The sequence below is a fragment of the Vigna unguiculata genome, chromosome 3 (genome assembly GCF_037176805.1).
Source record: "Vigna unguiculata cultivar grain cowpea cultivar isolate G323 ecotype 2 chromosome 3, ASM3717680v1, whole genome shotgun sequence".
NCBI lineage: Eukaryota > Viridiplantae > Streptophyta > Magnoliopsida > Fabales > Fabaceae > Vigna > Vigna unguiculata.
The window spans coordinates 9,911,801-9,983,889 of NC_140794.1; the positions used below are offsets into that span (position 1 = coordinate 9,911,801).

Genomic DNA, 72,089 nt, shown 5'->3' on the forward strand with positions numbered 1-72,089 from the left:
ACAAATAACAAAATTAAATTAATAATAATTCAAATTTAAACATAGATTCTTCATCTTTTGATCTTGAATTAAATTAAGGATTTATGCAATTGAGCACTTAAAATTGAGAATTAAACATTATCATGAAACAAAAAATAAATAATAAATAAAATTATCATAAAGGAGTAAAGATAATTAAATGTGTGACCCAAATTTGAGAATATCCATTTGAACATAACATAACGGAAAAAAAAATGTATAATTAAGATTATGATAAAAGGAAAAGTACCTTGAAGATCTGCTTAAACCTTAAAGAACAAGCCAAACAATTAAAAGAGAGTAAAAAAGTGTATAACCAAAGTAACAAAAAGAAGAGCTACAAAATAAGAGTCAAACATTTTCATGAAAATAAATAAATAAATAAAGATAATCAAATGTGTAACCTAAAAATTATTTCATAGAATGAGATTGAGGAACACCTATTTGAACATAACCATGTACAGAGAGTAAAAATTATGTAATAAGAAGAAGAAAAATTACCTTCAAAATTAAATCTTGAAAAACAAACCAGACAATTGAGAGAGTAAACAAAGTGTATAACAAAAAACAAAGAGAATAAGAAATATTTATATATATATATATATATATATTATATTATATTATATTATATATTATATTACTATGTATATATATATTATATGTGTGGATATCTTATGTTTATATATATATATATATATATATATATATATATATATAATTATTTATATATATTATATTATATTATATATTATATTATTATTACTATGTATATATATTATATGTGTGGATATCTTATGTTTATATATATATATATATATATATATATATATATATATATATATATTTTTATAGATATATATTTATTTTAAGTATATATTATATTATATTATATTATATAATAATATATATTATATTATTATGTATATATATTATATGTATATGCGTAGATATTTTATGCTTATATTTATATATATATATATATATATATATATATATATTTCTTTTAAATTTTTATAAATTTGTAATGTTATAAATTTGTTTATAAAAGATCTCACTAGTTAAATGATTAATTTGTTTTATACGTATATATTATATATATTATATTATATTATTATGTATATATATTATATGTATATTATATTATATTATATTATATTACATGTATATGTGTAAATATATATATATATATATATATATATATATATATATATAAGTATATTTTATTTATATGTATATATACTATATTATATTATATTATATTATATTATATTTTATGTGTAAATATATTATTTATTTATATATATATTTTAGATTATTTAATAAATTATAAATAGTTTAGTAATTTAAGCGGGGACGGGTATTTGGGCGGGTATATATATCCCCATCCCCATCCCCATCCCCAGTTGAAAATTTCGGGTATTACCCATACCCATACCCATACCCAGTCAAAGCGGGGATTCCCGTCAAAACGGGGACGGGTTCGGGTGATACCCACGGGCACAGGTTTATTTGCCATCTCTAACCACTTTATTAAAACAATATAAAGATTAAAAAAAACAAAAAACAGAAATCATGAATCCAAAGCACATCCTACCACTACACTAAAAACAACAAAAAATAGAAAAAAAAAACAAAAATAATGTACTTAAAACAAGACTTTTATCTAAATACAGAAATGATCTGTTTGAAAGTACAACTTTTTATATCTATTTACCTATTTATACTGAAACAAAAAAACTATTTTATTTAATTTTTTAAAAATTTAGCTATTTTTGTTAAAATTTCTCCACTCTTCAATGCGCTCTCTTTCTCTATCTATCATAACATTGCATGGTTTTTCCTTCGCCTTTTGGGTTGGTTCTTGTTTAAGACAGATGCTTGTTGTCTAAATGCAACAAAATAGACATTTTTTTTTCATATAAAAATGCAGAAAAAAAAAAAACTTATTGAGGTGCAAGGAAGAAACTACCTTATTTAAATCCACTACAAGTGTTGTTTTAAATCACTTTGCTTTTTCATGTATTGAAAAATAATTGTTTGCTTCTAGAAAAATTAATACAGTTGACAACTCTTTTGATAATATAATAACATATATTAAATTTGTAAATTAAAAATAAATATAAATAAAATATTATTATTTTAGATTGAATGGTTTTTTTAGTAGTGTCTATGGCCACACGTTTTGTACTGTTCCCCCGTTCTCTCTGGCTAGTTAACACCTCATAAATTAATAACAAAGATATCAGTACATCTTATTTTTCTTTTTATATATTTCATTTTCATGTTTTTATGTATTTATGTATTTGAGACCCTTTATAAAAATATTTACATAGAGATTAAAATTGTAGCTATTTGGTTTTAAAAAATAAGAACCGACAACTTGTAATAAATGACAAAGACAAATAATGTTACATAGAGAAAAGGAAACATCATCGGCTATTTTCTAAAGACCAGACTTCACACCTAACAACGTGAAATTCGTTGAGAGAAATATTTATTTAATATGAGTATTTTTGTTAATTTAATCTCACATTTATGATAATTTTTAAAATATATATTTTATAAAAATAATTTTTAAATAATGCATAATTTTATTGGAGGATATATTATTACATAAATGAATTATTTATCTTAATTTTATGAGTCTTGCAATTCCATTTAAATTTAAGCATTCTACTTAATCTCAATCTTAAGGTTAACGTAAATACTGTAACTTATTTTTGTAAGTCGTACATTTGTTACCACACTTTAATACTTAAAAACATGTTCTCAATTTCTGTCGCTGAAAACAATTTTTTTTTAGATATAATATTTGTATAAACAATGTCACATCATTTAGCTGATAATAAATTGTATTATGCGATTTTTATATAAACAAATACATTTTATTCCACACACTATGATGAATAGGACATTGTTGTTTTGACTATGAATCATGTAGAGAAAAATGCAATAATTACATTTTGGATCGATTGATTGAGATTGTGATTTATCATTCGAAGCCAGCTTAATTTTTCAACATTTCTATTTTTTGAAATTATTTTTAAGAAAACTGTCTAACCACTTTTTAATTGATTATAGAATGAAGTTCAATTTATTTTCTTTTTAAAAAGTTGATTTTGAAAATAATCTATTAAATAAAGTCTAGTTTTTCTCGAGGTTTTTTTCGTAAATGTTGCAATTTTAATCATACTTTCCTAAACTGGTCACCAGGTAGGTCGTGTGAAAATGGTATAACTTAGTCTTGAAGAAGTCGTGCCAAAGTGAAATGATTTTGATTAAGTTGTGCTGAAGTCGTCCCAAATAGCAGAGATTTCAATATCTTTTATGAAGTCGTCACAAAGAGAGACGACTTCACTTAAATTAATTACTTCATCGAAACCAAAGTATTGTCATAATGACACGACTTCAGTATTGAATTAAAAGAAAAGTCTTGTCATAATGGCACGACTTCCGTGTATTGGGCTATAGAGAAAGTCTTGTCGTAATGGCACTACTTCAGTGTGTTGGGCTATAAAGAAAGTCTTACCATAATGGTACGACTTCATTGTTAATATTAATACATACATAAAATAAAAGTTAAAAAAGAGAAAGAATTATTTCGTTATGATAATATTAAATTGAATAAAGAAGTTAAAATTTTTATTGTATATATAAATCATAAAAGATATACAAAGGTAAAGAAAAGAAAAAAGAAAGAGTTTTTTAATAACAAATATATGAGATCCAATAATTTTTTGGTTGATATATACTAAAATAAAAGTAAACAACAAAGTCGGTAAACCGAAGTTACGAGAGTTACATAAAATAAAATTTCAGTATTTATTTGGGCAATTGCTTCTATTTTGACCAATACTTTTGCAAAAAGAACATTTTTTTGGTTTATATGGTAGTGACTAGTCCATTTCGTTGTGGATACGAGTTGTAGTTCGTCATCCTAGTTTGTTGTGTCGCATGTGAGGGTCAAACATTAAATTTGGACCAAGTAGACCAATAATCTTCATTTTTATTCAGCGAAACTAAAGTCATCCCAATATGGTACGACTTCTTCCATTATCAATATAATATTGAAGTCTCTCCAATATGGAACGACTTATTCATTAACAATTTCATAAAAAGTCTTCCCATATTGGCACGACTTTGCTTAGAGTGTCAAGTAAAGTCGTCTCAGTATGACACGACTTCTCAACAACACAGAAGTCTCTCCATGTTGGCACGACTTCAGTTTATTTTAATTAAAATTATCTGATATTGGCATAACTTCTTTATTGTGAAACCGTACCATCTTGGCACGACTTACCCTTCGATGGAATCTAAAAAAAATTTGCACTACTTTAGTAATTACAAAAATAAATTACACCATTGTAGAAAAAAAAAACCTTTTCTCGATCGAGTTCTATTAAAATATTTTTTTATTCTACTGAATGTTAAAAATATTTTATTTTTTCTGTTTAAGTATTTCATTGTTGAGGTTATCTCACTCCTTTCCTCTTGGTCAAATTCACTTATTAGTATGTTTGTAATTTAAAAGAGAAAGAATTAGTTAACATCTGAGTGAGAGGAGATTGTAGATAATAAGATCAAGTTAATGAAAGTAGAGTATTCAATATAATATTTTTTAAATAAAAACTCAATTAAAAATATCAAATTTTAATTAAGCTTAAAATTAGACAAGAATGACTATAAATTAAAATCATGATTAATTATAAAATATTATTTTATAAAATTAGAACTAACATTTAAAAATTAAAATTTAATTGTAAATAATATACAAATTTTCAACATATCAAATTAAAAAAATTTACAATATAATAAAAGTAATTGTAAATGGAAAATGGAAATTATAATTTTATTAGAATAAAAAGCATAAACTTAAATTTCGATAAAAGATTTAAATAGTTGTATATAACGTGGATATTTGAAATTATAATATCGACGAAGATTATCTAAAATAGTTTTATAATTATTATTGTTATACATTACAAAGTATTTCAACATTTCAATACTATATTGGCCAATAAAATTATTATATACATACATACGTGTATCAAATTACTTCACGTGTAAGAATTTTAATATTAAATTTTGTCTTTTCATATCAAATGCATAGGAAAGAGTTAAATAGTTTGAAACAACTATTCTTCGTAGGAGGATAAGGTTTTAAGTATGTGGTGATATGTAAAAAAAACATTATTCACTTATTTTTGACGAGCATTTCAACGATGCTAAAAAATTAAAATACATTGTATTTAAATTATTTGTAATTAAATTTCTTTCAATTTCTAAATAATTTGTTTGGGCAAAAAAATTAAAATACCTTACATTTAAATTTATTGTTTAGATAAAACAATTGAATTGTTTGTGAGATAAAATTTCATTTTAACAATATTTATTTTAGGTTTAATTATGTTTTGAGTTCATGATAAATTTGGAAACCGGCTTGACGACCCAGATGGGTCGGGCAGGCCCGATGACCAAGTCGGACTGATCTAACACGACGACCCAGACAAGTGGGCCGGTTGGGAAACCCAAACGGGTTAGACTAGCCCAACGGCCCATACGGGCCAGTCGTGCTTTCAAGTACGTAGACCTGGCCCAATCTGGTCTATCTGGGTCGTTGGCCTAGCTTGGCCCCACTAGGTCGTCGGGCCCACCTAACGTATTTGGGTAAATGGGCTTGTTTGTGTCATCGGATCTACTCGACCAGTCTATGTTGTTTGGTCGGCTCGACCCCACTAGGTCGTCGAGTCGATCGTTACAGCTTAGGTTGTTGGGTCGGTTGTGCCCATCTAGGTCGTCAGGCAGGTTGGGCCCGTCAAGGTCGTCAGGCCTATGTAGGCCGTTAGACCCGTTTAAGATGTCGGACGTCAAATCGGTCAGGCTTTTCGGGTTGACGGACCAGTCAGTTCCGTCTGAATTGTCAGGCTAGTCGGGTCCGTACGGGTCGTTGTGTCGGTCAGCCTCATTCAGGTAGTTGGGTCGGTCTAGTCTATATGGATCGTTGGGCCTACCAACACCTATATGTCGTTTGGCCCTATCGGTCCGTGTGGGTTGTCGGTGTTGTTCGATTAGTTTGGTTCATCATGCCCACCCGATCCATATTGATCGTCGAGCCTGTCCTTTGTCGTTGAGCATGCCCGACCTGTTTGGGTCATTTTTAGGGTAAGATTGAGTGAGCAGAATTTCATATTCCACCTATTTTAAGGTATATAAATTTCTACTAATTTAGCTAATTGAAATACTTTAAAAAAATGCTTGCATTTTAAATGCTATTTTATTTCTCTATCCAAATAAAATATTTCATTACAAAGAAATCTAAATTCTTTAAAAAGATGACCTTCAAATACCTTTTCCTAACACACCATTATTAGGTTAATTTAAGTTTGTATTTATATATTTAAGTTTGTCATAACGAATAATATGATAGTAAAATAGTATATTCAATAAATAATAAATCTCTTGAAATAACCGGTACATTTTAAAAGAAACAACAAATCTATAAAAAAAAACTTTAAACCTAAATGACCCTTATAAAACCTACTAAAGATACACATATTTATGTATTCTAAACTTAGATTATTACATTATTTGGTTTTTGAGTTATTATTTGATGAGATGGTTGGGAAAATAAAAAATGTATAATTTTTAAAGTTTTTTTTTCTTTTTTTAAATTTTTATATAAATATTTTTATTTGAAGTTTTTTTAGCTAATTTGATTTTTAAAATTTATTGGTGATTTTTATTTATGTGTACATATATTTGAAAAATATATGATAAAAATTAATATTTAATTTTGTATTTATTAATCAAATAATTAAAAGAACTTTTATATATGAAAATATATTCATCTAAATTAAAATAAAAAAACAAAAATTATGACTCCAAAGCACATCCTACCATTACATTAAAAACAACACAAAAAAGAAAAACAAATGTACTTAAAACAATATTTTTATCCAAATGAACAAATTATCATATTGAAAGTACAATTTTTTTATCCTGAAGAAAAAAACATGATTTATCTATTTATCTAATTTTTTAAAAAAAGTTAGCTATTTTTGTTAATTTTCTCCACTCTTCTTACAATGCTCTCTCTCCATCATGGCATTGCATGGTTTTCAGCTCCCTTTTGCATAGTTTAGGACATATTCTTGCTGCATTTACGTATATTTCTTGATGCATCCCTATAATAAGATTTCTATTTTTTTATTTTTAATTTATGAAATTAAAAAAAAATTAGAATATATAACTTGAAAGTAAAAAGTAACTTAAATTATATAATTCAAAAGTTAAATGATTTTTGAATTGTATAGTTTGGACTCAAATGATTTCTAGATTAAGTTAATAACTCTTTACTTCCATATTACACAATTTAAAAATTATTTTAATTTTTAAATTATACAACCTCAAAAACTTTTAAATTTGTAACATATCATTTTAATAACATAATACTACTAAAATAAAATATTTTTTTTATAAAATAAAAAAATAGATAATTCAAGATATATCATATATTAGTAGTCATCCAAAAGATAAGAGTATAATAATATGACAAATATACATTTCAAACTACTATAATATGGTTCTATTCCAAACTATACCTAACATGATCTAATATTTCTCAATGGCTCCAACAATTGACTCCCCATCCGGTGCCCCTATACATGCATCTTCATCTTCTCACACACACCAATAAGGTGATCATTGCAAAAAAGAATAACACAACAAATAACATAACCAACAAATACAAGAGATAAGATAATTTGCAAAAGAGATGTTGTATATCACTAATTTAAGTTATATAACATATCAAGCATTTATAAAGGTATACACTATACAGACAAATACTATCCTAGACTCAATTAAATGTATTGATATCAGACTTTGACAAGTTTTGCACTTGTGGTGACCTTTACTGCTTTGTAGAGTCATTAACAATGAATTTCACAATACCACACACAAGGTTAGTCCTCCCACCGTCATATGAACCCTAAAACCGTTCACAGACTAGGACCTTCTGCTACTCTCACACATAACCTACCATCCTCTATGAGTTTGGATAGTTATTAGAGTGTCAGGATAACCTCTAGTACTTAATTCATACATCAATGTATACAATAAAGGAACTCAAGCCTAATCCACCTTGAATTAGCGCATACCATTCTCAAACAATTCACATGAATAAATAATTACAATAGCAACACTCTAATATCCTTAAACCATATCATAAACACATAAGTCTCATGAAATGGAATGACTAAAAATCTATATTAGTCTCATTCAGCGAGAGCATGCACTCGCCCAAGGAGAAGTACCTAAAGTACCTACTTGCTCATCAATTGGATGTCTCTCTTAGCTAATCTAACACTGAAACAATTTTCGTAATAATTCACCTAGCGGGCGCAAGACACACCCAACGAGAGCACCTCTAAAACTCCTAAGATTTTATTTGAAAAACTTTGCCCAGCGACGTTGGATGTCACCCAGCTGTAGCTAAGTCAATGAGTTCTCTAACTTTCGAGTCTCTAGTGAAAACACTCTCGTCAAGCGACCACCAAGTCGTGAGCTCTCTAAGTTTGGCATCAACGACATCACCCTCGCCCGACTACCAAAGCTTTCAGGAAAATGAATGACACAGACTCGCTCAATGAGTCTACCTCTCGCCCAATGTATCTACATAATTCAAAGACAATTTGTGTTTTTCAAACAATCCTAGCCATACTAGAAAAATCACATCACTATTTCATACCGCACAAAGTCACAAATACATCAATTTCATATTTGAACAACTTATCTTAGTCAAACCAATTCCATTCATAGTACATATAATAGAATATCCCAAAAGTATATGACACACTTACAAATATGAAAATTAGAGGTCATTCACCTCATTCCTACAGTTCACATCAATCAATCATACTAATTGGATACAAAATCACAACTTCAATTTCACAAACAATAATTCAAATGATAGTTAACATGAATAAATAAAATTTTAGTTTCTCTCACCTGTAAAACAACTATAAAGATTCCTAATTTACTAAACTACCTTTAGCTCCACATGATATGCTCTATTTAGACATAAAAATATAATAAACATGATCAAAGCATATCATTATGATTATTGATAAGTAGAGACTTATATTGATGACTCTAAAGACATGTGCAGACAAAGAAAACCTACATGCAAGAGAAAAAACATATTGGACCGAGAATAATGAAGAAAACCAATTTATTCAAAATGAGAAATTAATTTGTTACACTTGTAGAACTCGATACTCTGATCACAAAGATAATCTCTGATTGTCAAACATATGCATGAAAAGATCAAAAACTTAGAGAAAAGACAAAAAATCCTAAAAAAATGGTTTTTAAAGATATTTTTATTTTATGTAAAATAAAATTTAGCTATTATAGAGATTTATATAGGTTAAACCTGTTTATTAAAATATTATAGTGTCATCTTATGAAAAATACCACTACTCTTAAGCCACCTTTTAAATTCTCACATACATATTTCAAAAAATATTTTTATCTTTTAAATTGTACAGTCTAAAAAGAATAAAATAAAAATAATTTTCATAAAAAAATATAGAAAAATAAACTTATGAAGGTGCAAGAACAAACTAACTTATTTAATTCCACCACCAGTGTTGTTTTAAATCACTTTGCTTTTTTATGTATTGAAAAATAATTGTTTGCCTCCAGAAAAAATAATACAGTCGACAACTCCTTTAATAATATAATAATATCTATTAAAATTTTAAATTAAAAATAAAATAAATATAATTAAAATATTATTATTTTAGATTGAATGTTTTTTTAGTATGTCTGTGATCACTCTTTTTCTTCTATTCCCCCATTATCTCCGACTAGTTAACCCCACAAATTAATAACATATCAATGTCATTCAATTTTCTCATAATTTATCTTATTTTTCTTTTTATACATTTCATATTTCATGTGTTTATGTATTTGAAACCCTTTATAAACAATATTTAAATAGAGATTAAAATTGTAGCTATCATTAGGTACTTCCAAAAGACCCACTTGATGTTCACATCTCATACATTTCACACCTAACACAACGTGGAAGTGTTGCGGAATTGAATTTTCTTTTCTAATTTTTTATCAGATATATTTAAATAGATATTTAGATTTGAAGCTAATTGGGTTAGAAAAAGATGAATTGACAATTTGTAATTAGACCTCTTAAAATGGATTAGAATTCACAAGCTAATTTGGTCTATTACATATTCGAGTGAATTGGGTTGAAATTTTTTTATAAATTTTAATACGAGTTGATTTTTTATTCGACTTATTTAGAATCCGATTCATCTGGGTTGAATCCGTGGTGAACCGGATTGGCTCACCAACCCGCAAATAAAAAGTCACGCAAGTGCTTTTTGTTTAATTGGGCTTTGTATTTGGGTCAGGTTATATTGCTTTTTTATCCAACACATAGAAAATTTGGTATTTTTTTGATTTTAGTTTATATTTGGATTGTATTTAAATTTATATAGATTTTAATTATAACTATAATTTAGTTTTGACTGAAAAGAAAATGCTTTTTTAATTAACTGAACCTTGAACCTGTGAGCTAACTCATTTAACTCACTAATCCGTAATTGGTCGAATTAAATTTGAATTTTTTTTATTCAATAATAAGTAAGTCAGATTAAATTAAAACATTAAATAATCAACATATGATAGATCAATCCAGATCTAAACTAAGTTATCCATTTTCAAAACTTTACCTCTAACCAATTACGAAGACAAATTACACATAGACCCACTAAGACTATATTTTCATGAGTAGACCAAATCTAAGTGATATCTGTGGTTTAAAAGTCAAAATGTTGGTGCTGGAATTCGGATCTAAAATGCTGAATTTGATTCTTTCTACTCGTGGAGAAACGATAAACTCGTGTCTTTATTCTTCTAAAATTCGCATGCCTGAAAGTCTTCCAAAACAGGATCTTTATCCTCTCTCACAAACCAGATTACTCTGGAATCAATATCCGCTCCTCGCGGAATTGGTTTCTTAATATTAATGACGATAGATGTATTCGTCATAGTTTTAGCATTACGGTAAATTCGTGTCAAATATATATAACAACAGATTTGGATGTTTTTTTTTAAAAAAAAAAAAATATATATATATATATTTAAAATAAGAAATATAAATTTAAACTTTTATATTTAGAAAAATGGAAATTTTTTTAGAAATTTTTTTTATTTAGAACAAACTATAAAATAAAAATTTAAAAATATAACAAAATATCAAATTTTTTAACTGAAATTTATAAAAATTTTAAAATAGAAAAAAATATTAAAATTGATTGAAAAATTTTTTACTTAGGAAAAATATAAAAGTAGAATTCGGACCTTTTCAATGCAACTTTTTTAAATTTGTTTAAATTTTATGAAGTTTGCGTATTATAAAATTTTGTTTTTTTAGTAGATATTTTGATAGGTATATTTATTTATTGAAAATGATTAATTATAAGTTTAAAATTTTTATAGTATAATAAAAATATTGTTATTTAAAAATTAGTTAAGAGTAAAAAGTTAAAATTCAAAAAATCAAATTTAAATTCAAATTAGATATTTTTTCAAGTTATTGGTTGTTTAAATTAAAGTTAATAATTAGAAAAAATAAATTATTTAGTCATAATTTTTTTATTTAAAAGGTTAGTAATAGTGTCTAGTGAAATAATAATAAAAAACAACATGAATTAAAGTATTTGATTTGAATTAAATTTGACAAATGTATATTTATATAGTTAAAATAATTTATTTTATAAAAAATTTGGTGTAATGGGTTAGAATAATAAAGTTAAATAATAAGCTAATTGAAAGTGTAAGGTTTGAATTTATCGTAGCATGTAATAATGTAAGATGAGGTTGTGACATTGGTGGGTGCCACTAAGGTCAAGTCTTTATATGTATATGTATGATTATTTAGCTTGCTTTTGAATAATTGATCGACTAAGAACTGTCAAATTCTTAAAAATTAAATCATAAAAGCTGTGCTTCCATAATAGATGGTGCAACTGGTTCATATAGTACACATTTTGAACGAGGAATGAAATAAAAATATAAAAAAAATATAGACCAAAGAAACATGAATAATAATAATAATAATAAAGTATGTTAGCTAGATAGTGAGAAACAAGGTAAAAGTAAATAAATGAATTATATAAAATATTGTATAACAGTTATAAAATGTATCTTTTTAATAAAATAGTTTTAACCTATAAATTATTCATAACATCTAGGTATCATAAGCTTTTTAAAATTAAAGAAAAAAAATAGAGATAATTTCCCCCCATTTCACATGAGAACTTAGAAAGAAAATATTTTTGTTCGATCAAGCAAAAATAACTGTCATCATTGTATTTTTCTCCTCAAACAAGCTGTACAAATATAACATTTTTTCCACCAATTTTCTTATAATTACGGTAACACATTTTAGATAATTTAAAATAGAACTATTTAATATCTTTTATCAGCATAAAACTATTTAATTGATATTTGTGGTATATATTTTTTCAAGCATAGATAACTATGATGATAAGATGGGAATAGACATGTCGGATAAACATGGTGATAAGATGGGAATATACATGTACCATAGTAATTATGTCTTCGAGGAAGAAGAACAAATTTATTGTTCCTATTTATTTCGTGATATTTTTAAATAATTTGTTTCTGTTCTTTTTTTATTTTAGAAAGGAAGACTTAATTTATACGTAGTTATTATCTATTTTCAAAATTTTAAATAGAATTTGGGAATATAATGAATAAATACATATAACTCTAACATCATCAAAATATTTTTAGTTTACTTTATGGTTGGGAAAATATCTTAATCATCCCTTTTGTCGGCAAGAGAAGGTTGTTGGTGTGACCATAAAAGGGGTACAAGGTAGATGAGTTGGAGTCACAAAAAGATCAACATCATGTCTTGGATCTCTGTTACATCACTCCCCATTCCCCTTTCTTCATCATCTTCTTCTTCCTTCCCACACCTCACCAAACATCGCAAACCAAAACGCCACCATCTCTGCAAAGTCTCATGCCACACCAACCACGATGTACCAAATGAAGAACCAAAAGCATCACACAATAGGAGGAACGTTCTGATTGGGTTTGGAGGACTGTACGGTGCCTCCACTCTTGCAGACAATCCTTTCGCCATTGCTGCTCCAACTTCCCCTGACTTGAAAGGTTGTGGCCTACCAGAGTTACCAGAAGGTGTACCACCCACCAAATGTTGCCCTCCAAAATATTCAAACATCATAGATTTCAAGTTTCCACGACCCAGAAGAACCCCTAGGGTTAGACCAGCTGCTCAGTATGTGGATGATACCTACGTAGCCAAGTATAAGAAAGCTCTGAGTAAGATGAAAGCCCTTCCTCCTGATGACCCTCGTAGTTTCACCCAACAAGCTAATGTCCACTGTGCTTACTGCAATGATGCCTATCACCAAGTTGGGTTCCCTAAAATTGACTACAAAGTCCACGATTCCTGGCTATTCTTCCCTTTCCATCGTTGGTACCTTTATTTCTATGAGAGAATACTGGGAAGCTTGATTAATGACCCAGATTTTTCTATTCCATATTGGAACTGGGACAACCCTTACGGTGGCATGGTAATCCCTTCCATTTTCACAGATACAAACTCCCCTCTATATGACCCTCGCAGGAATGTTGTTCATCAACCACCAACTCTTATAAACCTAAACTACGACCTAGACGAAGACGTGCGTCAAAATCCAGAACAACAAATCTCTAATAACCTCGCTACAATGTATAAAAATGTTGTCTCGTGTGGGAAACTCCCATCGCTCTTCCTAGGAAACCCTTATCGTGCTGGTGGTACTCCTGGGGGTGCTGGGTCCTTAGAGAATGTTCCTCATACTCCAGTTCACATTTGGACTGGTGATGCGAGACAGCCTAACCTTGAGGACTTGGGAAACTTCTATTCAGCTGGAAGAGATCCTCTTTTCTATGCTCACCATGCCAACGTCGATAGAATGTGGAACATATGGAAAACATTACCACGTGGGAAGAGAAGGGATTTCACAGATAAGGATTGGCTGGAATCTATCTTTTATTTCTATGATGAGAACAAGAACCTTGTGCGTGTAAAGGTGAAAGATTCATGTGACACGAAAAAGTTGGGGTATGTTTACAAAGATGTTGAAATTCCATGGCTCGGCGAGAAGCCTAAGCCCAGAAAACCTAAATCTAACGCTAAAGCTAAGAAGAAGGTGTCATTTGCAGAAAGTTTTGGAGTTAGTGCAGCACGAGCCGCTGAGGCTACGAGTGTAACGTTTCCTCTGACTTTGAATTCAAAGGTAACCACTGTTGTGAAGAGGCCAAAGCTGTCGAGGAGCACGGAGGAGAAGGAAGAAGAGGAAGAAGTGTTGGTGATTGACGGAATTGAGTTTGATATGGAAAAAGCTTTGAAGTTTGATGTGTTTATCAACGACGAAGATGAAAAGGAGATCAAACCAGGCAATAGTGAGTTTGCAGGAAGCTTTGTGAGTGTGTCACATTCTATGCAGAGCAACAAGAAGGTCAAAACCTGTCTTAGACTGGGAATAACGGATTTGTTAGAAGACTTGGACGCTGAAGATGATGATACCATTGTGGTGACGTTGGTGCCAAAATACGGTGGACCTGTCACAATTCAGGACATAAAGATAGAGTTTGCAACGGAATGAAAAATAATTATGGCATGCTTGAAAAGGTGTTTTCAATATCCATTTGAACCTTCAAATGGTTTCAACATTGTATTCAAATTTTACTATTCCATGGCAAAACTTTCAATATGGCAGCGCGGTGTTAATCTATGTTCTTTCTCGTCATCCTAAAATCATATCTACTGCTGAGCAGAGAAGCTGAAATGCTTGTGTGCAAGTTTCTTTCTTGTTATTCCTCTGCAGTTGTTTCAAGTTGTTATTCCTCTTTACTGTTTGCACTCCTTTTAATATTCTGTCATTTTTTGCTTTCTACTTATTTTTTGTCTGGTTTATTTGCTTATCTGTTTATTGGGTTTTTACTGATTTCACCCGCGTTTTCTTTACATGCACCACACATTAAATTAATTAATTGTACTTCATACACCAAGTTCTACTATGCGCACTCCACGTTTTATAACTAATTTCTGTTGGTTGCACTCTCATGCTTTATGAGTCACAAACCATATTTACACTATCATTTTCAAGTTATTTTTCAAGTTAAGCTTTTATTCATACTTTTACCTTTCTTATGATTCGTAATTCATATTATCATTTTCAAGTTAAGTTTTTTTTTATTTTAATCATACTTCTACCTTTTCTTATGTTTAGCTATTCATATCTTTTTTAGCTATTCATATCTTTTAAGTATGCACTAACTTTTATTAAAACAAAATAATAACAATTCTATTTTAGAGTAATAATGCCAATAACGTTTTTCACATATATTTTTAAGTTTATTTTAAAATTGTTTAAAATTGTTTTGAATGTTTTTTTAATATATTTTAATATTCTAAATAATTTTGGATGTACTTCCAATCTTATTATTTCAAAATTTTAGACCATTTAGATGTACTTCTAATTTGGTTATTTTCAATATTTTTAAACTATTTTAGATGCACTTCTAATTTGGTTAATCTAATATTTTTAATTATTTTGGATGTATTTCCAATTTGATTATTTTAATATTTCTAAACTACTTCAGATACACTTCTAATTTGGTTATTCTACTTCGGATGTACTTCCAATTTGGTTATTTTAATATTTTAAATTACTTTATATACGTCTCTAATCAAATTATTTTCATATTTTAAAATCACCTTACATATACTTCTAATTTGGTTATTTTAAAATTATTGGAAATATCTTTTTTACAAAATGTTAAACTAAAAATTAAAATCTTTTCTCCTCACAAATATTTCCTACAAAAGTTTTCTACCGACAAACGTTTTCCAACGAACTACGTGATCCCTGATTCTCCATTATTAATGGAAATACGTAGGACTGAGGTTAATCCTTGTCGGGTTCATTTTCCAAAAATCCAAAATATTTCAAAAGTGTTTTGTAAATAATCTTTTGTCTAGAACTACGTGGTCTCTGATTTTTCATTTTAAATGGAAATACATAGGATCGAGATTAATTCTCACCAGGTCCAAAAGTTAAAATATATATATATATATATATATATATATTTTTTTTTTTTGTTTCTTTTATACACTTTTAGTTTTATTTCTGGGGAAAATAAACATTTATAAAAATCACATCTATTTTGCATATTTAATTAAAGGTACCGTCTTAGGACAGACAGACGTTATAGGGTGCTAGTACCTTCTCTACACGTAACTGATTCCCGAGTAATTTTCCAGAATAAACTATGGTGACGACTTCAAACTCTGTTTTTCAACTATTTATCCCTTAGTCACCGTCCCGTCGCGATTTAGGTTGAGACATATAATTTGTAATATTACATCAAATTTCTAAATTATTATTATTTTAAAATTATAAAAGTAGAATCTCTATGACTAAAAAAATCGGGTTTTTTATTATTTTATTCAAATTGATCGTAATATATAAATTTTTAAAATAATAATACAAATAAATCATACATAAAAAATTGACTTCAGAATAAAGAAATCATATTACTTAAATACGTTTTTAAAACAATAAAAAATAAGTCATATTTTGAAATACATACTTTTAGTTTTTGTTAGCAGTCCCACTTTATTATAAAAACATATTTTAAGACTTTTTAGCTAATTTGATTTTTAAAACTTATAGGTGATTTTTATTCATATATACATATATTTGAAAAATATATGATAATAAATTAATATTTAACTCTTTATTATTAATCAAATAATTAAAAGACTTAAAAAAAGTAAAGTCCTACTAATGAAGTACCACTTTATTAAAACAATATAAAGATAAAAAAAAAAAAACAGAATACAGAAATCATGAATCAAAGCACATTCTACCACTACACTAAAAACAACAAAAAATAGAAAAAAAAAAACAAAAATAATGTACTTAAAACAAGATTTTTATCTAAATACAGAAATGATCTGTTTGAAAGTACAACTTTTTATATCTATTTACCTATTTATACGGAAACAAAAAAAAAAACATAATTTACCTATATATTTATTTTTTTTAAAATTTAGCTATTTTTGTTAAAATTTCTCCACTCTTCTTTCTTACAATGCGCTCTCTTTCTCTATCTATCATAACATTGCATGGTTTTTCCTTTGCCTTTTGGTAGGTTCTTGTTTCAGACAGATGCTTGTTGTCTAAATGCAACAAAATAGACATTTTTTTATATAAAAATGCAGAAAAAAAAAACTTATGGAGGTGCAAGGAAGAAACTACCTTATTTAAGTGTTGTTTTAAATCACTTTGCTTTTTCATGTATTGAAAAATAATTGTTTGCTTCTAGAAAAATTAATACAGTTGACAACTCTTTTAATAATATAATAACATATATTAAATTTGTAAATTGAAAATAAATAGAAATAAAATATTATTATTTTAGATTGAATGGTTTTTTTTTGTAGTGTCTATGGCCACTCGTTCTGTACTGTTCCCCATTCTCTCTGGCTAGTTAACACCTCATAAATTAATAACAAAGATATCGCTACATCTTATTTTTCTTTTTATATATTTCATTTTTTATGTATTTATGTATTTGAGACCCTTTATAAAAAATATTTACATAGAGATTAAAATTGTAGCTATTTGGTTTTAAAAAATAAGAACCGACAACTTGTAATAAATGACAAAGACAAATAATGTTACATAGAGAAAAGGAAACATCATCGGCTATTTTCTAAAGACCCAGACTTCACACCTAACAACGTGAAATTCGTTGAGAGAAATATTTATTTAATATGAGTATTTTTGTTAATTTAATCTCACATTTATGATAATTTTTAAAATATATATTTTATAAAAATAATTTTTAAATAATGCATAATTTTATTGGAGGATATATTATTACATAAATGAATTATTTATCTTAATTTTATGAGTCTTACAATTCCATTTAAATTTAAGCATTCTACTTAATCTCAATCTTAAGGTTAACGTAAGTACTTTAACTTATTTTTGTAAAGTCCTACATTTGTTACCACACTTTAATACTTAAAAACATGTTCTCAATTTCTGTCGCTGTGAAAACAAATTTTTTGAGATATAATATTTGTATAAACAATGCCACATCATTTAGCATGATAATAAATTGTATTATGCGATTTTTATATAAACAAATACATTTTATTCCACACACTATGATGAATAGGACATTGTTGTTTTGACTATGAATCATGTAGAGAAAAATGCAATAATTACATTTTGGATCGATTGATTGAGATTGTGATTTATCATTCGAAGCCAGCTTGATTTTTCAACATTTCTATTTTTTGAATTATTTTTAAGAAAACTGTCCAAAAACTTTTTAATTGATTATAGAATGAAGTTCAATTTTTTTTAAAAAAGTTTTGATTTTGAAAATAATCTATTAAATAAAAATAAAGTTTAGTTTTTCTCAATCGAGTTCTATTAAAATATTTTATTTTACTGACTGTTAAAAGTATTTTATATTTTATATTTAAGTATTTTATTGTTGAAATTATCTCACTCCTTTTTTCTCGGTCAAATTCATTTATTAATATGTTTGTATTACTCCTTTTTTCTCGGTCAAATTCATTTATTAATATGTTTGTATTTTGAAAGATAAAGAATTAGTTACCTTCTGAGATATTGTACATAATTAATAAGATCAAGTTAATGAAAATATGGTATTCAATATAATATTTTTTTAATAAAAACTCAATTAAAAATATCAAATTTTAATTAAGCTTAAAATTAGATAAAAATGACTATAAATTAAAATTGAAAGATGATTAATTATAAAACATTATTTTATAAAATTAGAACTAACATTTAAAAATTAAAATTTAATTGTAAGTAATATACAAATTTAAAAAATTTACAATATAATAAAAGTAATTGTATAGGGAAAATGGAAATTATAATTTTATTAGAAATAAAAAGCATAAACTTAAATTTGGATAAAAGATTTCAATAGTTGTATATAACGTGGATATTTGAAATTAATGTCGACGAAGATTATGTAAAATAGTTGTATAATTATTATTGTTCTACGTTACAAAGTATTTCAACATTTCAATGGTCAATAAAATTATTATATATGTGTGTATCAAGTTATTTCACGTGTAAGAATTTTAATATTAAATGTTGTCTTTACATATCAGACACACAATAAATTATTTGAAACGAATATTCTTCGGAAGAGGATAAGGTTTTAAGTATGTGGTGATATGTAAAACAAAAAACATTATTCACTTAACAATTTTATGCTTATATTATTTTTGATGTCGGTCATTTCTTCGTCATGGTTTAATATATTAAGAAGAGAATTACAAGGTTAATTTAATTTTACAAAATTTATTTTTAAAGATGAGATTAGATAATAATAAATAATATAATAATAAAATGGTAAATTTATATCTATTGTTTTAACCTTGAATATCCTCTCAGAAAAGAAAAACATTTGGCCTGTGTTCGTTTGAAGGTGAGTAGATTTGTGAGCGAAGATAATAGGCAGCCTGCCGTGTTCGTTTGAAGAAATGCATGCAGAAGTGAGAGCGAAGAAACGAGAGATAGACGAATTTTGGTATCTCGCCTATTATGCGCGGATATGAGAGGAATTGCTGTAACTTTTACATTTTTACCCTTCATATCTGTATCACGTGCCATGCATTCTGAGGGCTAAATGGTAATTTAATTATTACTTTTACTAAAACATATTTTTTAATCTATCACATCAATCAAATCTTTTTCAAACTCTCACAAACTTTACTTTCAAATTCACTCACCATCACTTCTAAATCCCTTAAAAAAAACAACACAAATTTCACTCTTAAATCAATTCAAACCCTTCCACTCACTCTCTCTCAATCCCTCTCCTTCAAGTGAACACAGCCTTGGTTTTGGAGTTATTAATTGATGTGATCCCTTTTCTTATTTGGGCAAGAGCAAGGGTGTTGCAGTGTGAGTGAGCATAAAAAGGGGTATGAGGTAGATGAGTTGGAGTCACAAAAAGATCAACATCATGTCTTGGATCTCTGTTACATCACTCCCCATTCCCCTTTCTTCATCATCTTCTTCTTCCTTCCCACACCTCACCAAACATCGCAAACCAAAACGCCACCATCTCTGCAAAGTCTCATGCCACACCAACCACGATGTACCAAATGAAGAACCAAAAGCATCACACAATAGGAGGAACGTTCTGATTGGGTTTGGAGGACTGTACGGTGCTTCCACTCTTGCAGACAATCCTTTCGCCATTGCTCTTCCAACTTCCCCTGACATCAAAAGTTGTGGCCTACCAAAGTTACCAGCAGATGTAGAATGCACCAATTGTTGCCCTCCACAATCTTCCACCATCATAGATTTCACGCTTCCACCAACCAGAAGAACCCCTAGGGTTAGATATGCTGCTCAGTTAATGGATGATACCAACATAGCCAAGTATAAGGAAGCTCTGTGTAAGATGAGAGCCCTTCCTCCTGATGACCCTCGTAGTTTCATCCAACAAGCTAATATCCACTGTGCTTACTGCAATGATGCCTATCACCAAGCTGGGTTCCCTAAAATTGACTACCAAGTCCACAAATCCTGGCTATTCTTCCCTTTCCATCGTATGTACCTTTATTTCTATGAGAGAATACTGGGAAGCTTGATTAATGACCCAGATTTTTCTATTCCATATTGGAACTGGGACAACCCTTACGGTGGCATGGTAATCCCTTCCATTTTCACAGATACAAACTCCCCTCTATATGACCCTCGCCGGAATATTTATCATCAACCACCAACTCTTGTAAACCTAGACTACAACAAAAACGATCAAGTCTGTCTAAATCCAAAACAGCAAATCTCTAATAACCTCGCTACAATGTATAAAAGTGTTGTCTCGTCTGGGACACCATCGCTCTTCCTAGGAACCTCTTATCGTGGTGGTGGTGAACCTGGGTGTCCTGGGTCCTTAGAGAGAGTTCCTCATACTCCAGTTCACGTTTGGGCTGGTGATACGAGACAGCCTCACCTTGAGGACTTGGGAGTCTTCTATTCAGCTGCAAGAGACCCCCTTTTCTATGCTCACCATGCCAACGTCGATAGAATGTGGAACATATGGAGAACATTACCAGGTAAGAAGAGAGTGAATTTCAAAGATAATGATTGGCTCACATCTAGCTTTTATTTCTATGATGAGAACAAGAACCTTGTGCGTGTAACGGTGAAAGATTCACTTGACACGACAAAGTTGGGGTATGTTTACCAAGGTGTTGAAACTCCATGGCTCGACCAGAGGCCTAAGCCCAGAATTCCTATACCTATAGCTAAAGCTAAGAAAAGTTTTGGAGAGGCTACGAGTGTAACGTTTCCTCTTACTTTGAATTCAAAGGTAAGCAGTGTTGTGAAGAGGCCAAAGGTGTCGAGGAGCGAGGAGGAGAAGGAAGAAGAGGAAGAAGTGTTGGTGATTGACGGAATTGAGTTTGATATGGAAAAAGATTTGAAGTTTGATGTGTTTATCAACGACGATGATGAAAAGGAGATCAACCCAACCAATACTGAGTTTGCAGGAAGCTTTGTGAGTGTGCCACATACTCATATGCACAGAAACAAGAAGGCTAAATCCTGTCTTAAACTGGCAATGACGGAATTGTTAGAAGACTTGGAAGCTGAAGATGATGATACCATTGTGGTGACGTTGGTGCCAAAATACGGTGGACCTGTCACAATTCAGGACATAAAGATAGAGTTTGCAACGGAATGAAAAATAATTATGGCATGCTTGCAAAGGTGTTTTCAATATCCATTTGAACCTTCAAATGATTTCATCATTGTATTCAAATTTTACTATTCCATGGCAAAACTTTCAATATGGTTGCGTGGTGTTAATCTATGTTCTCTCTCATCATCCTAAAATCATATCTACTGCTGATCAGAGAACCTGAAATGCTTCTGTGCAAGTTTCTTTCATGAAATTCTCTGCAGTTGTTTCAAGTTAGTTTCTATTTTATGAGTAGAAAGAATACATCGTTATAATTGACACCTCTGTACAATCAACATGTATTTTTCTTTAAATTGTATAATCAATTTTTGGAATTCTATTGTTTTATTCAAAAATTATTTTACAATAACAATGATGAAAGTTCAAAGAAAAAAAAATATCAATACTAAATTGATATCTTTAATATATACAAATTTTAATGTTTTAATTATCGTTTATTGGTGGAACAATTATCAAAATAATAGTATTGATGCAAGAAATATTAGTTTAAAATTTAATTTTCTATGTCTATAGTTTTTGGTTAAACGTCTGAAAATAAAGTTATTTTCTAAAATGATTAATTTTTTTAATTATTTTAATTATTTTTATTAAGATTAAATTTATTTGCATTATTATATTACTATGAAATTTATTTGAATTATGTAATATCCCGTTTAATAGTCTTTCAAGCTACTAAACAAAATATCATATTATGATAAGGCAAAGCAGATAGTCAGAAAAGTCGTTCAAGAGTTTAATACAATCATCCTAAAACAACCTGTTTTAAACCGTTGTACTATTCTCTAAAGCAAACTTAAGGAGAATATAATTTATACATCCCAAAATGCTTTCTTCTAAAAACATAAGTTCGAAAACAAAAGAACACCAGGAATCACAGGTCAGGTCCGGTCCGAGGGAGGAGTACCATCACCTAAATTCTTCTCTGCTCACACCAAGTCGTAGGTGGTCATCGCAAAAGAAGACGTTCAAGGAAAAACATGCCAGGCAAAAAGGGTAAGCTAACAACTCATATAATAAGAAGTGAATTTTACATAAATAAAATAACAAACAATTTTACACACATCATAATTAAATCAAGTCACTATTACAAGACACACAAGTACTCGACTCTAACTCAATATCCGGATTATGTAAACAAATTGGATTTCTTGGTAGCTTGCACCTGTGAAGGTTCCTAAACTCTGCAGAGTTTAGGCTCAAGGGGTTATCACCCAACCACTCCCAAGGTAAGTCCCCTTTGCGTCTATAACTGATTGGGTCCATAGACTAGGACCTCCTGCTACTCCTCACGACATAACCCATCACACCCTACATGAGTCTCAATGGATTATTGGAGCGTCAGGATGCTAACCAAAACTGAGTCCTTAAATGTTTACACACACTAAGTACTTTTCCTAGGAATTCCCATGAAATCCTAGTTCATCTCATCCCTTCACAATTCTCATTTCACCCACTTTCCTCATACAATTATATGCATACACTACACATCATCATCATCCAACATATTGTAAGCAAACATCATCTTTTCTCAATCCATACAACTATCATTCATTTAGAATAGAGAAGAAAACATAACCCTGCAGTGAAATTCGCCTAAGCTAGCGAATCTCTCCTAGGCTAGGAAGTAGTCTCGCTTAGACGAACTACCCCCGTCTGGGCGAGACCCCTTACAGTGGGCAACTCGAACACCTGAGCGAGTTCTCGCTCAGGCCAGGCTGGTTCGCTTAGACGAGAAGATGTCTCGCTCAGGCGACCCCAGCTCGCCTAGGCGAGACCTCGCGTAACAATCAGAGGCGACTTCCTGATACTTTCGCTTAGGCGAGAGCCACTCGCCTAGGCAAAATTATCAGGTTTTCCACACTGTTCTTCACATGCAATGTTACGAAATCCACACCACAATCCAATTACACATCACAAGCAGTTCAAAAAGGAAATTAAACTAAGGATCATCTCATCCAAACATACAAGGAACCTAATTACTCAAAATTTGATCGAAGGTTGGCTTCCCTTACCTCTTTTGCTAAGATTGAGCTTGGTGGAATTTGAAATGGGCACCAAGGAGGCAGAGGTCTCAAATTAACCTAGAATTTCATCACCAAGGCACAGAGAAGAGGGGATTTCATAAATAACTCAGAATTCAGGGATGAACAGATGGGTTCTAGATGGAATTGAATTAAAATGGAAAAACAGAACCTATCGAGGAGGAAGGGAACTGAGGGACGAAGCACCAGAGGGTCCAGCTGAGTCTGATCTTGCAGAATCTGGTCACAGAACATAAGGAATTGGTGAGGGAATTAAGGGACTAGTAGAAACAGGAGGGAAGAACTGATAGCAGAGAGGGAGAGTGGAAGCTTATGTTTCTGATTGTTTAGAGAGAAAGAGGAAAGATGGTTTTGTAATTAAGGGGTTTAACAAATTATGTTCTAAATTAATTTTTTGAGTTTATATTCTGAAGAATTATCTTAAAATATTTTATTTAAAATTAAAAAAAGAAAAAGAAAAATATCTGAGTATAAAATAAATTGTATGTTTTTTTCGCAAATATCTAACATATAACGAGATATGTAACGAGATTGATTTATTAAGACTCATTTTATTGAATGAAAGCTTTTGCTTTGTGAAAGAATTTCTCTTTAGGTATATTTCAGTAGAACTATTTTTGAATTTATAGTTCAAGATAACAAATCTTCATCTCCATTTTCTATTCTTCATCATTTGGTAGGAAACAATGGAAACGATTCAATCTCTTGATAGGTGTTCATTAAGAACATACTTGACTTCATCTAGCAACTTTTCCATTTTCAATACTAGTGATTTTATAGAACATGTTCTCTTTAAGGTGAACAAACTCTTCTTGGTGTTTTGTAATATCCTAGAATCACAAACAATTAAGAGTCATGTGGAATGAACACCATTAGTCTATCCTTTCAACGTCACCCCACTATATATGATAAGGAAAATTATTTTTTTACAATTTTTTCGACGAACTTTTGACAATGTTGACATGGCAGTACCTCATTGGATGAAAAAAATGTTTGGTGTGGCTTAAAAATAAAAGAGAAATGTTTGGTATGACTTGAAAAAAAAAGCTTTATCAAACTTTATTAAAAAAAAGTTTGTCAAAGTATCATAGTCCATACGATAAAAAACTAAGATGGTTAATTTCTACTAGAATTGTGTTACCATGCCCAAAGAGTCTATCAAGGTGTTACCTTCTTCTACCAATCATGACAAAAGCTCTCTAATATGTTATTCCTTCTTAGAGAGAACAAGTAATGTTCAATAAATAGCCTCTGTCTACCCCATATTATCAGTCCATCTTCATTTTCAAAGGACTTCAAACCAAACTCCTCGTTAAGTCATTTTGAAATAAGAAGTAAAAAGGTAAAATTTAAAATTTAGTTGTTAAAAAATTATTTTTCTGGTTAATACTACTAGAATCACTACTAAAAAAATTTATATTTCTTGTTAATTTTGTTTTAAAATTTTTTTTGTAGGAAATACTTACATATTTTGTTGTGAAAAAAAATTTGTAAGAAATTGCTACCAATTTTTTTGCAAAATAATTTATATAAAACACTTTTCGCAACAAATTTTGTAGAAAATACTTGTAAATTTTATAATTTTGATAGAAATAATTACTCATAAAGAAATTACCTGTCAGTTCAGATTCTTATAAAAAATGTCAGAAAAAAATCGCCAATTGGAACATGAAAATGTGACTGAATTGGTCCTAGTTACTCTTCGGAACGGAATAGAAGAAGGGGAGAGATTCTCGAACCGAACTAGGAAACGGATCCAATGACTTAAAAAAAACTTGAACGAGGAGCCATATGAAGTGAAAATCTCGTGTACGATTCTGTAGAGTGGCAATAAGGGTGACTTATCTGTCAACTTTTCCATTATTACACTCAAAAAACCAAACTCTGCCTTATGTAAAGTTGCTAGAGTACGCTTAACCTCTGAATTTGAAGTTACTGCTTATATTCTTATAAAAAATGTTCGAAAAAAATAATTTCTTACAAATTTGTTTAAGAAATTTGTAAAAAAAAATCTTGTGTAATATGAAAATTTTTAGTAATAAAAAAAAAAGTTACAAGAGGATTTATTTAAACGGTTGATGCTGATGAGTAGAAAATTAGTTTTGCACTTATTAGCATTTTCCGTTTTCTTTTGTTTGAAATAATAAAGACAATTGGTTGCATTTTAAAAGTGATTTCAATATACCAAATCTCAGTAGAATTGGTAGAAGCATCATCATCAATTTTTTTTCAACAAAAATATGTTGAATGATCGATACAACTAATATGAACGCAAAAGGGATAAAAGGGAGTTTATCGCTGTAAAATAAAGTTCCTATCAGTACTAAAAAATTTTATATTGAATTTTTTTTTTGTAAATTTGTTAAAAAAATTTATATGAAAAGACTTTTTCTTGCTATTTTTTTTAAAAATTTTAACTGACAAGTAATTTTTTTGTAGATAATTATTTTTTATAAAATTATAAAATTTGCAAGTATTTTTTATAAAATTTGTTACGAAAAATATTTTATATAAAATATTTTAAAAAAGAGTTGGCAGCAATTTTTTGAAAATTTTTTTATAATAAAATTTATAAGTATTGTTTTAAAAATATTAAAAATAAAATTGAAAGGAAATATAAGTTTTTTTTATTAATATATATATACATGTATATAATAAATATACATAGAGAGAAAACTAAAGTGGTGAAAATACAGGCTTAGGCTTAGGCTTAGCTTCATGCTTCAGCAGTGTTGTGGTAAATATTTCATAACTCTACAAGCATGACTAAATCCTATCAAAATTTAAAAATTAGAACTCCAAATCGGCGACGATCATTAATATACAAATGGCTTTGACACTAAAATGGGGGTTCACGATGGGTATGCAGAAAGAACCTCACCATGTCGTTTTTTACTCCAAATACAAAGCATAAGTGCAACTATATATATATAAATTTATATAAATAATCATTTGTGTCATGGTTGGTTGGGTTTGGGGTTGGGGTTGGGTTCACTCTCTATCTCTTGTGCCAATTCTCTTGTTAGGTTGTCAGCACGATCATCAAGCCCACCAGCGAAGGTGTACACCCTGAATGCAAATTGAAACGCTTTCCAAAGCAACGATGCACCTGATTTTTTCGATCCATCTTTGTTAGTACCAGAGTTGCGCTTCTCCTGCATTCAGTTTCACCAAATACAGAGAAAGTAAATTTAGTTTCATTGTTTGGTAAAAAGTTCTGTGATGTGTTGTGTTGATCTCCTTTGTTCTAACTTTGATATACCTTTAGTGATAACTCCATGCAGTTGGAGGAAACGTCCACCAACGCTTCCTTGATCTTTATGAGAATGTGGAAGTCAAATTCGATGTTGTGACCCTTAAATTTCTTAGATTCATCATCTTTGGTTCGATCCAAAGCATCTAGTTCTGTCTTAATCTGTATTTTGCTCTTTTGGGGTTAGAATTTAGAAATGAATTTACAGTGAGTGAAATGAATTTGATGATTTTGGATTACCTTGCTGAAATATTTTTCAACCTTGTCCAGTTGCTGAGCCATGGGAGGCACTATTTTCCAATTTTGAAGCTCGGTGAGTATTGAGTGCAATTTATTGTACAGTGCTGCTGACATTCTCAAAGCTTCCAGCTTCTTTGTGGGGAATCCTTCAAACCTTGATAGCACCTATGTAGCAACGGAATTGCTTACTGTTGCGAATGAAAGAACCAGCAGCAATGAATGGAAGCGAAAACATAGGGACACGGATTTTCTTAACTAACCTGTGATTCATCAGTTAGATTCTCAAGAACGGATTCAACATCTTTGTGGAACTTGGCCAATTCTGTCATATCTTTTGTCTTGAAATTAGAAATGGTAGATCTCAGCTCCAAGATTTGCTTTGTATATTTCTGAACATCTTCTTCTATTTGTTGGAAGTAAGAGGATCTAAATAAGTAAAGTGAAATATAAGCGAAACAGCTCAAGAAGTGGGACGTTTAATACTCTAATTACAGAACTCGACAAAATGCATTACGTACTTGGAAGCTCCAAAAAGCAATCAACTTTGATTGGCTTCTCGGATGTGATACCAATATTTTAGACACTTTAATGATATGCATGTACAAAGTATCCAAATCTTTTCCAGAAGTTATAAAATTCTAATACAACTTCAAACAAAGTGCAGAAGCATGCATAATACAGAAAACAGAAATACTGTTATTTGTTGAACAAAAGTGAAAATTATTCATTTACGTATTTATAAATGGTTTTAAGAGGGGAATAAGGTTCATATTATAAACAAATAAAGAAGTATATGATGAATTAGGATCTATCAATATTATATTTCTTACGAGATGGTTCATACCTTTTTGTCATCTCTGCTAGAGCATCAGCCATTCCTTGTTTCCCTCCGGTGCTTGCTCCACCAACGCCACCTTTTTTCCCAGCAGAAGATTTTCCAGTGAGGCTAGACCCTTCCAATTTTCCCTTTAGAGACCGATACAGGTTGCCCAATTGTGCCGATCTTTTCAACTTAGTAGTTGCCTTAGCGCGCAAGGATCTCCCTCCTCCCAGAGGAGGTGGTGGCGGAGCGCCTCCTGCTCTTGGACCACCTGGCACGGGTGGCGGAGGTGCTAGAACTGATCCACCTTTCAAGGGAATGGGTGGTGGAGGCGGTAGAGTAGCAGTTGTTGCTGAACCTGAACTTGGAGGCAATGGGGTTGGAGGAGGAGGAATAGCAGTTGTTGCTGAACCTGAACTTGGAGGCAATGCTAATGGTGGTGGTGGAATAGCAGTTGCTGCTGAACCTGAACTTGGAGGCAATGGTGGTGGTGGTGGAGGTGGAAGCATCCTAACTGGTGCTTCATTTTCCTCCAGTTTAGGAGCTGATTGTGGAGGAGGTGGTGTTGGTGGCACTGCTACATTTGGTTGCAGAACAGGTGGTGCTGGTAATGTTACATTTGCTGTTATATTGGTCGGTGCAGGAGGTGGAGGAGGAGGTGGTGGGAGTGGTATAGTGTTCATCTTTGTCATAGATGGTGGGGGTGTAACTGAAGGTGAAGACAGTACAGGTTGTGGTTCATGCTGTGGAAGAGGTGTTTTTTCTGGTTTAGGAGATTGTGGTTGAGTTTGTGTGTGATTGGGAGGTAGAGATAGCCTTACCTCCTTTATAGCAAAAGGTTGAGTTTGGGGATCCAATTCCTCGGTTGTGTCCAAGTGAAACACTAGATTTTGTAACGAGTCTTTTCCATGATTTGAAGCTTTGTCATCCACTTGTTCCATTTCTCTGATTGATTCCTGCTCCATCTTGTGGATATGTGTTGGTGACATCTGGGAAGACAAGCGCTTTACATCAATTGGGTTCAACTTTCCGACAGCTTGAACTCTGAGAGACAGAAGAAGTGGTGAGGCACAAGAGCTTCTGGGACTGTCTCCAGATCTTGAAGACTGTCTTGTCGACTCTGGAAGAACAGATTTTGGTGTAACTGGAGGAGAGCAGTGAGAGCTGCTGCTATCAGAAAAGGAGGTTGATCGCATTATATGTTTTCCAAATGAACAAGATCGTGGACTCAACTCTTTCTTATTCTCATATTCCTCTATGTCAAACCTCTCACTTGCTAAGTTTATCAGAGAATCTAGAGTGGTCAACAATGTCTCACCTGAAAAACAAATGAAACAAAACTTGAGGGTTGGAAATGGTGTCAACTTTGATCATTGTAAATCTCAACACAAGGACGTACGACAACATTACCCAGTTGACGCATATTGCTGTTATCTTTGCACGATGGTAACACAATATTGAACTTGTGCATCCAATCATTTTGCATAATCCACGTCTCTCCAAGACACTTCAAAGCCTTGCAGAAATAGGCCATAGCCTGCATGCAGTAAAACAGTCCACGTTTAGTGTGTCTGTTCCTCGGACAAAACATGTTTTTGTTTTCACTTTTTAATTACAAAAGTGTCGATATTTCGAACTTTCAACTGTTTTTTCGGGACTTGTAAAGAAAAAATATCACTGTTTTAGTAGAAATCTTCGAAAATAGGAAAAAGTTGTGAACAACATGAAGATTGAAAACAGAAAATACTTTTTTGAAATTTCATGATATTTGAGCATGACAAGGATGATTGAGGAGCAACTAAATGTGGAAACCTGGTCCGTAGGCTTGCCCTTAATCTTTGAGACTTCATTTTTGGGTATGATACCTGGGTAAAGCCCTTGAAGATCTTGCAGGGTTTTCATGACCATCTGTGACAGATGAAAGACAAATTCGTGAAGCAAGCAAGAATATATCGTGAGGGGATTGTGGCATTAATTTCTCCGAACAGAAAGAAATTACAAAGCACCTCACGTAAAGAAGCAGTCCTGTTGCATGAAGCAAGGTCCATGAGGTCTCTGAATGCCAATATCTTCTTATGAATCTCAACCATTAGAATCAATTGGTCAGTTCCTACAAACGACAACTCCAGCGACTCTTCATTTTCTTTGCTCTTAACCTTCCAAGACTTCTTAGGAGCGTGTTTCAATCCCTGAAAGGTGTCCAACAACAATTTTCCTTGAATTTTGAACAATGATATAAGAAAGTTCGACAAAATAAAGGAATGGGGAAGTTCAAAAATCCCAAAACCAAGATTTTGAGCTTCATAAAACAGTGAATACATCATACACAGATTATTTTCATTTTAGCAAACTGAACCTAACTAGCCTCAGGTTCCTAATAGACATCGAAACAACAATAAATGTGTTATTAATGAGAGAAGAAGGTTAGAGTTTTACCTCTAAAATGTGATGTGTCTTGCGACGAAAGCGTAATGGCTTGAAACCGCAGAACCCCACGGTGGCCATGTCTTCTGATAATAAGACTTGAAATTAATCCTACAACGTTCACAGAAAGACGGAAAATAAATTTAGAAGAGAAAAGAAGAAGATGTGCAAAATAGTTGCATAGAAGAAATAAGGAGAGAAATATTGTGTAAACCTTGGATAAATGAATATCCAAATTAAGGAATATTGCGTAAAGGTTTGATAAATGAATATCGAAATTAACTGGGTTTGTTTGTATTGATATTTTAAGAGCATGCACGTCACATGTGACATGCATGCAATTAGGGGTTATCCTAATTAATAATTTGTGATACAGAAAGCAGAAGATAATGACAATGGAACTTTCTCAAAAGAGAGAGCCAAGGAAGAAAATGGAAAGAGGAAGGATTATAAAGATTGTTCCTTCCTCTTTCGTTATGGATTAGTTTGAGTCGTATTCGGTATGGCTTAGTGTTTATGCTTTGTGTCTTCATCATCATCAACGGCTAACTGATATTGCAGGAAACTTGATGTTCTGGGTTGGCTTATGCCTAAAAATAACACTCTCAATCTTAAACACCTTTCTTTCTTCTACATTAAGGTGCAACATTATTGGAATTATTAATATATATGACTCTACAATTTCTATATTTGTCCAACCTTTCTTTTCTATTCTAACAAACTCATGTTGACTCGTGTGTTTAATTTAATGTTTCTCCCATCATGTTTCTGAACTGGGCAAGTCTGTACGATAAATCAATCATTGTTTTAAATTAAAATAATTGTGCGACACGAAGATTTATGAGTATATAATACATAATAATCATTAGTGTTTTCTTCAGCCACCACAATTTTGCTTGATATAAACCCAACGTAATATATAAGCTCACGGTCAAAATTCATCAAATCTTTCTAATAATATGTTTAAATTCGGGTTGGGTTCCCCTTTCCACTCACCTTCTATATAGATTCCTCCATTCACATCCAAGAAATTTTCATTGTCTCAATTATTCCATATAAACCTTTCAAACCCTGATACTTGGACTGAACAATTTTACCCCACACCGAGTTTTATTAATGATTCCTCACCTCCATTTCTTCGTAATAGACTCATTGAATTTTTTGCGTCACACATATCGATTTTTTGAAAGTTGACTTTAACTAGCATGGGCTTAGCTCACGCTAAGTCATTACTAACTTTAAAATTAATTTTTTAACTAAAGTAGTTTACCGTTGATTTGGTTGGTGTAAGACATTTTATTTTAAAATTTTAGTGTTGACTCAATAACTTCAAAATAAATTATACAATACCTTTATATTCAAATAATATGAAATAAATAAATAAATAATTATAATATATTAAAGAAATGAGATAAAGAAGATCAAGATGAATAAAAAGTACGAGGAGATTTATAAATATAAATAAAGAAGATCAGTCAATGATACTAAGATTGTGTTAATTTTAAATGAGTTACTGTTAGAAGAAGTTTAAGGAGATGAATTTACCAGTAATTATTTTGTTCGTATTCAAAGATTTCTCCCATCAGATCATCAGGTTAGGATGAGAAGATTCGAAGGTGAAAAGTAGTTTTTTACATTATTATCTTTGACTTTTTATCACTATACCTGCACCGGAAAAGGACAGTCTTTACAAAGGAATCAATTCCTTGTCCTTTTACACGTATTAGGGAATTAGTGTTTTTATTTATATATAATGATAATAAAAAAAACAATAATAATATTAAAAATTAAATTAAATAATTATACTAATAATAATGGTACCAATATATTAATTTTAACTATAAGAATAAAATTTAAATATTATATTTTAATCTATTAAAACTCTATGTTTTATATTATTAACACCAAATTGTCGAATAAAATTTATTATCAAAATTTTTAAAAATAGATAATAAATAAAATGAGAACGAAAAGTATTTTTTTAAAGATTTTTGTTTTGGCCCAAATCATTTTTAATACCTAAACCATCCATATTTTCCGTTTACACTTTAATCTTGTTTATTTTATTATTAGGTACATTTTGTTTTTAATAACACCTTTTTCTATTTTTAATTATTTTTATATACCATTTTTATTTTCTTTAAGAGTAAACAGACCAAGTCTTTTTTATCACCCGCACCACTCAATATTATATCCAAACTTTGCTTTTGTTTAGTTACGAGTCCAACAAGTATTTACCTTATTTACACCATCTTATTTCATTTTTGCACCCCTTCATTTTCATAGACCAATAGCCCATTATTGCTTATTAAAAAAATAAAACATTAAATTTAAAAATAAATAAAGAAACCAACACATCATAGTTATGATTTATTATCGTTAATTATTTAAACAACAAAAAATTAATAAATTCAATAAAATTAACGAGAATTGAAATCTAATTCAACAAACAAAAATTAAACGAAAATAAAAAACAAATATTATTTTAACTTTTATATAATATATATATATATATATATATATATATATATATATATATATATATATATATTTGATATGCAGGGGTTGAAAAGACATTGACAAATCAAGATGTAGTGAAATGAGTAACATGATGTAGAAACCAAGTTTAATTACTCTAATTTTTCTGAAAGAGAGCTTGGATGAAAATAGGGACTGAATTATGGTATGGAGCAGAGAAACTGAGGGAAGTCTCGTACACTTTAATGAAGGAGAAGGGACATATAGTCTTTATATATTGGTAGTGCTACTGTGGTAGATAAAATGATGGACCCGACAAATCTTGCAATTCTCTCACCCCTACCCCTATCTCAATCCTTCATTATTCATTCCTTTATAACAAAATATGTTGCTTTCGTTATGATGTTGTGTTATTGTCTGGATATCTTTGAGGCGTTGATAAGAGTATTTGCTTTTATCACATTTGGTGGTATACATTTGGTCGTATATACGTCAACGGGCAGGTAGGATATGGGTGTATGGATAGTAGTTTTTTTATCTTGGATAAATATTCGTTATGTATTTGTACCCATATTCATGCGGGTATCCATTATATCGGTATCAGCATAATTTTTTAATATTCATGGTTACCCATGGGTATTTATAAAAGAAAGTTTTAATATTTAACAATATATTTTAACCATCAATTCAAATAAAAGTTTAAAGCATAACATTTATAAATTTCAAACGAAGTGCAAATAACTCATTTAAATAGTGTTGAATGACAATTTACAAAAAAATAGAGATTTTTTAAAACCAATTAATAAAAAATAACTCATTCAAAATTAATGTGTTAATGTTTTAATATTTTTTTTTAACGGGTACGACTATCCACTGGTCGGATATTATGATACATGTACCCGCTCCGTTAATCTGCGAGTATAAAAAATACCTACACCTGTCCTGTTAACATGCAGGTATAAAAATACTCATACCCATTATCCGCGAGTATCAATTTACAATATTCATTTCCTATCCATTACGGATTTTATCATGAATATTGCTGAGTACAAATTTTGTTTTGACATCACCAATGGTATAAATGTATGTTTCAGTTTAGTCTTGTAGGGAAAGTATTCATAAAATGGTAATTTTCTGTTTTTTTTCTTTTTTCCTTTTTATGTTTTTGTATAAGGGTTAAATGAGAGACCCTACAAAAAATAATATATATATATATATATATATATTAATAATATAAAATAAAATAATTAGAAGACAAAATGGGAATACAAATTTTATTATCAATAAGGAAAAACAAGGACAAAACTATAAATAAATATCTCTAGCAGAGTCACTCTCATTTCTCATAAAGTTTCTAACTACATAGTTCTTTAGCAACACTCTTACATATCTTTAAAATCCTGACTGTGTTTCTCATCTTCTTGAAAATTTGAATACGTCTATGTGATCCTAACAGCAAGGACAATTATTCCAACCAATCAATTTCAGTTATAAAGTAAGTTCTAATTTTGCTCTATTTCTTGAGATAATCTATGTTTGACCATCATGTCACTATAAGGGTGTTGCATGTGTCTGAAACAAACTCTTTAAAATTCTTGATCCTCTATAAATGCAAATGTGTGTTCAATTCATTAAATCAAATCTTCTATTTGTGTCTTTAGAATTGTTGGAGGAATGTAGACGTAAGGGTCGAGGGTTCTCTGAGAGCTCAAATAAAGGTAAGGGAAGTTAGTTTGATTTGGCATTGTATAATTGTTTAAGCAAATAGTTTACAATTAATGAAGTCAACTATGTTAAATATAAAATTGGGGATTTTTGGTCTATGGCTATTTGATTTGTTGAATTCAGTTAATTTGGTGAGAAATTGTTTGAAGAGATTGAGGTTTGAGCAATTAGTCCCTAATGGTACAGTTTAAATGCATATTTTTATGTCAATTAATAATTTAGAATAGAGTGATGAGTACTAGAAGGGTCAATTGAGTAAACTTTGAAATTTTACATATCAGTGTACAACAATTGAAGCATACAAAAATTTAATGGTACAAAAAAAAGATTATTTCTAAGTTTATTTGTAGGTTATATGGATGATAAATTATTGTATGAAGAGTTGTGAAGTTAGTTATTCCCGGGGGGGGCGGGGACCATCATGTTGGTTAGTGGTTTGTGTTTTGTATGAGATGTATTGACGATGGGAACTGAAATAAAATTATCCTGACTTTAATAATCCTTAAAATCAAATAGAGGAAAAGGATTATGGGTGAGAGTCGAAGGAGGTTCTTATCTAGAGTGTTGGCAGAAGTCGATCTCGATAGACATATAATTCACCCTGTCAAACTCTATGGACCAGGAGAAGCCTAAACATGTTATAGTTATAACTCTTGTGAAGCAAAAGTGACTGAGCAATGACATGTGCAAAATTTTAGAGTGCTAGTCAATACATCAATCTTCCAGAGATCGTGTTAGTAATGATATATGTTGAATGGTTTGTAAAAGTTTAATAAAATGAATGTGGATGATAAATTGTTTGACATTGTTTGTGAATAACCAGATTTATAAATTAGTAGCCTTGTTCTATTTTTATTTAAAACTTATAATTTTTAAATCATCTCTAGCTATGAATGGTATTATTATCCGCCTACCATGGTCATGATAATTCGTGTGAGCAGATGATAATATAGGTGTGGCAAAGGAGTAGTTGTGAGACTAGTTTGGAAGATAAACTAAGACGAGTAGCTAGTTTTGAATAGGTGGAGCTTATATTATGATGTATTAGTTTTGATTTCAAGTGCTTTTCTTTTGAAGTACTTTTGAAAATTTATTAGTAATAACTATATATCATCTTAATACTTTTGGTTGTGCTCATGCCATGATATCGCAATTGAAATCGTGATGGGACGACAAATCAAAAATAAAAATTTGAAAAAAGAGAGTTTGGAGTCGCCACCATAGTTTATTTTGTAAAACTATGGAAAAAAAAGACAAGGTCTACAAAAAACAAATCTAGGAGTCGGTTATGCGTGGGGAAGGTATATTAGCACCCCACAACGTTCGTCCTAAGACAATACCTTTAATTAAACATGCAAATGAATGTGGTTTTCAAAATATTTAATTTTCCCCAAAAATAGTAATAAAAGAATGTACAAAAGAAACAAAAATAATTTTTTGGTTTTTTTGGCCCGAGAAGGATTAATTCTAGCTCCTACCTATCTCAATTCACAATGTAGAATCAGGGTTACGTAGTTCTTTTAGAACCCTTTTAAAAATTTTTGATTTGATTTTTTTATTTGTTATAATTTTGAAAATCTTTTTGTGGTTTTTGGTATTTTTAATTATTTGGAAATGAGTGTTACGCGACGCCAGCAACCAAATAAACACTAAAATTAAACAAAGAATTTTTTTTTATCTTTAGTTCTTTATATTATTTTTTATATATTTTCTAGAAAAAGAAATTTGAAAATGGGTGTCACGCAGCGTTAGCGGCCGGACAGACACTAAAAGAAATGAAGAAAACTAGTTTTTATGATTTTTAGAATAAGATATTTATGAATAATAGAAAATGCGTAGAATATTTAAAGAAATGATAAAAATAACAGAATGCATAAATCAAAAGAAAAATAAAGATAGTGACATACCTTCTAAACTTTTAAATTCCTCTACTTCTCCATTAATTCTTTTTTCTTTTAATTTTGTCTCCTTCCCTAAGATTGTTGGTTTTTTCCAATCAAAGTAAAAATAAAAATCAAGTGTGTTTGTGTGAATGGTAATTAGAGAGAGAGGAAGAGAGGTGTAGAAAATATTTTCTTTTTTCACCACTCCCTTATTCATATGACAAACTATGTATTTATATCAACACATTACAATATCAATGTAATTCTAGCCTTAATTATGACGAACAATATAAGGAAGTAATTGGTCATGATAGCAACACATTACAAAAATCAAATCACAGCAAATCAGAGCATAATATACAGTATTAATATACAGTATCAATAATATCACTATTTTCTCTATCAGGAACAAAGGGTAGAAACAATGTTGGGTCTTCCTTATTTTTTCCCCTTTTTTTTCTTTTTTTCATCTCTTTTTTTTTCTTTTTTTGCTAAAAGTTTGAAAATCTTGGAATAAAAATTTATTTCACCCCTTTTTATTTATCATTAACTAAAAACATTTTTTAATTTTTAATTTTTTTTTTGAAAATAAATATATTCACCTGGACAAAATTGAGTGTTGACACATTATATAATTATATAAATAGTTTTTATTACTATTATTGGTAAAATGATAAAAATTGTGTTGTTTCATTAAATAACTCTATTGTCCGTATTAATTTATATTTTTTATTGTTTATATATATATATATATATATATATATATATAAAACTTATTTTCCATTATTATACCGTTGTTCTTTTCTTTCTATTTTTCTCTTCTTATCACATTCATTTTGATTCTCTTTCTAAATATATGTTAAAGTGTTGATCAACTTTTCAATATACATGAATGCTTTTGAAAGAAAAGAAATGTTGAAAGTAGAGCTGCTAAAAGGTTTTGCTTTTGCAATGTAAAATGAATTTGATAAACAGAAGCACAATGTATATATATGAACCAAGTCAATGGGCACACGTTGTTTCTGGAACGCAGGCCCATGATCCATGCTCTACGAATGAAAAGGAAAAAAGAAAAGTATATTGGAGTCTATGTTACCTACTCTTTCCGTTTTTGGTTGTGTGATGAATTTTCAACCGAAAGTGTGGTTGGTATGTGTTTAGGGTTTTGCAATTACTTTCCCAGTTATGTAGAAGTAGACAAATTCAGACGTTACATCAATCCAGATCCACCGCGTTCACCAAGACTTGGTGTCACAAACTATATTTCAGTCTTGTCCATGATGCATGCGTAAGGTGTCACTCTCCTCACAACAGTACTACTATCATTAATTTCTTTACTTTAATACTTACAATCTTTTCTCATTCTACCAAAGAATATTTTCCATTATTCATTTCCTTCCTTTGCAAGATTCAAATGCCACATTTTCAAACTTGTACAATTTTCACACATACCTTCACTTAGAACAAACAAAAACTCAAAAATGTTAAGGTTGATCCAAGAATAACTTTGATTTCCCCCCAAGTAGATTTTGTTAGATGCACATGACTAAAATATGTGATTACCATGCTACATCACGATTACATGAAGTTTTACGAACTTTTAGTATGTAAATTTGCTTCGGAAAGACATTTTAACCAATATCAATCAAGTACTTTACAATTCAATTTAACACAACATTATACTACATCAAACTATAATATTAATATTGCAATTCAATCTTCACGTGGTTAGAGGAATCAAATTTTCTTAAAGCGGGCTTCCTTTCCTCTTTAATTTCAATAAGGACCTCTTTCATTACCTTTAGGATTAAATATGTTTTTGTCCTTCAAGTTTTAGTAAAATTTGGAATTACTCTATCTTTAAAAATTTTGATCAATTTAGCCCTTCATCTTAAAAAATATGTAAATTTAGTCATTTTAACCAAATTTTATTAAATTCATCTCACATTTTAAGCACATTTTATGATAGAATTTGAATTTTTTACACCATTTGACACATTTTCGCTTTAATGTTAACTCAAATATTATTATAAAATGCATTTAAAATGTCAAATAAACTTAACAAAATTTGGTAAAATGGATTAAATCCATGTATTTCTAAAGATGAAAGATTAAATTGATATAAAATTTCAAAAAGGAACTAATTCCAAAATTCATTGAAACTTGAGATACCAAAAACATATTTAACCCTAGACTTAACACTTATCTATCAATTTATTACCATAATTGATTGGTCCACTCCTATCGAAGCCACTCAACGCGATTTAAAGAATTTATCAATTATTATATTACTATAAAATCTCTTATAATCATTCTTAAAAATATTTAATCTAAATCATATGTGAAAAAAATCTAAAACAATTGATGGTAAAACATTTTGAAGAAAGTTTGTATATGAAAAAATATCTCTATATTAGCATAGACTTAAATTCCTCTTCATAAATAATTTAATAATTACAAATATTTTATATTTGACATTGCAATACAATTTCTTATTAGACGGCATGTTAGCATCAAGAGCATGGATGATAAAACGATTGTATTCGATCGATCATCATCCTTCTTGTCATTAATTTGGTGGGATACAATGTTATTTTCAATCTCTTAAACACTTCGCTCTGTCTTATCTAACCTTCTAGTATCCCCAGGTTATAGACAAAATAAAAGCAAGCTGATATGCCTTTCTTTTTAATATATATATATATATATATATATATATATATATATATATATATATATTATAAAATAAAGTTAATAATAGAGAAAATGATAGAGAGAAAGAATAGAACATCAAATACTAATTTTTTGTGTATCATTAGCAAGGGAGAAAAAATCATATTTATAGATACAGAACACAATCCAAAGGATACAACTCAAGAATTACATACTTAATGTAAATAATGTAAATATTATCAATAGCAATCAAATAACTGACAGCAATTTATATATATAAAATAAATATTAAAATTGATTTATTACAATAAAAATGAAAAGGGGATACGATAAAAGAATGAAGCAAAAAGCAAGTTTAGTTTAATATTAAAAAACATTTATCAATTCTTTTTAAAAATAGTTAAAATTTGAAAATAATATATGTTTAATATATTTCATTTGTATTAAATGTATTTTCATCATAAACAAAGAGCTCCTCAGTGCCACTAGATCGACGGGTTTTAATTAGATTGGATAATCTCCGAAAACTTAATCCAATTCAAATAAATTGGGTTCTAACACTCTTACTTTATTAGGTTAAATCTGACTTATATCCAATTTAACTAGGGTTTTATACTTGTCCTCATCTTTGTTGGATTTGAATTTTATATGGCATCTATATCCTCGCAGGTATATCATATATGTTCTCTCACCCTACTCAAATATTATTTAAATTAATTTTTTAATAAATAAAAACTATAAAAAAAAGAAGCATAATATTATTAAGAACTCAATGTCAAAAAGATACACATTTTTTTTTCTTTAATGTTTACTTTTCATAAAAAATTATTATTGCATAAAAAAGTAAATAATTACACATCAATCAAATTTTGCAACTACAATATGGCTTTTATTATTTTCCTAATGATATGAGAGAAAGTACTTGAAATTTGAGTGAAATTGAAGGATATCGAACGAAATTAATAGTTGGAAGAGAAAATAAAATAAAACTAAGAATTAAAATAAAAAATACAAGATAATATTTTTAGGTTATCTAATAAACCAATAAATTTTACTATTAAACGTTTAAAAATTAATAGTCATACATTCTCATACGATAAATAATTAAATGTGTATTTGTGTTTTAGAAATGATTTAATTCAAAGATTTACATCTCCTGAAATGCATTTCATAATTCGAAAGAAAATCATATGAAAAGGAAAAACAAAAATTTGTAATTGTGGTTCCGATAAGAAAATAAATTCCTTCAGGATCTAGATGAACTTGACGAGTCAAACAATTAAAAAGAAATGAAAACGAATGAAAGTTTGTGAAGGGTTCCTCAAAGGAAAAATTCGTAAAACGACATTTGTTTATCATCAACCTCTATATGTTGAACTTCAAACACACTCCAACCCAATATACCAAAATTATTAAATAATAATAATAAATTACTATCACTTAATTTACTTAACCATTCTATTATCAAAATATAGATTTTTTTAAATATTAAATTTTTAAACATTAAATAATATAAATTGGTTTGTATCATTAACTTGGGAATAGTAAGCAACAACATTGGTGCCATCAAGACTCCCAAAATTCTTGTCTAGAGGCTAATGTAAGGTTTCCATGGCAGAGAGAAAAATTTGACACTCACACTGTTCTTCAAAATAGCTATTGGAGGTGGAAGCAACATGGTGGATAACGTAAGATCCGATGAGTTTGATATGTGATGGTGACACAAAATGTTGTTATCAATTTTAAAGGGTTATTAATTACATCACTTTTGTTCAATATTAAAAAAAAAGTAGTCAAAATGTGTTCATATCATAATGTAAAACACTTATCAAATTAAAATATAACTTTTATGCTAAAATGTTAATCTAATAGGAATTTTAATTTACTATAAATTAATTATATATAAAAAGTAGTGTAGATGGTTATTCAAACTAAAATAGTGGTTAATTTTCTCTTACGTTGTGATGATGGATTCTACCAACGGGACTGTTTCAACAATCACTTGTCAATTTCGAACTGAGAATGAGAAATCAAACAAGGCACTCAGCTGCACCTGACTATTTTCAGATTGAACATCGTTTTGCGACTCATTCCAATTCAATCTCACAAACTAACATCAAAACTTTTCTCTAAATTTTTCCTAAAGTTTTCAACACTCCAGAATATTACAAAGAAAATCAAATCAAAGCTAAGAAAAGTCTGAAAAATATTACATGGTGTCACCATGTAATTTTCTTTCATGCCCTCAAACTCTCCTTCATCAAATATGTTTCTTTTTTGTCATCTTTACTCAAAATTATTAGTTATATATTATCATAGTAACTTTTTTTTTCTTTTTTTTTTTTTGTTTCCTTTCACATCTTTTCAAACTATGGGGTTTGGCTAATTTTCTCTTTCTTCCGTGGTCGTGGGGTTTGGCATTGGTCCCCATGCTTAACTTTTTCTTTTCTTTTCTTTAATCACAAAGAGATTATGGGAGTTCTATGACCATTGGTAGGGTCTGAGGTGCAACATGATTGGGAATTTCTTATATTTGTTTGTGATGCTTTTGCACTCCTTTGCATAAAAAAAAAAAATTACATCTCCTATACTCAAGATTCTTATGAGATTCTATAAAAAAATGTCTTAAATTTACGAGAAAAACATATTACTCAACTAACGTGATTTTATTTCAATACTAAATAAAAATATTAACATAAATGCAATTTAGAGACACATAACACCCCCACAATATACAAACAAAACCTTAAAACCTAATTTGGATCGTTGAACGTAATTTTGTTTACTCTTTTCATGGTTTTATTTTCACTCTTTTTTTAGTTCAATTTTTTTTTCTTAAATTATTATAGAAGTTCTGTTTCGTTCATAAACTAAATTATAAAATATTTATCATTAAAAGAAAATCGTAAATTATCGACGAACACCATACGTTAGTAATAACCAAAAATATGTCAATAAATGGTGTTAACTGACAAATTATCGATGAGATAAAATCAAAGTGGTCATTGGTAAATTTTACCAACATATGAAGAAATCAATTAGTAATTACTGACAACCACAAAACTGACAGAAATTATGCATTGGTAAATATTCGTCGGTAATTACTAATAGATTCTACTCGTTGGTAACATCTCTCAATCATAATTGGGTCTCCTTCTTCCTCCTCTTCCTCTTTTTCTTTTATTTCTTCATTTTCTTCCTCCTCTCCTTGCCACTGTCAACCATCGCGCCACCACCGCCACCTCTAGATCATCCTTATCCTTCTCGTCCTATTTGTCTTCTTCTTTCCTTTTCCTCTTTCTCCACCTCCTTCTCTAAATTTAACAACCACTATCATTGGTGTTCTCTGCCTATGCGCGCGCACGTAGTTTACGAGCCTCCGCAACACCATAGAGCCACCACTGCGTCACCACCGAGCCACAATTGTAATGTCATCTCCTCCTTCTCCTCCACCTTCTCTTTTTCCTCCTCCTTTTCTTCTTCTTCTCTTCTGAATATATAAAAAACTCCATCAAATTAGGTGGTAAATTTGCCATCCAAATTGCCATTGGATTTATTAACGGAATGAAACCTTTTGTAATTTGTTGAAAATAATATTTTACATGACTTTCATAAGTACAAAAACAAAAGATTTTATAATGTAATTCAAGGATGAAACCCAATTTTTATATTAGTTTGAAGACAAAAAAAACTTATTTAACGCAATTTGTTGATTTACTTACTATTTTTTAAATAAGGTTGGAGTTTATATAATGAGAAAGAAAGTATTAGATATGGATACTTCAATTTCTTGGAAACCTAAAAAACAACACATAGTCTCTACATCTTCAGCCGAAGCCAAGTATCGATCGATGGCTAAAATAACCCAAGAATTAATATGGATCAAAGATATTCTCTTCTCTCTTAGTGCTGCATACCCCTCTGGTTCGCCTCTATTGTGACAATCAAGTCGCACTCACATCGCAAAGAATCTTGTTTTCCATGAACGTACTAAATATATTGAAGTGTATTGTCACTTTGTACGTGATGACATAATCCAAAATCATCTCCTTCCCTCCTATGTTCTCACGACTACTCAACTAGTTGATCCTTTCACTAAAGTCATCGGTCTCAAACAGTTTGGTCCACTCTTGAGTAAGCTGGGCATCCAAGACTTGCATGCTCCATCTTGAGGGGGGTTAAAACAGTAACAATATGATTGGGAATCACTTGATCTGATTAGAAATCAAGTGCCTAGAAATTAAGAAATACAATTTCTTCATTTACTCACTACAACAAAAATGACTTTAGACAACACTAAACGAGACTACATGTATAAAGATGTGGTCTAAACACATTAAAGACAACATTTTTCTAGACGTGACTTAAAAACTATCTTAAGCAACATTTATATAAATGTTGCTTGTAAAAAGTGTGGGTTAATCCATAAAAATAAGGTCTAAAATACACTAAAAATTAAAGCTTATAGAATAGAAATATTCTCTCACTCCTTTTTTGACTAAAAATGCAAAACTTAGTTTAAAAAACGCAAAAATTTGAATTTTTTCCCTCCCTTTGATTTTATACTGAAAATACCAAGAGCTCACAGTGTTAAAAATGTGAAGTTTTGAAAAATATGTAAATAAAAAACCGTTGTCTTTTATGAGAATTTTAAGCAACAATTTTAAAATTGTTGTTGTACTAAAAACCGTGACATATTACCTATAGCTACGCTCACCTAGACTACGTCTAAAAAATTGTTGTCTAAACTTTAGCTTACACTTTTTATGATTTAACTTACAAATTTGCGTTGTTGCCTAAAGATTTTTTGTTGTAGTGAATTTAATGTTATATATGTATAAGATATGATTAGATAGGAAAACACCATAATGCAAGACATAAAATTCTTAAAAATAAATATATAATTGATATATATATATATATATATATATATATATATATATATATATATATATATATATTAAAGAAAGGAATATTCCAGCACATTCCTTTCTGAAAAATGTTGAAGCTTACAAGAACTTGTAGTCCAAGGTAAACTTTATATTATTTTCTTTTATTTTATAACAAATTAATCGTTACTTATATATTTAATTAATAAATTTACCTTTTCTTTACTTACGTTGTGATGTAGGAAAAGAAGATGAAAACAAAGATGTTGAAAAAGATGACCAAGCTATACTAAATAGGGATTCAAATGCTATTAGAGAAGCTATATAGGTTGAGTTGAGAAAAAACAAAAAAGAATCTGATATGTCAAGTATATAAACAATTTAAATATTATTATTCCTTTTGACTATTGAACATAGAGACAAACATTGTTAATATTTAAAAAAAATTATCATTTTGTAAATTTTACATTTTTTTAGACTTTACCTTAACAATTAAAATCATTTAATTTATAAAGAAATCCTTTTAAAAATTTAACAGATTTGCGAACTAGATATAGAGCTAGAAAATAAATCCATTTAATGATTATGTATTAATTATATCTAATTACAATTAGCATGGTTTTTTGGGAGAACAGGAAGCAACCCTCTAAATTTCCCACAAAACGCAAGGCAAAATCACCAGACATGACCATGTCAGCGGATCTGCGTTAAGGATTCCCCACACATAAAATAAAGTTACCAAGTACGTGTTTGAAGGACAAGCACAGTTCCAAACACATGCATTCTCGGCAGTCAAATTTTTCAAACACTTTTACTCTTTTTCGTCAAATACCTAGTATTTTCTCCATTCAATTTCAAACCCCAACCTTATAAAACTGGTCGTTAATTAAACCCGTCACCACACATATATATATACACACATTACCCTCTCCTCTTCCTCTATCAACCACCATTTAAAAACCAGAAACACTAATCACAAAGACAAAAACAAAATATTTTCTTGCTGAAGCCATGCAACATTTGCCAGCCACGTTGTGCCGCAAACTGGCTCGTCCAGCATGCGATGTGTTCATAAACCACCGTGGCATCGACACCAAGAGGAACATCGCGGGGTTGCTCTACGACAGTTTGACTAGGATGGAAGTGCGGTCGTTTTTGGACAGCATGAACATGAAACCTGGGGATAGGTTGTTCGATCACATCGACAGGGCCATTCTAGGGTGCAAAGTGGGTGTTACGGTGTTTTCGCCACGTTACTGCGACTCCTATTTTTGTCTCCATGAACTCGCTCTTCTCATGGAGTCAAAGAAAAGGGTTGTGCCAATCTTCTACGATGTGAAACCTTCGCAGCTTGTGGTCAAGGACAACGGAACTTGTCCCTCTAAACACCTTCAGAGATTCTCTTTGGCACTCGAGGAAGCTAAATACACTGTTGGATTGACCTTTGATTCTTTGAAAGGGTACGTATATCACGTACTACACAAACATCCACATAAAACTATAAACAATAATAATACCAAATTAAAAATACCAGTTGTCAATCATTAACAACTATTGAAAATTTCTCTCACACTATAATTAGTTTTTTAAGTAATTGTTAAATCGTTTTGGTTAATTAATGCAAAAATGTTATATTTTATGCGTTTTCAGGGACTGGTCGGAGATATTAAGGGATGCTTCAGATGCAGTGATGATGAACTTGCTGGAGGTAGAAGAAGAGCGAAAAAATTTGAAGAGAAAACCGTGAATACTATCTTTTTTTTATAGAATTAATACTGAACATTACAATAGTAATAAGTTCTTTTTGTTTTTTCTTTGGCCTGTATGTGCTCTCAAATGAGATCCATATAGTCCTCTAACATCAATCGATTTATGCCCTAAATTAATCAGCTTAATTGATTGGTTTAGGCGACAACAATTTCCATTTATTTTTAATTTTTTTAACAAATATGTTGCAAGTAATGGGTTTAGTTTCCAATGATCAGTTTGATTTTCTGGGTTCTTTTGCTGAATCCAATCCCTTAATTCGGGATTATTGGACAATGTCAAGATTCAATTCAATAAATTGTAGTTTGTTTACACTGAATATTATATCTGTTTGTTTGATTTTCTGACTATGTACTCGTGAAGATATAAAATGCATGAGAGCTATCATCTCTAGCTAGTATTTGTATTTAATAAAACCATGGAAAATTATAAAATTAACACAAAAATTATGGAAAAAAAATTAACTAAGACGTGTTATTTTCAATAAAACTCCAATAAAGAAGTATAATAAAAAGTATGTGGAAGGTTTTGTTTTAACATTTCTCACTATGGAATATATATATATATATATATATATATATATATATATATATAAAATAAGATGAAGTTTATTTAGTCATTAAACATAAGCCTGAAAAATAAAATTTAATTTAAGCAATACTCAAATTGTATAATAAGTCTCATTAATGATATTAACGAAGGTCAATTTACTCACATTATACAAAATCATTCAATTCCTGAGAAATATTAGGAATAAATCTCTTTTAAATAATACATCTTTATTATTGATTAATATTTTTAATAGAAATCGTCAATTTTGATGGTATGATTTCAAACTATATGTACACATGATTTGTTATCGAGTCATATTTTTTAAGTCTCAAAACTTTATAGCATTGATTTAGATTTTAAGTTTGTTGCATAAATTGTATATGTAATTGATTTTAAGGTATACACTTTTTTAACATTATATTTTTAATTCTGTGAAAGTACTTTTTTTTAATACACAATTTTTATTCATTGAAATATATGTGTTTCACTAATTAATTTTAAATGAATTCCTAATTAAATGAAAAATGTGACCCACCTAGTTACTTTATATATAAATTTTATCCAATAAAAATATGTCGAAAATGATTTATTAAAAAAATACATTTTTAGTATTTTTTTAATCCAATCTATGACTCTTCAACTTTCCAAGACTTCCTATACGAACACAAAACCACTCCATTAAGTTTATATATATATATATATATATATATATATATATATATATATATATATATATATATATATATATATATATATATATTCTTTTAAAAGTGACTTGTTAATCCTTCCGTTTTCTCCAAAATATTTTCTTAAATTGTTTAAATAATCTGTGGATACTCTTAATGAATTGAAATATTATTTTAAAAGGGCATATGCATATCCACACACAGCGACCGATCTTAATAAAGAAGTTTGGAAGAGTAAAAAGAATATATTTAAATTTTATATATTTAATTATTATTATTATTATTAATATAAAAAATATATATAATTTAGTTTTGAAATCTTGTATATTTTTTTCTTAAAAAAAGTTATAGTTTTGAAATTGTATTTGTATGAAACTCATTTTAAATAAGTTTTTTTTTAATTTCATCTCTTTCTTTTAATATTTTCATATTTCAGAACGTTTTCTTATAATAAGTTGTAAAGAATTAATATAAAGCATTCTGCCTATAATTTAAAAGAATTAATATGAAAATTTTAACTTATAAGTCTTTGAATCTTAAGAAATGGTCATTTGATTCAACAACTGAATTTCTAGTATCATGCTTGAAAATAAGTGAATAAGTAAAGTTGTATTGTTTTCATCTTTAAGGGTATCTTCCCTTTTATCACTTAAAACAAATGAATCTATTATTTTATTTTCCCTCAATAATAACTATTTAAAAAAATTAAGACTAAAAAATAATTTATCAAAATCTAATCAAAAATTGAGAGACGTAATTACTAAAAAATATGATAATCAAGTCACTTTTAAGAAATGATTATGAAAAAACATATTGTACCTAACTTTTCTTTTCATATTTATAAAAAAAAAAAATATACAAAAAACTCATAAGATGAAAAAAAAAACTAAATATCAAACTAATATTTTTGTATCAAGAGAAATGAGAAAATTACCTTCTTTTTTTTTATCTTAGAGGAGAACGGATGAGAACTGAGAACGAGAGAATAAATTTATGTCTAACTTTCTATTTTTTTAAACAAAAAATCAAAAAAGATATGCAAGAATAATAAATGAATAATACAATAATGAAAACCTTCAAATGAGAGAGAATAAAAAAATATCTCAATAAATTTTATTATTCTTTATTATTTTTAATTTTATTATTTATTAATATTAAATATTATATGTTATAAAAAAATAAAATCAATTTTAAAAAAATAAAAATATTTAAAAGAAAAAGTAAAAAATTTATTGGGAAGCCCTGCCCCCTGCGGACCTTCTAAGGTCCGCCACCGTCCACGCAGAACATTAGAGTAATAAAAAAAATATACTTATTATACAAGTGATAGTTATGTTTTTTAATCAAGTCGGGTAGAGTTTGAACCCTAGTGAAGTTATTCTTAGTATGAAATAAATCATCTAAAGAGGAAGTATGTTTTGACTTAGATGTTAATCATTGTATCAACGAAGAATAATTCGTATTAATATCAAGATTATTTTAAACAATTAACATAAAACAATAGTATACAAATTTTCCAAATTTTATATTTTGTTTTTTCTATAACTAAAATTTAATAGATATAAATTATTGATGAAGTGTAAAAATGTGAGATTTTTTGTGCCTTTATTTACAAGAAACCAAAAAGAGTTTTGTAGATATAAAACTCACACACCCAAGAGAAAGATCTCTAAGAGAGATAACCTTATGATTAAAGTTATATTAATTAACTAATTATTCATATATTTTAGTTTTAAGTATTTTTTTTTCTCTTAACATATTTATATATTGTGTATGTCCGTAAAAGTGCAAATGAAAGCATAAATTAATAAAGTGAAACAAATTTTGTTAATTTAATAAGGTTTGTGTATTGTCAACAAACAGCACTTGTGAGACCTAATACACACCGCATATTCTGTGATATTTCTTAAACATTATTAAAAAGGCAAAGTGGGTTTGTATTAGATAATAAGTTCTAAACGAAGAAGACACGCTAATTAATTGGAAAATTAGGCTCATTCGCATATCTTCACTCAAGAAATCAACAACCATATCTATCTCAATTCTCAAGTGATAGCGATTAATTAATAATGTTAAATTAATTTGTTGTTAAACTATATATAGTATAATAATAAATTATGTATGATGAATCTGTTGTGTCAGGGGAATTTTGTCGTGTGAAGGATATCTCTCTCACGGTTTAATTATAATACTTTAAAAAATTGTATTTTACTGTTAATTTTAAAGTTTAAAATTTAATTAACTATTTTCATTATGTACTATTTAAATAAAATACGTAGGTAAAGAGAAGATATGGGAGAGTGGGAGATCAACAAATAGTAATAAGTAACTCGAGGTAAGGGAAGAGAAAATTAAAAAAATAATAATAATATTTTTATGTTATACTATATATGATTAATATTAAGTGACATGTTTTATAAAAGAAATAAAAATCCACTCATTTAATTTCCCACAAATACTATAAGAAGAATTATGATAATATCTCTCTTTACTTACTTTTATCGGTTAAACTTACATATTAACTCAAAAATATATATAACCAACCCCATACTTTGCATTTTTCTTATGTTTTTTTTTTTTCTATCTTTGAATAAATATTACAACTTCCTTCCAGTTATTTGACAGTACAGTAAAAAAAATCAATCTTAATACAAAATTTATTTCTATTAATTTTGTTTAAGTTTTTATATGATTGAAATAATCCAAGGGCGCGTTTCATCTTTATTAATTATCACAAGTGACGATTAATGTTAGGATGTAATTAATTTGAAGAGATTTTTTACACTTTATTGTTTTCTGTTATATATCTAAAAAATTCTTAATGACTCTAATGTTAATTGTATATTAATATTAATATTTTAATAAACACATCTAATAATTATTAAAAATTAGATAGATATTTAATTATATTTAATTATGTTAATCATTAACAAAATTTAAATAAAATTAATAATAGTAAAATAATCAATTACATTTTTTATAATAAAAATAAAATATACTAATATTTATCATACTGAATTAACTATTTATTTTAAAATATTATCAGTAACTTTTTTTTAAGGACAAGTTCAGAAGAGAGGCTTAAAAAATCTGAACAGAAACACATAAATAAAAGTTGTTACTTTAAAAATTCTCTTGTAGTATTCAATAATGTAGAATGCTAAAATATCGCAGATGACTATATTGAAACTGAAAAGCACTACTTTGCATAAAAAGTATATAAAATAGAATACACACATATTCATACATATATAATTGTAGTTTAAAAATAAACAATTTATGGATTAAATAAGATTTTAGGTGTTATTTTTTTAAATATCTTTTACAATTAATCTTTAATAAATATATTATTTTATTTTATAATTATTATTTTTTAATTAAAATATTTTGATGTCTTAATTTTAATAATATTCCGTATTAAATATTTTGTTAGAATAATTAAATGTTAACTCTGATAATTAAAAAGGAATATATCTAGATAGAAATTTTAAATACCAATTTTAAAGATAACAAAAATTTATTAACCTTAAATATATATCATACAAATTCATAAGATTTGAAAGGATTATTTAGATATGTAAGATTTTAAAAAAAAAAAAAAAACCTTCATAAATTGTTAAAAATGGGTCAAAAGTTACGAATAAAGTTACATATATATAATATTTGAATTAAAAAAAAACAGTGTAATTTTTAATTCTTTTAAAATAGAAGGAAAATAAGAAATATGGTTATTCAAATCTACATTAAAAGAAAAATGAATAAGACATACATTTCTACAGTAGAAAAATTCGCAATATACTTCTTATAAAGTATAAGTTTGTTTCTTATGTATTTTGATTGATAAAAAAAAAAAAAAGACTAAATATCTAAAAGGTATTTACGTACTTTTGTTGACTTGGCGAGGATAGAATAGATTCATCTAACAATAAAAATCATAAAAGTATTCTGCCTAATTAGGGAAAAGGTGTGCAAGATAAAAAAAAAAAAATGAATTATGGTGGATTTTGATAACTGGTTTATGGTAATTTAATTCTTCAATTGCAAAATTACTCATTGGGTACGGGCTACATTGTTTATCTCCACACCAAAATCATAGCCCTTTTAAGTAAACCTTAGTTAGAATATTTAGTTATTAGCAATTTAGAGAGAGTGATAACTTAGATTACGAGTTGCATTCATAATAGACCTTGCTTTCTATTTACATTATCTTGAGACATTACTAAATTATAATATATATTTAGATACAAACCTAGTCTTATTGATTTTGTAAAATTAAATTAAATTATTATTTTCTTAAATAGTATAAAAATTTATTAAGGATATTCATTTTTTTGTTACTTGTCCTTTTATCTTACCATGTTTAAGGATATTCGCAAATATTTTCACATTCCAAGTGACTATATGGTCAAATATTGCTTCTTCATACATTATTTATCTCTCAAATATTGTTAAACTTGTTTTCTACATAGATGAAACTCTTAAATGATATAGTATGGTGGTTTTTACATCCATCATTACATATTGTTGCAGATGACATCAATTGTTCTATGATAGAGGTTAAGTGGGTCGGGTTACAATTAAATCGTAATGCTTGAGATTGTGTTACACTCTTAAGTAAAAAAAGTTATGCTTCAACTAATAGTTATAGCTTTTGGTCTAATGGTAAGCGTTCGATCTTAATAATGGTATAAGAGCTAAAGTCATGATGATTTTGTGGTGAATAATTGTTCAGAAAAGTAAAATTTTTAATTGGACAATTATATTATCGTGTGATAAAGGTCAAGTAGGTAAACGCTCTATCCTAGCTAAATATTATTAAATTGAAATCAAAGTGTTTTATGTAATAAGATAGTTCAGTTAAAGAAATCTAAGCCGTGCTTAGAATCGAGATTAGTAAGAAAGAAGTGTGTGGAATGTTTGAACCTATTTTTCGACGATTCCGCGCAAAAGCACGCGTTGCTTTATTCTATTGTAATTTTTGCATAGTGCTTCTCCTTTTCGTTTTCTACACCCAATGTTAAATATAAACAAATACCATTCAACTACCTTTATTAAAATTCAGATGTGATTGCTCTAACATATTATAAAATATTTTATCATAAGGATTTTACTTTTATCCTTTATTTTACTCTCACTCTGTACTACAGGTTAGATTTTAATTATATTAATTCATAATATTATACATATACATATATATATATATATATATATATATATATTCAACTTAATGATGAATTTAGATATTTTTAAGTAATTTTTTATTTATTACATATTTAAATATTTTATCATTTTTAATGAGATTGAGCTATTATTAATTAATTTTTTTAGTTGAATGACATAATGTTATTTTATTTCATCATATTATTTATTTATTTTCACATGTTTGGAATTACGAAAGTTTGTGATTAATTTAGTATGATATTATAATTAATATAAAATAATGAATAACTTTTATTAATTTTATTGAAAATATATTAAATTATAAGAACAATCAAAGTAGTGTGTAACAATTTCATCGTCGGCATTAGTAATGATATGTGATCATCCTCTGATCTAATATTCTTTTAACGATAAAAGTTATTTATTATTTTACATTAATTGCAATATTCTTTTTATATTACATAATTTTTCATTTATTAATAAGTGATTATAATAATGTTACTGGCGTGTTTAGGCCTATTCTGCGTAATCCACATTTCACATGGGTCGACGAATGAGTTGACCTACATAACTTGCATTACTTAAATTTTTAAAATCTAGTACTTTTAGCACAATATTCTCTGTGTGTTTATAAAATTATGAATAATACTTATTTTATAAAATGTATATTTATAAATTATTATTTCTACTAATTTAATTAAATAAAAATAAAGTTATCAAAATTCTTATATAGATTGTGGATCAAACATTACGTGGAACAACCAGAAAAAATTAGTCTACATTCTTCATGCGGCACAGATCAAATAAATCCAACTCATTTCTTGCATGTCAAATGCGAAATAAATTAAAATGAGATGAATCAGTCTATATTGTCTTTCCTAAATAAACAAGTGAGTAAATATTATAACAATCACATTATCTCAAAAAATTAAATAGGACAAACTCAGTGTAAAAATATGAAAATACCCGATATCAATAAAATTTAATAATAACTCGATTAAAAATACTCAAATTTATATGAAATTATCTTAATTAAGTTTCTATACCTATAAATATATATATATATATATATATATATATATATATATATATATATATATATATATATATTTATTTATTTGTATTTAATTTCTCGTTAACGTTTATAAAACTTTGAAGATTATCATATATTATATTCATGATTGCATTTCTTCCATCTATTTCTTAATTATTTATCTTAAATTTGTCCCTTTTCTTTGATCACATTACCTTTCATTATTTGTTTATTTATTCTCCTATTTCTTTTTCTTCTCTCTGAAAACGTACACTTCAAAATATGTAGAGGAATGTTATTTTTCTTATAATTAGATCGGAGACAAAGTCAGATTATTTTAACTTTACTTTTTTAAACCCTAATTTTAAAAAGATTATTTGAGTCTCTTATACACTAACACAAGAAAGGCCTTTAACGTCACCCCAATAACGTCTGTCTAAAAAAAGTCCAACGTTAAAAATGAGCGGTGGCATTTTTGTAAATAATGAGACATTTTTAACGTCTGACGTGGAGCGGACAGACGTTACTTAACGTCTGTTAAAAAATACCCCGACGTCACTCAAAAAAGGACGTCGGCCCCCAGCTCGACAGACGTCCCTTGACGTCGGACCAGCGTGCGCCAGACGTCACTTAACGTCGGCCCCTCCCACCCCCGACGTCACTTAACGTCGAACATAACACCCCCGACGTTAAGTTTCAGCTTATCTCTGCGCGAAACGCAGAAACCCTCGCGCTGTTCATCGTTTCCGCGAGAGTTCCCGCCGGCGACGCCATTTCCGACCCCCTCCAGGTGAATTTCGAAAGGTTTTCGCCATCAAACTTGTTGGGGTTTAATTATGGGTTGATTTTACGCGTTTAGAACCGATTATTTTTCGTTTTCATCCCCATTTGCAGCGTTTTGAGATTCGTCCAACTTGCTCTTCATTCCCATTTGGCCAGCAGTGTGCGGAGACCCTAGACTTCCTCTCAAAGTTCGTCTTTCAATTAGAGGAGGTTAATTTTTCATTGTATGTATATATTTATTTATTGTATGTATAGAATTACTTGTATTAATTTATAAATGTCATTATAGTTTTAGTCTATGTAGACTAACACCGATAAGGCTATTAACATAAATAAAAGTAAGGACAATAATAGGTTAATAGAGATAATAGGTATTAAAAGTTTGATTAAAGGACAATAAAAGTAAAAGCATGCAATTTCAACAGCTACTACCAAGGGTCGTTATCCTTCGACAAACCACGCTCAAAAACTTTTGACGGGAATAATCAACGGCTACATAGTATTATTATTTTTAATTATTCATCTACTTTTATAATTAAACAAATTTTACTCTAAAATTGACAAAAAATATTAAATAGTAAGGATAAAACTATACTTACACTAAATTTGATCAATTTTAAATACCACTTTAATCTTTTTGAACAATTACTTTCTTGGTATATATATCTTCTTGTATATTTCAAAAGATTGAAATTATTATATTTTATTATTTAAATAATTTTGAGTGATTATTAAAAGAAAATATTTATTTTAGTAATTATTATATTTTGCTTAGTCGTTTTCTTTTGGTCTTACTATATTCTTTTAGAAATTTTATTCTATTAGTATAAATGATGGCTTGAGAGAAATTTTATTTAAAAAGTTTAGCTTTTTCTTCCTTTTATAAACTTTTGGCTCTGATTGTTAAAATGATTAATATGAATTTTTATAAATGGTTCAGCATGATCTCATTCACTCAATAGTTATTTTAGTAAGTATTAAATTTTCATTTTGCTTAGTGATTTAAATTTGGTTTAACCATATTATTTAAGAAATCATATTTTATTTTTATAAATGATAACTTTAGAGAAGATTTGTATAAGCAGTTTAGCATGTCCTTCTTTTTATAAAATTTTGGATATAATTATTAAGGGAGGGAAAAATGGTTTCTGGTTGGATCCATATCTGGATTTATATATTTTATAAATAAGTCACTTTACTTCCAATTCACCTAACATTGTTTATTTTTCTTATATAATGCTTTTTCTTTTATTTCTATTTTGTATGACACTTTTAACTGATATTTCCATTCTTAAGAATCTGTATTTATACATTTTTTTATCAGTATAAAAAAATAAATAAATGGAGTCTAATTTTGTATTCAATGTGAAATATTTTACTTTTGATTCAATCACGGATTATATAGGACTTAAGAAAATTCAATTGTTGAATCAGGTATTGAAAATGGTAGTATTGACTAAAGTTTAGTTAACTCCATTTTTGGAGTAGTGTAAATTTAATGAAGTTGTGAGTTTTATCGTCCCGAGAAAAACATGGTAATGTCCTGAAATGAGAATTTTGAATTATTTTTTCTTCCATTGGAATGCACATTAGAAGTGAAGCACGTGGTGTGTGGGAGAAAAATAAAATTGTTGAATTTGCTAAAGATGTTGTTTCCTAGATTCTACTGCTGCTGTTGAATGAGTTCGAATAATATATAAACACAGTGGGTCTCTTCTGTCTCTGTGTTCTGGAAAATGTGAATAACGCCACGGTTGTTATTAATTTTAAATTTCGATCTTTTTGTCGTGTTTTTCTGAATTTGTTTTCAGCTGTATTTTTAAAATATTTAATTAAAAATAGTCTAAATATAAATTAAAATTTCATAATTAGATAAAATAGATAAAATTAAATATTATATAAAAATAAAAATATTTTATAAAATATATGTCGTATCTAGAACCACAATTACTTGATTATTATAACTGTATGAACCCATGTTGGTGGGAGACACTTGTTTCTATGTTTCTACTTAAAGCTGTTTTTTTTTTTTTTCTTTTGAGCATCAAAACCAATAAAAGGAAACAGATTTTCTTTCATTTCCACTATTGATTTTTGGTGAGTCCCAGGTTCTCCTATTGACCTTTGAATCTTGCACTCAAGGTCACTTCACAAAGGAACAGAACAGGTCTTTCATTCTTCTCATTCTCTATAATTTTTTATATGCTTATTTAATATTTTCATCTTAATATTTGTAAGGTTGATTTTATGTAATGTTTTAATTTTCTTTTATTTTTAATTAAAATTTCATTTTATTTTGATTTGGTTTTAAGACTCTTTGGAAGTGATAGAAGATGTAGAGATGAAAAAAAATATTAAAATAATATCTGCTCATCTTTTAATACCAAATTTAAAGTGAGGAGTCGTATTGAATTTTTTAAATAAAAAATTAAATATACTTTTAGTTTACGGAAAAAAGTTTAAAATTCATCATTTTTTTAATTTTGATATATTTTAATTTTAAATTTTAAAAATAATAAATATAGTTCTTTTAAATTAATTATGTTAATTTGTTTAGTTTGTTAAATGATATTTTAAACTAACATTTGAGTTAAAATATATCACAATAATGTATACATCAATGAAATACTGAAACATATTTGACAAAGACGAATCATGATTTCATATAAAAAAATTAAAATCATATCAAATCCATAAATAAACTACGAACCAAATGAGAAAATTATATATTAAATGCAACCCACGATTATTCTATCAAAATACTAATTAAACCTTTCTTATATTTAAGCATTTTGGTATTTTGTTGCCATATATTAATTAGTGACCATGTACACGCTTGTCAGGAAACTATTCCAATATGTTATATTATTCTAGATATAGTGATATATAATAATTTAATAATTATTTGTTCCTATTTTTTGTTATATATACGTAGTCTTGTTTTATTATCATTGGTTAAAAGTTCTTAAAACTTACATGATTGTGAATGGATATTATTGAAATATATTTTTATAATTTTAAATTAATGAAGAATTAAAATTGTGTTAAAAGAATTCTCGATTGGAATCTGAATATATGCAAGAATAAAATAAAATAAAATAATTTGATCATATTAAAAATTAATGTGACCCCTTGTACATCTAAAAGTAGCGTAGTAACCCGTAAAGTCTATGAACTATATAAAAAACCACAGAAATATTTACTTAAATGGATACAAATACATTCCAGTCAGTATTAATTATTCATTATTATTTTATCATAACTAATTCAAATAAATATCATAATACAAGAATATACGCTATGAAATTGTTAACGTAATTGACTTAATATGTACGCTTTCCTCAGAAAAAGATCGTCATGTGCAAGAATATTAGCTTCTTCTAATCTTCACTTGCAAGTAAAATAAAACCATAAAAAATATTAACCAAAAAAATAATAATTAAAAAAAAACATCAGTTAGTACTTGGTTTATTGATATCATTAGTTTCTGAACTTAAACGGTGAAATGTTCAAATAGTCAAATACTATAAGCATATTTGAATCAGAAACATATTTCAATCAGAGATTATTTCGAATATAACTTTAATTTTGGTTTGGTCTAGGTCAAGATCTAGTTAGTGTAATTTCGATTTAGATGTTGTTGATTCTATTATATTTTAATTTAATGTAAGAGTTACTTTTAAGTTAAAGATGATTTTGATTACTTTTAGGGTCACATTCTCAATATTATTTAATTATTTATTTATCGTTGATAGAAGTTAATATTATTTTTTAATTAATGTTAGTTAGGATTTTTTAATATATATATATATATATATATGGATATTTATGAGTATTTATGAGACTTGTACTTGTAATTAATCCGACTAAGGTTATTTTCATATTCATTAGTGTTTCTTGTGTTGGTTAAAATAATATTTTGGTTCTTAATTTTTTCATTTTTATTTAATTTGTTTTTCCTATTTATTTTTATTTTTGTTCAATTAAGTCTCAATTGTTATTAAAATGATTCAAGATATATGTGCACATCTCCATCTCCATATCTAATTAAAAAAATTATGTATTACTCATACTCATACTTATGTCTAGAAAATGTAGAAATTTTCATCAAAAACAAGGACGAGTTTAAAGAATATCTACGGAAACAAGTTTATTTATCATCTCTAATTTCAAGAGTAAGTTTGCGTTTTACATTATGAAAGAATGAGTAAGATAAACAATAGAAGATACACAAATTTTTTATCTTTGAATTTTGAGTTAAAAATGATATTGTAATCATCTTTATATTTTGCCCATGACTTATTGACATTGAATCTTTGTTGTTTCTCCTTACAAGATTATGTCTTCTTTCTATTATAATGTAGTCACATGTAATAAACATATTCCAAGAATATTTGGATATGTATCTAGGCAAAGAATTTGAATTAAGACATGGAGAAATTTTAAGTATTTTTTAGGATTAAAGTAGCCCATTTTAAAAAGGATATTCTCATACCCCACCAAAATAATATTATTTATTTGTTGAAAGAAATGAATAAGATAACATGCTAACTTGCAAGTACACCAATTGATATAAATCTAAAGTTACGAAATGCATAGGAAATTATACTAAATAACAAGGAAATATACCAAATATTAATTGATAAACTCATATATTTGTCTCACACTATCCTTGATTTGAAGTTGCATTTGTTATAAGTCATCCAGTTCATGCACCAACCAAGATTTAGTTACGAACTGCAATATTTGAAAGGAATTTTGTTCAAAAAGAAAAGAAATGTAAGTATTGACACAAATACAGATGCTAACTACGAGATATTGTAATTTTCATCGAAGCAAAAAACTTGTGATGATGTGTGGTTTAATAACATCATTGTCCATCATTGCATAAGATCAAAACAAAGTTTCTTCCTTTGAAAACATTTAGTACTATAGGTGAATTAGTGGTGAAGAGATATTAATATTAAAAAAATTTGTGAAGATAAAAGGATAAACAACGATTAAGTTTTACTCACCATGAACAATAAGAAGGAAACATTTATGTATATCATAAAAAAATTCAATAACATTAAATCGATTTGAGAGAAGTAAAATAAAAGCTAATAACATTAAAACAATATTTAGTATCTTGATCTCTACTAAATTTCTTAAGCCTTTTTTAGACTTTCGTATCTTGATTCGATCATATAAAAAGGATTCAGGCATTTGCAAATGGTGTTGGATATATACTTCTATCCTTAAAACAATAACATAGTTACACAATTTTAATTCTTTTGATTATCTTAGATTCTCGTAGTCACATCAAGAACAAAAATAATTGCTCGGATTGTCTACATCAGAACATGTAATGTTGAACGTTGCCAACCACCAAAATGTCTCTCACTCAACTATTCCAACAAATTTGAAAACAGATAGTTAAGTAGATGATGACAACACAAGAGGATAATAGTGGAGAATAGTTACAGATATAAGATCTTTGTCGATCGAGTATTTAAAAATTATTTAAGTCGCAATTCAACAACGTTTTAAAGTAAAAATAAAAAGTTAAAAAAGACAAAAATTTGTGAGAATAAATATATAAGATAAAAAAAAAAGACAAAATAATAATTCATACTTATATTCGTGAGACAAAGTGTGTTACACTTTCCCAAGAGGACAGGAACCTAATTGGTTTATATGACTTGGACTATACATAAAACGTATATGGTCCTATTACATTAAATAAGTGCAACATCCGAGGCCCAATCTTCTTTGCAATTGCTTCACACGTCTTAAACCTGCCAAACTCAAACCCAATAGGGAGCTTTTCCGTGTACCATGAATTCTTTTTCCTGTACATAGGGATGATAACGGGATAGGGACACATTTTCGTTATTTCATATCTATTTATAGAAAAAATTGATCATTATCCCTATCTTTATATTCAAATCAAACTTTTATCTCATCCTTATTTTCACTGGGTAACGTATATAATCTCGTAACTATATCCGTACATGTTTTCTTATTACTTCAATATTAATTTTAAACAATTTTTATAAAATAATAAAAAATTACGATAAAGAAAACATAATATTATCAAATATTCAATATCAGGAGGATAGTTGTTTTTTCGATATCAAATACTTTGAAATAAATTATAATTGTTTACATTTTAGCTTAAAATATCAAATAAAATTTTATAAGAACCAAAACATTTATTAAATTTGCAAACTACAAATATTAATGAAACCTATAGTTGATAAAATTTAAAAATATTTTTAAAAAAATATAAAAGGAAAACAAATATTTAAATTAAAATATATTTTAAATGTTTGTTTACTTTAATTTTTTAAATTCTAATGAATCTCTTTTTTATGCACTAATAAAAAAGATAATACATCACTTAATCAAAATGACGCAAAGAACAAATAATAAACATAATAATAAAATTTTGACATAGATCTTTTATCTTTTGAACTTTAATATATGTTGGATGGTGATAAAAAAATTCATGACAATTACACTAAATTTTTATATTATAGTAAATAAAAGTTATTTATACAATTATAGTGAAAAATTACAGTATGATTGATAATAAGTTAGAAATAAACTAGATAATATATATCGAAATAGTATTCTACATGATGAACATAAACAACAAGTAAAAATACTAAAAAATTAACAAATGTGTGTCTGAGAAACAATTTGAAAGACTATTGAAAGAAATAAATCGCACAAAGGAAAACAAATGTATAATTAAGGGTATGATAAGATGAAAAATATCTTAGAGATCTAAGAAAACTTTTTAAATATCAATATATATACTCAATGATTGAGAAATACCGAAGATTGTTTTAGCGAAACAAAAGAGTTCTTTAAATGAAACAAAAGTTAATAATAATAAGTAAATAATTTTTTTTATATTACCTAGTAAATGAAATGTTTATGCTATTAAACACTTAAATTGAGAGTATTAAACATACTCATGTGAAAGGAAAATATACAATAAATAAAAACATTAAAACAAATAGAAATATTCAAATATGAAACATAAAAAGTTTTTAATTGACATACATCATTTTAACATAATTTATAAAGGTTATGATAAGATGAAAAATATATTGGAGATGCGAATGCGTTTCATGATAAACCAAATAATTAGAAGAAATTATATATATATATATATATATATATATATATAGGATTACTTACTTAATTGTAAATATTTTAATAATTTAAACGAGGACAGATATATGGCAGGGATGAGTATTATGGCGGGGATATGTGCATCCCCATATCCATCTCCATGCCCAATTAAAAAAGTCATGGATTTCCCATACCCATACCCAGTCAATGCGGGGATTCCCTGTCAAAACAAGGACAGGTTCGGGCAATACCCAGGGGGCAGATTTATTTGCCATCTCTATCTGTATCTCAAACAAACTAATTTAATTTCTATTTTGCCCTCTACAATAAAAAGTAAAGTATAAATTTTCACTCTCCTATATTTAATACACTAGTCCACTCATGCACCTCCAATTTTCAATTTGACCTAGACCCCCTTTTTGTGCAGCAGCAACTCCTTTTCTCTCCCACATCCGTCATTTTCCTTTTCTCTCTTCTCTCCCCTCTGATTAATTGGCATTGCAACAACTGCAACCTCTAGATCCTTTATTTTTTGTGTTGCATTGCATCTTATATGTTTTATATGTACAATCCATGCTTAAATTTGTAAATGAGATGTTGCTTTGAATTTGTTATTTGAAATAGCGGAAGTGGACTTCCGTAACACATTTTTTTTCAGAAAAAGATCATTACGGATGTCGACATCTGGTTCAAAAAATTGCATTGCAGATGTTGACATCCGGTTCACATTTTTTGAATTTTGTTTTGTACCATTATGGATGTCGACATCCGGATCAAAAAATTGCATTGCGGATGTCGACATCCGATTCACATTTTTTGAATTTTGTTTTTTACAATTACGGATGTCGACATCCGGTTCAGAAAATTGCATTGCGGATGTCGACATCCAGTTCACATTTTTTGAATTTTGTTTTGTACCATTACAGATGTCGACATCCAGTTCAGAAAATTGCATTGCGGATGTTGACATCCGTTTCATAAAATTTCACTGCGAATGTCAATATCCGATTCAGAAAATTACATTGCGAATGTCGACATCCGGTTCACATTTTTTGAAGTTTGTTTTGTATCATTACAGATGTCAACATCCAGTTAAGAAAATTGCATTACGGATGTCAACGTTCGGTTCATTAAATATTGCTATTTGGTCTGCACTCTTGTTGAGTTATGTATTGTTTAAAAAGTGAATTGGTGAAGATGAATATAATTTTTTTTTAATTCTCTTCCTCACTAAATAAGGTGTAAAAGGGGAGGAAATAGGTGGTTTTATTTTTGTTTATTATATATTAATTTTTACTATACTTATTTAGTTTAATCGTAAATATGTGTTAATAAGATAATTGATGTTGTAATATTGATATTTTTTTCTTGATATTAGTTTTAGATATTCTAATTATAAGAGGAATTATGTAAGTTTTTTTTTTAAAAAAATATAACTTTTGTTATTAAAATCGAGGCTTAATTACTCCATTTGTTATTGTTTTTGTTGAGAAATGTTAAATAGTCCTTCAATTGTTTTTTTCGTTTGAATTTGGTTCTGATTTTTTAAAAAGTGATTTAATTTGTCATTACCGCTAGTTTTTCACAAACGATGCTAAAATCTGTACCATATGTCAATTTTTGTTTTTTTGAATTTTAATTTTTTAATTTATTTTTTATACATGTCACCTCGCAATTGTGTCATGTAACACAATCAATGTGACGTGTCAAAAAATTAAAATTCAGTTTTTTTAAAATGACAAAAAAAAACTATAAATTGACATTTGACATCGACTTTAAAACTTTATGAAAAACTAAAAGCAATAATCAAATCGAATCACTTCTCAAAAAACCAGGACCAATTTGAATCAAATTAAAAAAAAAAAAAGGTCATAACCAAATTGAGAGAAAAAGAAACTGAAGTACCGACTTGACACTTCCTGATAAAATCAATGATCAATGAAATAATTAAGCCTAAAATCTATTTTTAATTTTATATATAAACCATTATGTGATATATAAAAGAATGATAGAGAGATATAAGTATGCATAAATATTATAAGTCCATTAAATTAAAAATAAAAAAAGTGTATTCATATTTATTTTATGGTTTAATTACTCTTTTGGTTTTTATTTTTGTCCAAAAGTATTAAATTGGTCCTTTAATTTTTTTAAGTTTCAATTTGGTATTGATTTTTAAAAAATTGGTCTAATTTAGTTCTTTTTTGTTAAATTTCTTGAAGCTAATCAATGATTTTTTATCAAAATTGACAATATGATTATGTTAATGAAATTTTTTTGATCTGTTTCAAGAAATTTAACGAAAAGAACCATATTACATAAATTTTCAAAAAAATTGGGACTAAATTGAAACTTAAAAAAAATGGAGGACCAATTTAACACTTTTAGACAAAAGAGTTATTAAACCTTATTTTATGATAAAATAAGCATATTAAACATTTAAAATCATTTATATTTAAAAAAAATTAAAAATTGTAGTTGTGTTGTTCCTTTCTACAATATGACTATTTAGGCATGTAAGCATTGGATACCCTTATGCTTTGTCATCTCCTTTTATAATGAGACATAAAAATATATTCAAACTATTTTTTTTTTTTAAGTCTTTAAGAACTACTGATGGTGATATGTATAGGTAAAATTTAATTGATATTTTTTATTTTTCTTGAAGTTACCTTTGTGTTTATTCTATAATTTTCTTTTATGGTCTGTTTACTGCAGAAAGATAAAAAGGAGAAGAAATGTATGGAAAGTATGAAAATGAGACACGGTCACAACAAGTGAGATCAAATTTTACAAAAAACCTTTTTGGTGATAAATTGCTTATTAAGCATGAAACTTGATCGATTAACTTTAAAAAAAGTATTTCAATTTTATTTTTACATAATAAATCGTTAAAATATATAAACATAAATTATAAGTAAATATTTAGGAATATATTATGTTATATTATAATAAAATGAATAATTCAAATAAAAGTATTAAAATAATTATTAAAATAAATAATATTAATTTATTAATTTATTAATTTATATTTTATATTAAAAACTAAGTAATTAAAAATATCAAATAATAAATTAATTTAATTTTTGACGATTTATTTAGTATATATTTATTCATTAAATTTTAATAATAATTTTTATTGTATTTTAAAACTTATTTTAACTTTAATTAAATTTTAAAAAAATTAGATTAAATTATTTTTAAAATTTTATTAGATAAATATATATATATATATATATATATATATATATATATATATATATATATATATATATATATATATATAACAAATTTATGACGACGATTTCGAAGGAAGGTTTGATTACTCTTCACTATATCTCCATTACTTAAAAACAACATTGCAATAATTTTATTTAATTATATATAGTTTATGGTCTAAATAGAAAAAATGGTTACATACATTTTAAAATTTTGTATCATTAAATAAACCGAATTAAAACCAATATTTAGAGAAAAAAATTAATATTAATGAGATATAAATTGATTCTACTTCAATCTTAAAATTTTAAAACAATAAATTATGTATGCCTTTTATTATATAATATTTAATTTTCATATTTAAAATTAGGGTTAAATATAATTTTAGTTTCTTTATTTACATACGAAATTGGAATTCATTATCTGAAAGAATTATATTAGTTACTCTGACCCCTCCAAAAATCATTCTTGGTCAAAATCCGCCACTAGCCATGTGGCTGATAGGTGTAATTTTGAAAAAAATAATATTTTTGTTTAATATAATTTTTTCTTTTAGCTCTAGAGGATGTATTCTATGCATTATTAAAGTATTGAGGTAAGTTTTCTATGAACTTTTAAAGAACATATACGAATTCCAATTTCACATATAAATACATTAATTAAAGACATACGTAATAGAAATAGTTGTTTGAACTAATTAATTGATTATTATATTATGTAAATGTAAAATGATAAGACTTATATAAATTAATATTAAAATTTTAACATTTTTCTAAAATTAATATAAATTGGTTGAATCAAGTATTTGTTGAAATATTACATATTTTCTAAATTTTAAAAAAATAAATTTTATTATAAATTAATATCTTATTATATATATTTAATATTTTACAAAAATTTTGTGATAAATTCACTAATTTTCTATTAGTGTAGATTAAAATAAAATCATGTCATAAATTATTTAGATAATTTATGATAAAATTATAAATAAAATTTAATTAACACGAATATAAAGATAGTATAAATATTTGTCATCTAATCACGCTTCTATGAAAAAAAAAAGCAAAATAATAAATAATATAGTAATTAAAATTTGAGTTAAATATGTTCAAATTTAAAATTAAATTTAAATTATTATAAAATTAAAATAATTTAGATTAAATTAAATTTAAAATAATTAATAATTCAAACAACTATTTCTACCGAGTATATTTTTAGTTTTTGTATCTACTTGCAAATTTGAAATTTGTTCCTCTTCCTTAAAGTTTATATGAAATTTGTTTATATTATTTAGTAATGTATGAAATAAGTCCTCTAAAGCTAAAAGAAAAATATTATTTTTTTTTCTTTTGAAATTACACGTGGTAGCCATACAATAGTGCGACCACCACGTGGTAGTCAAACGACAGCCCTACGTTCTGACATATTAGTCCAGTCAGCATGGTTATTAGACACATAAGCTAAAGGTTAACACCTTCTATTTTGGAGAACAAATCTCATGCATTACTAGAGTTTATGGACGAATTTTATATGAACTTTGAGAGAGAAGTGAATTCTAATTTCGCATGTAAGTACAAAGACTAAAAAAAAATACTTAACCCTTAGATTTATGTTTAAATTTCTAACAATAGAAGTCATCAATGATATCGTATTAATTTCTTATTTTACATACCCAACGGAACAAATATGCAAAGTGATGTGACCTAATAAGGCCCATTCAGCCTTACTGACCTAAAGTGGTTGAAATATATTCTGAGATATATTTATCGGTGCAAATATTCATATATTAACTGTATATATGACCAAATATTGGTAGTTTGATTACATCATCATATTCCTTCATATCATATATTTATAAAATATTTCGTATATCAAGTAAGATTCCACATTATTATTATTATTTCGCTAATTGTCATATATACGGTAAATTGTTATATTTGTGGATATTATTTGACATTTTATTGATATTATCAGTTTTTACAGCAAACCTCATAAGGTCTAAAAATCCTGTATAAATATCTAAAACTCTCTTAGTATAAAGTCTTTTACATGTGGATCTCTCCCCTCTAAACAATGAGAGATTTTGTTGTTCCTATTTTTCAAAGAGAACTTATGTTGTTTTTGATGATGTCCATAGGGTAATGATTGCCTAAAATAGGTGGAAATTAAACAAGACATAAATGTTTGTACGACCTTGATGTGGGTCAAGCTGAATCTGTTAAATGTCTCACACTTAGTTGATTAGAATATTAATCTAATCTATTAGGTCATGTTTGATGTGTGTGATGGTTAAAATTGTTGTTTTGTTGTTGCGATAGTCGACTAGAATACTAATCAAGTCAACTAGATTAATTATAAATTAATTGTGGAACATGAACTTGAGTTTTGTCATAGTCTAGTTGATTAGCTAGATAACCTAATCAACTAGGTACTCCCAGACAACCGCCTATCCAAATAGTCAGATTACTGCACCTGGTAAAAGTAACGTTTTTTCAACCAAAAGAAAGAAGAAAGTGTGCTGAATATTTTCTTAGAGCATATTCTTATACATTTTGCTAAGTATAAAGGTTAAACAATATGTATTCTTAAACTCATCTTATCAATTAATTAAGGATTTCATTTAAAATTGGTTTTAAAGTTAAAAAAACAGCAAAAGATTTGTGAAACTAATTTACTTTTTTTTGTTATGAAATATTGGTATATCAAATCTAAAAGATTTCATTCTGGTCATCATAAATATTTAAGTCATTATTAAGATCTTGTTACTTGTTCGAAGGTCTAAACTCCTAATCCTGTGAGTACACTTATTTTACTTGAAATTTATAAAGACAAATAAGGTACACAGATTAATCACAGTTTTATTTAGGTTTTACTGAAACGTAGCATGAAATGAATGATATAGAAATATATAAATAGGACAAAAAAACAAACTTTGAGGTTTGTGTGGCTTGTTTTCATGAAGGCATGCACATGGATTTGCGTGTTGAGTGAAGCTTTCACAATCATAACAACTGGGTGAGATTCTTATAGCATCATCTTCGGCATGTAAGAGAGTGTTTTTTATATATATTTTTTATTACCTATAAATAAATCCTCATTTTATTTCCATATTTGGTTTAGGTTATTTCTACTTTATTCTAACAAATTTTCGAATGACATAAAAGGATATTAGGTTTTGTAACCCCTGCCTAAAACATAGTTTAATCATTTGACTTCTATCAAACAAGAAAGTTACCTTTATCAGAATTATATATTCCAATTTAATTCTTCAAAATCATTTTCCATTCATTCATTTATACTTATAAGTTATGTGCAAAACATATTACTAATTTATTCGGTTTCTCTGGATTTTATATCAGAAAATTTAAAAAGCTTGAAATTTTAAATTGTTTTAATTTAAGTTTTCAACAATTTTAAAATACTTTATTTTATGCTTTAAAATTTCTTCATCTTGTGATTTGTAGGGGACAATATAAAATCCTTGAAATTTTGAATTATTTTCATTTAGATTCCCCTATTCTCTCTCTCTCTCTCTCTCTTTCTCTCTCTCTCTCTCTCTCTATATATATATATATTGAATAAATTAATTATTTTTTTTTTACTTTTTAAATTGTCAATTTAAAATCAGGTAATTTAATTTGTATCTAAGACAATATTTTAAATTGATGAGGCCTCGTCACTAGTCAAATTTATAATATTTTAGTCCAATCAAACGCTAATATTTTTGTTTTGATCAAATACTTTATTGTGATTGTGCTAACATTGCTCTAGTAAAAGAAATGCATGAATAGAAAAAAAAATACAATTATAAAATAACTATAGTACAGAAAAAATTTTAGATGAAATTTGAAGTTATATAATTAAAAATAAAACTGCTCAGAATTTCAGTTTATTTTAAAATTCTTTATGAACAATGTATTTTCTATAAATTTTATTTTTTTCTAGAAATAAATTACTTTCTAAATATCAGCTTCCAACAAACTTTGCAAAATAAAAGGCTGAGACATGTTTTTCTTTTAATTAAAGAAAACCATTCACTGTAGTTTATTCAAAGTCTCTTTAAATTGATTCTGGATTTAAATTTCTCTTAAGTTGTTTTAGCCTTCATTTTAGATTTTGTTGTACCAAGCGTACACGCACCTTCTATACCCGAAAAAAAGTGACAGAGTATTTAAACTTTTGTCAAATATAAAGTAATTTAGATTTCACCAAATGTATACAAAATTTACCAATGCAAAGTACTGCACGTCTTCACAAATAAATAAAAAGTAATTGTAGTTAATTTTAGGATTAATTATAAGTTTTTCTTTAAAATTCAAAACAACTTATTTTTTGTATAGTTACTTTAGAATTTCACGTGTACTATATATAATCACCCTTATAACAAGATTACCATAAATATGCATGAAAAGAAGAGGAAGACACCGGTGTAAAAAGATGATTATGATTTAACTTCGCCTAATAGGTTTTAATTTCAAAACGTGATAGCATTTTTGAAGTTAGTTGCAACTATAGGATTCGGTTATAAAATAATTGAAGTCTATACTGGTATAGACTTCAGTTCTTTAAATGTAATGACATTTTTTAAAATATTTGAATAATTATAGACTTCGGCCCTACAAAGAACCAAAAACTATTTTGAGGTGGGTCACCAATTTATTGGACCCACACTAATTTAATTAAGAAAAATAAGAAGAAAATATTATTTTATGGACTTCCAGTCCATTATGCAATTCAAATATGTAATTCAAATCCGACCCTTGCATCAAGTTTGTTATGAGAAATAAGATGAGAGACAGAGAGACCGAAGTTGTGAGTACCTCTCGTGAGAAGTCATCAGAGAGAGTATAGAAGAAGAAAAGAACAACCAATTTATCCCGTGCAAGTCTATGTAGAGAAGAGAATAGTGATGCTAGTTTCTCCCTTCTCTGTTTTATGCATTTTATTATTTTGCATATTATTTATTTAGGGAAAATTTGATTTCTTTCGCATTTGTAAGAAACATCTTATTTTTGTCTCTTCTCGCGAAGCATCTTGTTCTCTTCTCCATTTCCATTCTTGGTCGTCACAAACCATCTCTTGTTACTTGAAGGTTCATTTTCCTCTTTCTCGCATTTGTTTCTGTCTGTTTAATGGTTCTTCACAATGAGAAGATACACAATGATGCGTTTTTGTTTTGGTCTTCATCGCAGGTTCGTCAAGGTTGCACCTTACTCCATTGTTGACGCATTGGTCTATTGCTCACTTCTCTTTCCATTTCAAGCACGACTCATTGTGTTGGCCACGCAGCTCATTGTGTTGGTCACACCTTGATGATCCCTTTGTTGATTTGTTATGATCACAATATACTTAAATTCATTGTTTTTTTATTTAAAATTTACTCGCATTTTAATATGTTAGTCAAAAACATACTTCAATTTTAAATATGTTAATCAATAACAATCTTGTTGCAATTTAAGTCGGTTGACAACACACTTAAAATTTAAAATTATTGCTTTTTACTAATAGATTTGAACTTTAAGTCTCCCATCTAAGTTTGTTCCAAAATAGATTTAAAAAGTCCAAAGTAAAGAGATTTAAAAAGCCTTTCTTTTTTTCACTAAGGACATAAATTATCACCTTTGTTTTAAAAAATTATTAATCCTGTTTACTTTCATTAATGTTATCACTTTTAGCTTTTATTGTATGTAGGAATAGTTTAAAAGACTGATTAAAGAATTATACAAGTGTTTGATAAAAGAATAAATATTTATATTATAATTAAAATTTATAATAAATTAATATCTCTGTATGTAAATTTATTTTATGTATAAATATAATAATTTAGAATGATATATATGGTATATTAAGTATTTACAATTTAAAATATTAAAATTTAATTTAATGATATAAATTAAAGGTAGTATGTTGAGAAAAATATCAAATATACCTATAAAAAGAAAAGTAGTTTGAGATATTTGACAAAAGCTTTTTAGTTTTGGAAGATATTATATATTACAAGAAAATTATTAAATTATAATAAATTTTAATGACAGAAAAGAATTAATCACTGTATCGACACATATAAATATTATTTTATAAATTAAAAATTATTAATATACAAAATAATCTCTGTTATAAATAAAAAATATATAGTTTATAAATTAGATTTTAGACAGATCTTTAATATTAATTATCAAAATTTTAGCTCTCAATTAATTAATGTTTAAATTAGTTTCTAATTTAGAATTAGAGATCAATTTACACTTTAATTTACAAACCAATTATAATTTTTTTTTATTATAATAAATAGTAGTCTAGATACTACTAATTTTTAATTTATACTATAATATCTAACTTAGTCGTGATTAATTATTTTTACCTCTAAAAATCGATTACTATTTAATAATTTTTTTAGAGATATGAAAGATAGGGAGAGAAAGTATTGCAACGTGTAATTGAAATAAACAATAAAACTTAAAAATTTAACTTTTCAAATATTGATTTACAATGTATGATTTATTTTAAGTACAAACTAAATAAAGCAATAAAGGAACGTACTTTGATTATAATAATTGGACACACAATAAATACTTTTAAAACCCTATCAATAATAATTTATCTGTTGAAAACGTAAAATGGTATATTAGTTGTTTATCTTAATTCACAGTATATGAATAGATATACTTGCTATAAATAAGCCAGTAAAGGGACATAAACGAACTTAATTGAATTATGGTAAATTGTACACGTAATAAATACTTTAAAAACCATATCAATCAGTTAAAAGTTCAAGAAAAATTTCACGAACAACACATTGAAATTAAATTATTTGTTTATTTATACTTATTTACTGAAGTATATTGATAGACATAGTAATGTTCTATGTAGTGATGATATTTTAGAAATTTATATGGTCTATTAATTATATATGCAGATTTACCTTACTGGCCCGAAGTGAACTATACCAAACTTATTTTACTATAATGTTTAAAGTAAATCCGATCTAGACTGAAAATCCAAGCTAAATATATTCTAACGTGAAAGTGATTTATAGTTGAAAAGTGTATCCTACCGTATATTTCTTGCAAAAGATGCGTTACACTTGTAAAACAAAATCATATGGTAAAATGTTACTTTCACTATATCATGTTTTCATGCTTATATTAAGATTCAAAAATGGTAATATAATACTTTATATTTTAAAAATATTTATTTTAATTCTTTTAATTAAAAATGTTCCGAAATATTAAGTAGACTATTTAGTTTTTATAACTTTGTGAATTTTCCTTATTAATAAATTTAAAGATGACTATTATTTTATTATTTATCTTTATTTGATGTGTATTACTTTTAAGAGAGTATTTGTTTTTTCTAGTTATTCAAAGGTTTCAGTCTAGATTGTTCAAACTAAAAAAAAAATAGCTATAA

General features: G+C 27.8%; 4 protein-coding genes across 4 annotated transcripts; 3 read left to right on the forward strand and 1 right to left on the reverse strand.

Annotated features, from left to right (window-relative positions):
• The first annotated feature begins 12,915 nt into the window (after positions 1–12,915).
• Positions 12,916–15,044, forward strand: LOC114178844 (polyphenol oxidase, chloroplastic-like). Its single transcript, XM_028064964.2, has one exon. The coding sequence runs from the start codon at positions 12,954–12,956 to the stop codon at positions 14,751–14,753; it is 1,800 nt and encodes a 599-aa protein (XP_027920765.1). The 5' UTR covers positions 12,916–12,953; the 3' UTR covers positions 14,754–15,044.
• A 5,089-nt stretch (positions 15,045–20,133) lies between these two features.
• On the forward strand, positions 20,134–22,034 carry LOC114178845 (polyphenol oxidase, chloroplastic-like). Its single transcript, XM_028064965.2, has one exon. It carries the CDS (start codon positions 20,149–20,151, stop codon positions 21,907–21,909), a length of 1,761 nt encoding a protein of 586 aa, XP_027920766.1. The 5' UTR covers positions 20,134–20,148; the 3' UTR covers positions 21,910–22,034.
• A 4,625-nt stretch (positions 22,035–26,659) lies between these two features.
• On the reverse strand, positions 26,660–31,216 carry LOC114178932 (uncharacterized). The gene is made up of 10 exons (XM_028065082.2): positions 30,921–31,216; positions 30,719–30,817; positions 30,289–30,471; positions 30,095–30,190; positions 29,693–29,819; positions 28,307–29,600; positions 27,723–27,888; positions 27,463–27,627; positions 27,232–27,384; positions 26,660–27,124 (listed from the first exon to the last, which is right to left on the reverse strand). Exons 2-10 carry the CDS (start codon positions 30,785–30,787, stop codon positions 26,927–26,929), a joined length of 2,451 nt encoding a protein of 816 aa, XP_027920883.1. The 5' UTR covers positions 30,788–30,817; positions 30,921–31,216; the 3' UTR covers positions 26,660–26,926.
• Positions 31,217–44,977: 13,761 nt separating this feature from the next.
• Positions 44,978–46,314, forward strand: LOC114176028 (Toll-Interleukin-Resistance (TIR) domain family protein). The gene is made up of 2 exons (XM_028060921.2): positions 44,978–45,814; positions 46,005–46,314. The coding sequence occupies exons 1-2, from the start codon at positions 45,366–45,368 to the stop codon at positions 46,099–46,101; spliced, it is 546 nt and encodes a 181-aa protein (XP_027916722.1). The 5' UTR covers positions 44,978–45,365; the 3' UTR covers positions 46,102–46,314.
• Positions 46,315–72,089: the final 25,775 nt, after the last annotated feature.

Excerpts from the sequence above, each read along its gene's own strand:
- LOC114178844 (XM_028064964.2), top strand. The coding sequence starts at position 12,954 with ATGAGTTGGAGTCACAAAAAGATCAACATCATGTCTTGGATCTCTGTT.
- LOC114178845 (XM_028064965.2), top strand. The coding sequence starts at position 20,149 with ATGAGTTGGAGTCACAAAAAGATCAACATCATGTCTTGGATCTCTGTT.
- LOC114178932 (XM_028065082.2), bottom strand. The coding sequence starts at position 30,787 with ATGGCCACCGTGGGGTTCTGCGGTTTCAAGCCATTACGCTTTCGTCGC. Across the intron at positions 29,820-30,094 it reads AGGGCAAGCCTACGGACCAG|GCTATGGCCTATTTCTGCAA; the intron begins GTTTCCACATTT and ends TACTGCATGCAG. Across the intron at positions 27,889-28,306 it reads CTAGCAGAGATGACAAAAAG|ATCCTCTTACTTCCAACAAA; the intron begins GTATGAACCATC and ends TTACTTATTTAG.
- LOC114176028 (XM_028060921.2), top strand. The coding sequence starts at position 45,366 with ATGCAACATTTGCCAGCCACGTTGTGCCGCAAACTGGCTCGTCCAGCA. Across the intron at positions 45,815-46,004 it reads ACCTTTGATTCTTTGAAAGG|GGACTGGTCGGAGATATTAA; the intron begins GTACGTATATCA and ends ATGCGTTTTCAG.